Genomic DNA, 72089 nt, shown 5'->3' on the forward strand with positions numbered 1-72089 from the left:
CCTTCTCTTTTCAGACTCCTCTACTCAGGATGGAGTAGGAAAGAGAAAGGCCCCAGTTATGACTCAGTGGTCTTATCCACCAGCCCCAGCCCAAAGCCATATCTCACGTCCCCTTTTGCTTCTTTTCAGCCCAGTGGCCCCGGAGATGCTACCATGATATAATTCCAAGTTTTAAGATAAAACTCACAATATATTGAGTTGTCTCCTGTATGTGTGGCACTTCGAGGAATAAATGATGACTTGCTCCTAGATGGTCCTCAAAAACCCTGTTTAATCTGTAATGTTTCTGAAGTTTAAAACTATGTGTGTGTGTATGTATGTGTGTGTATATATTTATTTATATATATACACACATATATATATATATATACCTACTATGTATATAAATGTGAAAGTATGTATACACATGTACACACACTTACTATGTACATAGTATAAAAGTATCTGTACACACGTGCACACATACTATGTAAATAGGTATAAATGTCCTTGGCTCTTCCTCATCACTTCCGGTCTGGCTCTGGCCTCTCATTAGTTCCAGGTGGGCCCAACTGAAGAAAGCAGTTGACTTCCTCCCTCACGTATTGTCAATGGAGCCTGACTCATGGGTCCCCAGCCCTTTCTTGTATGTCAGAAAGGAAACTGTAGGTCTCTAGCATACAATGAGAGTTTTATTTACAGACAAATCAATGATTTCACGCTTAGTGACTTCACACCACTCCTTCATTATTGGTTTCTCTGCCTCCTTCTGTCATCATCAGTTATTTTTATTATTAAGATCTGTTTTGGGTTGTTTAAAAAGATTGTGCCCCAAGGAAGATGACATTAAAGATGCAAGTAATTGAAAAATTAAAAACAAAAAGAGATTATCTGTCTGACATTGATATTGTCCATGTTATTTCTTAAGCTTATCTAGAGGTGACATAAATTGGTCTTTCCACATATGACTTGTCTCCTTAAAGCAATTTTGTGAGGAGGGGGAAACTGACGGCATACAATCTCCACTCTTTTCCAAACATACATCAGAAGTCATTTTCAAGTCATGTGAAAGACAACAGAACCAAGTGGTCAATTTTAAAGGTTTTGAATTGATAAAGCTAAAACTGGTGTATGCTGGGCCTAATGCAGTCTACCTATAATTTTAAATTTAAGCTGCTATTCAGTATCAGAGTTTTACAGACCAGTTGTTGATGTCTGTGTTCAGGGACAGGAGTTCAGGCAGAGAAGTATCCACAGAACCAACCCAGAGAGAGAGGTTCTTAAATGTCTGAAAACTGACATTTTGGTAAAACTCTACCCAGATAAACGAAGCACTGAAGCCCTTCGGTGGCATTTAATTCCCTACTTCTCATTCATTCATTAAATATATACTAATTGGGCATCTGTGTTTTAGAGTTTCCTAAAATTAGGAATAACTCCTTTCTCTGAACTAGACCATCTTTTGACTCTTTTACCAACAAGGAAATAGAAATTTCGGGAATAGAAATAGAAATCTACACGCAAAGATCCATGAAATGTTTTCACATCACTTTTAATCCCTTTTGAGAGCAATGCCTGCACTATGGGGGGATGGAGAAGGCTGGGGTAAGGGTGAATATGAGGAAAGGAATAGAGAGTTCTGGTTTTGCCATGTTCAACTTGAGATGCCTGTTAGACATCCAAGAAGTGAAGTCAAGTTGGCAGTTATCTAAGGTCAAGGAAGAAGTCAGAATTACAGATGTAAGCTTGGGGACCACCAATATATATGACATTTAAGCCCATGGCAATGGTTGAAAGGCCTTGGGAAGGCTGAGGACTGAGTTCAAGAGCATTCCGGCAAAGACTAGGAAAAAGAGACCAGAGAGATCAAAGGAAAATAATGTAAGTGTGGGGGCCTGGAAGTCAAGTGTTTAAGGAGATGTAATCAACTGGTTTGATGCTGTTAAGAGGTCAAATGAATGTGGATTGAGAACTATCCACCGGACTTGGTCAGATAAAAATGGTGCAGGACGACAATGTCAAGGGTGGTGTCTACAGAGAAGTGCAGGTGAAAACCTGATAGGGATTGAGAAGAGAATGGGAGATGAAGAGCTGGAAACATCAAATATGGATGATTCTTTTAAGAAATTCTGCTATAAATCCAGCAGAAACTACCTCTAGGAGATGGTGTCTCTTACGAGGGCATGATCCTTCAATTATTCCTTCTAATCTGAACAGCTGCTTTCTTAAACCAGCTTCCTCTTGTTCTGTTTGCCAGGATAAGGCACTCTTAAACACCTGTCTTGTTGGTGGATTTCTTCCAGGTTGGGTCCAAACTAAGCAATAAATCCTTCTGGAGACAGAAATCTGAACACAGTGGCTCTCCCTGAATAAAGCTGTTTGTCCATCACCCTTCCTGGCTGCAGGGTTTCATTTTGAACCACTTCATGCTTAATGTCAGGGCCTAAGGTAAAACAGGATTGAATTTGTTTACATTGTTGTTGCAAACAAAAAAGATTTTATGGGAATTTAAATACTTTCTTTTCTAAATTCAGTTTGAGGTAGAAATTTGAGTTTAGTATTGATACAATGCCAAAGCATAAAGTTAGGCTATAGAGTTTATCTTCCTCTAGAAGGGAAACTTCTAGCTGTGCATTAGGCTTCAGGACAGGAAAGTAAAGTCCTAAAGACCCTGTGAATGCTTCCCAGGCAAGTTATGGGTTTCGGAAGTGCCGTCCTCCTGTGGATAAGGAAGCAATGGTGGGTTTAGAGGGACAAGGTCTTGGACATCTGACAGTAACCACCACCAGAAGACCACCACGGGGTGTCCATGTCCCCCAAACCCACCCGCCCCACACCTTTTATACGAACACAGCTCATGAAAGACCAAAAAATGACATGCCTTTCTCACTTTTGAGCAGTTGGTCCTGTTAGAAGAAACCTAAGTGTTATTCAGGATTAAATTGAAAACGCAGCCAAAAAGAAAAAAAAAAAAAAAAAGCATGCCCATTATGGAAAGGGGGCCAGGAGTGTAGACTCACAGGAGGCTAGAGCTGAGGAGGGGATGCCCTCAGAAGTCATCCAGCCCAGCCCCTCATTTCACAGGGGGACGCTGAGGCTGGAGCCCCCCCTAGAAGGCAGCCCCCAGAGAGCAAGATGAGAAACCTGCTCTCGGGGATCTCTGTAAAAATCCCATGACCCTCATCTTTCCCTCTTTAAACATTTTTAAAATTGTGAACTATATCATGTATTCCAAAGAACCTACATAACATGTGCGTACTGTTCCCTCCTTCTCGTCTACATTTTTATTGTGGGGAAAAAAAAAAAAATCCAGGGTCAAAGAACTAGCCTTTTGCACATCAGTGCTCAGAAGGGAGCGGGGCTGGAAGAAGTGAGGCAGCATGATGTCATGCATATATACCCATCAGGCGGGCCTGGGTAGCATAATAACACGGCAGCTCACACTGGCTTATCTCCTTTCACAGCGTGGCTGGTGGGTCCTAGTGGACGGGAATCAGGGCCGAGCCAGCCCCGCCCCTCTGAGCCCTGCACCCCTGGCAGCCGGCTTAGCCACCGGCCATTAGGGCAAGGCTGGAGCGGCAGCAGTTCTTGTCATTGTTGTAGCTGCAGCCTCTTCCTGCGAGACAGTCCACAAGGTCATGGCCTGCAGGAATCCCCTAACTCTGCACAGCTTAATGCAAATATTTAAAGGCGCCATACACACAGAAATTGGTTATTTGCTCTTTGGAAAAAATTTTAGAGCCGTAGATCCTGATTCTCAATTCATATGGTAGAAGCGCTTTTATCCAAACGTTATTGATTAAGGGACTGGGGCATCAACTGGTCATCAGTTTAAAAATAATCCAAATGAGTGGATTGCATAATCCTAAAAGCATTGCAGAAGTTGCCCTTTCATCGATTCTTAACAAGCCCTATGATTCTCACGGGTAAAATGAAGTCATTTTCCCCAGTGGGCTGGGTGCCCTGCACAGCTGCCTCTTCACCCCTGGGCTTGGCACAGAGGCTCCAAAAGCACCTTCCTGCCCCAGTGCTCTTGACTCCCGGGATATTTCCAGGCTCCATCTCTCCAGCTCACTTGCATCTTCTCTGTGGCCAAACTTTCCCTTCGAATCCACCTGGCACCTCAACCTTGTGAGCAAAGTCCCCTTCCTCACCCAGGCCCATTTCCACTTGGCTCCAGCAGCCAGGCCAAAGCCCAGACCCACCTTCAAGGGTCGGGGGAAGGATGACCATGAACGTCTCACACTCCAGACTTCAGGAGGCTCCGTCCCGTCCCCAGACACGCTCACTCAGCGTGGCCTCAGGGCTGGTCCCGCTGTTCCCTCGGGTGCCCCACCAGGTAGCAGTATACCAGGGATGAGACCCTGCGCTTGCCCTTCACTGTTCTAAGCAGTAGAACAGGTCCTTCAGGGCAGTGTTCAGGGTCTAAGTGCAGCTGCGGGAACTGTGGCTGCAGATCAGAACCCAACAGAATGGCCCCTCCAGCTTCACGACAAGCAGCTTCCTCTCTTCCAGCCCCAGAGATGTGCACCACGGCCCGAGGCCCTCCTGCACTTTCTCCCACTGCTGGGCTTATATTAGCCACATTCATGTCCAAGTCTGTGATTATGAGCTGGGGATGGAAAGGGGGCCTCTCATAGGAACACTCCTTGAGGAGGGCAGGCATTGTCCTGGCTGCCCGATCATCAATCTGGAATGTTCTCGATTCTTTACTCCTGTTGCCACATGACTGTGTAGTGGATTCGCTGGGGCAGAGTGTGCTCTCCCCGGGGTAGAGGTACGTGTGGGAACCCAGGGGTTGGGGAGGAGCGATCAGCCTCGCTGCCCACCTAGTACCTCCGATTATCCCCTGGTCGGCTGCTCTGGGACCCTCCTGCTCTGGCCTCTTCCAAGAGCTCCTTGGTTTTTCTCTCTTTTGTGGAAGATGCCTCTGCAGGTTCCTCCGCCACTTCTAGGGCTGCTGCTTCCTTTAATCTGCTCCACTTGAGTTCTCAGAACTTGGAAGATTTGTGTCATCAATTGACCCTTTGTCTTATAGCTCATATCACTAATTGCTCCTTATACGGACTTGTCAAATAACATCAGTGAGACAGTTTTCCAATAAAGCACTTAAATAGACCACACCTTTGTGTATAATAGCAGAGAGCAGTGAATACATTTCTATTAAAGGAGAAAGCAACAAAGGAAATAGGATTTCTAAATATATATCAGTGTAATTTCAAAACCCATTATAGCAAAGGTTTTTGGGTTTTTTTAAATACAAAAGTGATACAATTCCAAAGTGTGTTAAATCCTGCCAATGTGCAGACATTTGCAGACCCATGTATGGTACTCAGGCAGGCCCGGACAACTCTTCCCCAGCATAAGCATCTCACAGACAAAAGCCCATTTACACCAATTCAATATATATGTCAAAGGCAAATTCATTCCTTTGCAGGCTTAAAGAAAAATTATTCCAGGACAGTTTAATCTTGCTCTCCAAGACAGATTCTTAGTGGGTGAATTAACTCTCTTGGAGTAAATTAGACACATTTTGGAAACTGCCTTAAACTCTCATGGGTGTGCCACCTGTACAGTTGCCCAGGGCCCACACTCTGAAAGAGCCTGCTCCTGGTTTAATGCTCTGCTCTAGGAGTCTTGGAATTCTTAATAATTTTGGAACAGGGGCCTGGAATTTTCAGCTTGTACTGGGCCTCACAAATACTGCGGCTGGCCCTGCTTTCAGGTCCTTATAAGAAGAAAGAGGTTCTAAATAGTCCTTTAGTACTTTTGTTCTCTGTCTAATCATTTGTTAATTTACATGAATTCTTGGCATCTGCTTTGGTGACTGAAACCCTCTTCCACAGTATACTGAGCTTTTAGAAACCATCTTTCACCTCTTTTAATTGCGGCAGGAAGGGTCATGGGAGTTGGCCTGATGTCACTGGTTTTCCTGGCCAGTGGGGATATCATATTCCCTCCTCAATTCAAAACACACCCTTCAGTTTATGTTTGCTGTCCCAAGCCTGATTTCTGCTGCCTGCCTTCTTCCCAGAAATAAATGCTGAGAATTTGCTCTTTGGGGGAAAATGACCAGTTCAGCCAACTTAAGTTCATTTTCATTTGTGGCAATGGTTTAAAAAGGAAACCCAAAAGGTAAAAAGAAAAAAAAAGAACATGGTAGGCAGTGCAGAGGCTCAAAGGACAGTTGACTTGCAGCATGGGGTATGGAGGTGGGACAGGAGACGGCCACCCGTGGGCAGCTCCAAGGGAGATTGATGTCCCTCCCCTGAAGAAGAGAGAGACATCTCACCTCCTTGTGGAAGAGTGCCCGTTAAGGATGTGGGATTGTGCTTATGAATATTTAATTTGTGCCTTTTAATGGGTTAGAGTTTATCAGCTTTCTTATTTAAAAATAATTCTGACTTCATTCCCCCCCAAAAAGGTAATTGAAGGCAAAATAGTGCTGAGAAAGCATCTCACATGGCTTCCTAATCATTTCACTTGTTTTAATGCCCAAGACTCAATGCTCCTCGGGTACACTTGAGGTTAAAAAGATTTTCTGAAGTGCTCCACCCTTCCTTGCCCTCCTCCCACAGCCCCTGTCCTTCACCTTTTACTGGAAGACCATCTGAACGATGAATTGCCAAAAAGAAACTGGACTAGTCCTGCATCTTTAGCCTTCCCCACCCCAAATACTGAGTATAATTATCGAGACAGTTCATCTCATGGATGACGGTGATGCTGGTTCTTCCTCAACAGAGACAAACGGCAAGAGGTGATTAACCTGTGTGCCAAACTGCTAACTCGTGGGCACAACTACCTTCTGAAAGTCACTCAAAGAGCGACACAAAATGAATGGAGAATAAGCACCTCTAAGATAAACTGCCAGTGGTGAGAAATATCGAACAAAAGACAATATTTAACCCTCTAAACTGTCCCACCATGACCTGGCCCTAATTTGGGCTCAGCAGATCAATAGCAGCTGACATTTATGTGGTTCCCTACTGATTATAAGGTGCCTTTCGGTACATTATCCTATCTTCAAGTCCCTGATCTGAGAATATGCAAAAGGGTGATTTCCCACTAGAGAGACTCATTACAGACTTGGAAAATATATAAAGAAGATAAGAGCTTTATTCATATAAACAAAGTGTCTGAAGAGGCAGTGATGGCTTGATAGTAATACCGGCATTACTGCGGTTGCTCCTTTTCTGCAAAATTGCCTAATGACTGGGGTTTCCTCCATCCTTCTTGGCTCCTTCCCCCTGTTTTCTGTACTGTTCTTCCACGTTTAGGCTCCAGCCCCTCAGTCTGTTCAGTGGCTGACTTCCCACCCCTCCCCACCTGGACCTTAGTGCTTGGTTCGCATTGCTGAGTCTCCCTGTTTACAGAACATCTCTCATCCCATGCAGGACACATCTCTCATGTCCAAGCGAGGCCTTTGACCACCCATATGACATGGCCCCGGCCTCATCCCCCTCCTCTCTCTGCCTCACCTCCGAGTTCTGATAACACTGCCCACAGTGGGTAGCTCTCCGTACACACTGTGGGTTTTCTCACCTCGAGCCTCTGCCCTCAGTGTCCTTTCTACCTGAGCTGAAGGTCAGCACGCAGTCTCCCTCAAGGGCCAGAGAGTAAATATTTGAGGATTTGCCGGCCATACAGTCTCTGTGGCAGCAACACAACATGCAAGCAGCCACAGACATAAATAAGCATGCTGGGTTCTAGCAAAACTTGATTTAGAGACATGGAAAATTGAAATTTCATATCATTTTCATATGTCATGAAATATTCATCTTCTCTTGATTTTTCCCCCAATCATTTAAAAATGGGAAAACTATTCTCAACTATGGGTTGTATAAAAACCAGGAGCTGCCTGGATTTGGCTCACGGGATGAAGTTTGCCAATTCCTGACCTAGACTAGATTAGCTCTTCACAGCCATGTCAGATGGTATCTCCTTTAGGAAACTTCTCTGAACGTTGGGCATGTGTGACCAAAAAAATCCTTCATCTGTGCTCCCATGGGACCCAGTTCATATTTTTTTCAGCTCTTCCCATAGCATTTTGGAATGACCTGCTTCTGTGCCTGACTTCCTACTAGCAACTCAGTCCCCTGGGGCAGGGCTGGAGCCTCCCTCCTCCTGGGCTCCAGGGCCCAGCCTGATACTCCCAGCTGGGTCAGGGCTCAGTCTTTGAGAGGCCACTGAGTGGAGCTGGGCATTCTGGGGTGGCCTCTGAACCATCTCCCCTGATTTGCTTGGGCCCTGAAGGGAAACAGACCACTGTAAATAAGAAAGGGGCGTGTGGACTACACTGTGGACCAGACCGTTACCTGATCTGGAGAGAAGGAAGCAGTGATTATGGAAAAAATGTTCAAGGGACTTGGAACATATGAGAGTTCCAGAAAGGACGGACACTTGAAAGGTGGGGCATGTGAAGGGGAGGGCATTTCCCTGCTACGGAGCTCTTCTAAGGGCCGGAGGTGTCCTTCTGCCTCAGAATCACCACCCTCACCCCAAGCCTACAGCTCAGAATGGCCAGGGGAGCTAGGGGATCTGCATTTTAAACAGCACACCCATCCCCCAGAGGATTCTTCTACACATTGCAGCTAGCGGACCATGTTGTACTGCTTGAGCACAGACTACTTGGCTGCCTCTGAAGACTGATTCAGGCTGCATCCAAGTTAGGGAGTGTCTTAGTCCCAGCTGCTATAACAAAATACTATAAATGGGTGGCTTCTAAAGATCAAGAATTTATTTCTCACAGTCTGGAGGCTAGAAGTCCAAGATCAGGGAACCAGCATGGTCAGGTTCTGGTGAGGTCCTCTTCTGTGTTGCAGATGGCCAACTTCTCACAGTATCCTCACATGGTGGAGAGCAGAGAGGGGAAGCAAGCTAAGGCACTAATCCCATTCATGAGGGCTCCACCCTCATGACCTCATTTAAACCTAATTACCTCCCAAAGGCCCCACCTCCTAACACCATCACATTGTGGGGTAGGATTTCAACATATGAATTTTGGGGGGACACAAACATTCAGTCCATTACAGGGAAATTAGGGAAAACAGTAGTCTAGAGCCCATGTAGCTCTGGCAGGGAGCAAACACACTCCAAGTGTTTCCAGAGGTCACAGACAGCTCAGGCCATCACATGGACATAAAAAGCAATGCAGACCACAGGGCATCAATACAGGTGAGCTGAGCAGATGTGGGCAGTGGCTGAACAGCAGCTGAAGTGGAGGGCAAGACACAAGAAGGCATGGGGGGAGGGGATGGAAGGGGAGGGGATGGTGGAGGAAGGGAGAGTTTTAGTGTGCTAAGGCTGACATAACAAATACCACAGACTGAGTGGTTTCAACAGTAGATATTTATTTCCTCATAGTTCTGGAGGCTGGAAGTCTAAGATCAAAGGGTCAGCAAGTTTGGTTCCTTTTGACGCCTCTCTCCTTGGTTTGTAGATGGCCACCTTCTGGTCGTGTCCTTCCATGGTCTTTCCTCGGTGCACATGTGCCCCTGGCATCTCTTTGTGTATTAAAAATGTCTCTCCTGGGCTTCCCTGGTGGCGCAGTGGTTGAGAGTCTGCCTGCTAATGCAGGGGACACGGGTTCGAGCCCTGGTCTGGGAAGATCCCACATGCCGCAGAGCAGCTGGGCCCATGAGCCACAGTTACTGAGCCTGCGCGTCTGGAGCCTGTGCTCCGCAACAAGTGAAGCCGCGGTGGTGAGAGGCCCGCGCACCGCGATGAAGAGTGGCCCCCGCTTGCCGCAACTAGAGAAAGCCCTCGCACAGAAAAACGAAGACCCAGCACAGCCATAAAAAAAAAAAAAAAAAAAAGTGTCTCTCCTTATGAGGACACCAGTCAGATTAGATTATGACCATCAAGAATCTGCAGGCCAGTAGGACCCACGGGGACAATGTGCCAGGTTAGTGCTGAGTACACAGTTGTTGAACTGCACTCAAGTGACTTCAGGCCAAAACCCAAGCCCTCACTGCCCAGCCTCTACCATGCTCCAACACCGCCCCTGCCCCCTTGGGGCCTCCACTCTTAATAGAGAAGTGTGGTTGACTTCAGGTAGGCATAACAGCCAGCATGATTGAGATATCCAGCTTCTGGAATTGTACCAACCTTATCCCAAATACTGGACTCTGCCATTTAGAACATGATCAAGCTGCTTAAACTCTCCAAGAGTATATTTTTTCATCTGTAAACATGGCAATAATCTCCAGTATAAGATTCTTGTGAAGATTTAAATGATTGATATTCTACTTGACTAAATGATCTCTTCTTCTCAAAAAGAAAATCAATCTAGTTAAGGTTATTTATGCGTTAATGAACTCAACCTGGTTGAAGTGGCAGTATTTTTATGAACATTAAAAAAGCAGAGAGGGAATTTACTGAAATCAAATACATTTCTAACTGATGGGGTGGACTCAAGGGGTCCTGTTTTCTGCCTTTTCCGTACCGTTAGCCACCACTCCACACCGGGAGAACAGATATCATAGATTTACTGTATTAGTTAGCTATCGCTACAGAACAAATTACTCCAAAATTTAGTGGTTTAAAGTAACAATAACCATTTATTATCTCACTCAGTTGCTGTGGATTATGAATTGGGGAATGGCTTAGCTGAGTGGTTCTGTCTGGGGGGTGACTCTCAGGAGATTATGGTCAAGAGGTCAGCCAGGGCTATGGTCACCTGCAGGCCCAACTGGAGTTGGAGGATTTGATTCAAAATGGCTCAAACAATGGCATGCAAGTTGGTGCTGGTGGTTGGCAGGAGAATTCATTTCCTCCTTAGGTGGATCTCTCCATGGGGCTTCTTTTTTAATGCTTCATTTCACCAACATTTGTGATACGATGTGATAGCTCTTGCTTTGAAGATGTTAGGATTGGTGGCGTCTTTTCATGAGCTTCTGAATTGGTGGCCTCTTTTCATGAGCTTCTGAATCCATAATGTTGCTTAAGATCTTTCTCCTTCATGAAGGATTTCTTTTCACCCATCACCACAGGCACCCAGCTCCATGCCTGGAAGCTGTCCCCACCAGGGCTTCTTGAATGTCCTTACAACGTGGCAGCTGGCTTCCCCCAGGATAGAGCAAGGTAGAAGCTGCAGTGGGCCTCAGATGTCGCACTCTGTCCTTTTCACAGTATCTGTTGGTTACCCAAGTCAGCCCCATTCAATGTGGGAGGAGACTGCACAAGGACGTGAATATCAGGAGGCAGGAATCACTGGGGGCCTTCTTGTGGGCTGGCCACAGTAACAAAGGACTTAGAGCCTGCTTTCTTAAGAACTAGATTAAACCAAATTAAAAAAATTATGTATGCTGTTTTATAGAAAAATTCCCTTGGTCAAAAATCCCTTGTTCTCAATCTAGACAAATACTGAAACAGGAAGCTCTTTCCCAAGGCTAGATTTTGCTTATGCCTGACTGGGTCTGGTATTAGTGGCCTGGGTCTAGGGGAGGAGTGGAACATGACATTTCTTACCCTGAAACAAATAGTTTTAACAATAGTTTTGTATCTTATCAAACTCCATATTGCTGGTGTGTACATGTGGTAAATATTGAACTATTTTATACCAATATCCAAGTCCTCTTCTTTCTGGCAGGATTCCTGAAACTAGTTCTCATTGATGGAGTGTAAGCAGAAATGATGTATATGACCTCCAGACTAAGGCAGTTAAATGGAGCAGGATTTATCCATCCTTCTTCTCTTCTCTCACCTGCTGATAGAACGCAAAGCGCTGGTAGAGGAGACCAAGGCACTAGAAGATGGCAGAGCCACCAACTGGAAAAAGCCTGGATCCCCGAATGACAGTATGGAGCAGGGCTCCCTCTCTGTCTCCTGAGAGACCCACGTTGAGCTGCGATGAGAATGAGAAATAAACCTTTATTGTGTTAAACCCCTGAACATTCAGGTTTTTGTTACTGCAGCCAGCATTTCTTGTTGTGACAAATGCCAAACACAAATCCTACGTAAATCTTTGCCATCCCAGAATTGAATGTAATTTTTACAACACTGAGTCCATGTCTACGTTCTTCCATATTTGTGTTTTCTCATAGGACATACCATTTTTTAAATAATAAGAGCACCAAAGCCCCAGAACATGGTGCTAAGGTACAAACGCATAATGTCACAACTTATTACATGACACCTGGATCAAAAAACAGGAAGGTAAGGTTTAAAAATAAAAGTAAATAAGGGGTTATTAAAAATGCAATACTGTATAAAAATTGATTCTGTGTATTCAAAACTTAAAAGAACTCTACCTCTTCATAAATGTCAAAGGACCACAAGGTTCTTTTTTATCCCAAGGACTGAACCAATAAAAAAACAATTCTTTAACCATATACTTCTAGAATTAAAGGTCATCTCTGGAGACTTCAATAACAGACTTATAAATAGTTTGTAAAGTGTTGTTGGCATAATCAAGAACTGTTTCTCAATCCTTTTCTATAAAAAACTAGATCACACCCTTTTCTTGTGATTTAGACTCTTATTTTTTGTCTTCTCCTTGTGGAGAGTGAGCACCAGAAGAAAATCGAGGAAAGCACGGTCAGTGTGTCCACTTTATCCCACTCATCTTCCATCCTCTGGGGTCGGGTCTGCTGTCCCTTCATACCACCCGCTCCAGGGGCCGCCACCACCTCAGGGGGTGCCTCCTTCAGATTCCATGAGATCCCAAACTCAAACACTTCTTGGGACAGCAACAGGGCCCCAGCCAAGAGGTAGACCTCCCAGCCCCCAGGCTGTCCTGGCTTCCCACTGCCACCCAGGTAGCCTCTTTCTGGCCACATTTGTGGCACTGTGACCTCAGGCTAAATAAATCTTATTTCTCTCTTCTTGCCTCTAAGTCTCTTCCATTAGTTCCCTTTATTGGCTCTGAACTTGCTCCAAATGATGTCCTACCAAACTTTTCCTCAGGAGGCCTGACTGTGTCTGGCTCTAGAGGGGGGTGCTGGCTGGGGTGGGGCATAGACTGAGAGATGGCGTATCTCAGTGACCACAGGACAGGCTCACTAACATGCCTGGTCTTGCTGCTTCAGATTCTGGCTGTGAATAAAATGTTTCCCGCCCCCCTCTCTCTCTCTCTCTCTCTTTCTCTCTTTTTTTTCAAAAGACAAAAAAGACAAATAAAGCTGAGTAAAGAGAGCGAACATTTGCTTTGTGTTTTAGGACATTTCTTTAACACCTTTCCAAAAGCTGAGCCCCTTAACACATGCAAAATAAAATGAATGGCAATTTTAAGAGGGTTAGGGAATTGATAAACTATAAAAGAAAATTTTCAGTACATTAAAGATAGTAGTTTTCCTCTCCATCAGTATGTACACAGAAGAGAAGAGACTCAGGCCACTGATGTAACTGTATGAAAAATAAAGGAATATGTGGCAAAGGGAATAGTCAAAATACTTGGACTGAAAACAAAGGAGAGTGACCATTTTTACGGCCCCGCCTTGGACACTGAACAGTTGATTTGGATGACTAGCTCTAGCACATCTGTATTTACATGATCTGGAAGACATAAATTACTAACACACAGGAAAATTCTGGAGGGAGGGGGTGGGAGAAGTAAACTATAGCTCTTGAAGTATCTGACGAAGTTATCTGGAGAGATTCACTGTCCTCACCTATCAGCAGGCCTTGATCCAGCATGAGTGTGCCATCTAGTGGAGTCACAATAACTGCCTTGAGCTGGAAATGTCAATAGATTCAGTTCAGAAAGGTGCTTTGAATTTCCCATCAACTACAAAGAAAGGGCGTTGAAAGAGTATGTCTATGGCATCCACACGTAGCTATTTCCAAATTACGTAAGCCAATTATGGAGTGAAAGCTCATGAACTTCGCACAAACTCCTGATTTCATCATTTAAAAGCATTCACTCAAATGTCAAAGTGTGTATTGTGTCTAGACACCAAAGACACCAACCAGCTCTGTAGACGGTCCCTGCCCTCCAGTTTAACTGCTGAGTAGAGGAGCTACAGACTTCTCTTTCCTTCTGTTTATAAGGGACTAAGAAGTAGTGATAGGGCTTCCCTGGTGGCGCAGTGGTTGAGAATCTGCCTGCCAATGCAGGGCACACGGGTTCGAGCCCTGGTCTGGGAAGATCCCACATGCCGCGGAGCAACTAGGCCCATGAGCCACAACTACTGAGCCCGCGCGTCTGGAGCCTGTGCTCCGCAAGGGGAGAGGCCGCGACAGTGAGAGGCCCGCGCACCGCGATGAAGAGTGGCCCCCGCTCGCCGCAACTAGAGGAAGCCCTCGCACAGAAACAAAGACCCAACACAGCCAAAACTTAAAATAAATAAATAAAATAAAATGAGGATATCTTAAAAAAAAAAAAAAGAAGTAGTGATAGTATTAGTAGCAACTAATACAGATACAGAAGGATCCCCAGACTCAATAGCCATCCTTTGAATAACCAAAGGCTGATGTTCTTCACAAAGCAACAACGACCTGCTGAATCTCTTGCTCTGAAATGGTGATGGTTTTTGCTAAGTTTTGCTCTAAATGTGAAGCCTCGCCACACCAGCTCTGGCTCTCTTTACCTGGAGTCTCCTGCTCCCTGACCTGTGTTATGGAGGTCATCAGTACCTGCCTAAAGTTGTCCCCAGCCCTCAGATTTCCCCAGTTCTGCGAAGTTCTCAGATCATCCATTTACACTCTCAACTGGGAGGTTCTGTGTCAACCGCGGTGAAAGAGTCAGAAGAAACTCAGGGAAGAATAAAATAGAAAACGTCCAGAGTTCATTTTACAAGTTGCTGTGGAATGATTACGCATTTCATACAGATCTATAAAAACATATGAATGCACAGAATGGTAAACTAGCTGAGATGAGAAGGAAGCGAGGCTGGGGCAAAAGCCTCTGCATCCTTTGGAAACATTGGTAAAATTGAAATGTGTCAAATTTTTAAAACGTAATCTACTCTTGAAACTAGAATATTCCAAATAGTTGATAACATGTATCGGTTTATTTATTGTTTTTGTTGTTGCTGTTGTGGTTGAGATACAATTCACATAATGTAAAATTGACCATTTTAAAGCATTTGGTCATTCACAGAGTTGGGCAACCATCACCTCAAGCTAATTTTAGAAGATTTTCATTACTCCCCAGAGAAACCCCATACCCCATACCTCCCTCACTCCCTGTCCCTCTTCCCACGCCAGCCTCTGGCAACCAATAATCTACTTTTTAGCTCTACGGATTTGCCTATTCTATACATTTTATATAAATGGTAACATACAGTATGTGGTCTTTGATGTTTGGCTTCTTGCGCTTAGCACATTCAAAGTTCATTCATCTTGTAGCGTTACAGTCCTTAATTCCTTTTATGGCTGAATGATAGATAGTCCATTGTATGACTATGTAACACATCATTTATTATACATTCAGTAGTTAAGGGGCACTTGGGTTGTTTCTACTTTGGGCTTTACTATGAATAATGCTGCTATGAACATTCATGTCTAAAGTTTTATAGAAACATATGTTTTCAATGCTCTTGAGTGTATACATGCATACATATATACATATGTAAAGTCAGGTCTAATCTGGAGCCAGAAAGCCAGTCACCATGCGCTTTATGAAGTCAAGACTTTCAGGTAGAAAAGAGATGAAATGGTATTGTAACGTGCCACTGAGAGCATCCATTTCCTTATTGGCATCCACAGATTTCTGCTGGTGATTAATACCTTCCCTTCAAAAGTGACTCACAAGGGAATAATTGCCTCAGAGAAAGGAGCAAATGAGCTGGGACCAAGGAGGGTCTAGTGAGGTCTTACACATGCATTTCTAATGCTTTTTTTCTTGTATTCATAAAAAGGATGCAAAATTACAAAACGTAAACGCTCACTAATACAAAGTGCTGGATTCATGTGCGTTTTTATGTTCTCAACACTTGCTTACATTTTTCAAATGACCAAAATAATATTTCAAAAAACAAATCCATAGATGTGTGGACATTTTGATACATGTGAAACCACTGATGCCACAGTTCCTTTTGACATGGCTAAAGGAGGCGGGTCACAGATTTCATATTTTATCACAACAAAGTTAACATGCATCAGTAAAAACATGATTAAAAAACCACTTCAGAATGGTTACCATAATGTTCATAGTTTCTTCTAGGAGAGCAATTCACCTTCCAGCACTAGAGGAGAGAGGGAATACCTAGAATCCCCTTGGCTCTGTTGACTCCTCGCAGGACCCTCAATAAAAAGCTTCTGTTTGAAGAGCTAGGCCATTAGGAAATGAACTCATACAAATTCTTAGTGCTGCAAATTTACTGCACATGTTGGCAACTAAGAAGAAATAAAGCAAATGGTTCACAAAGATTATTTCTAAGTTATAAGATCAACGGGAGATTTCTTTTCCTACTCTTTATACGTGTTCCAAATTTTCTACAGAAAAAAATAAAAATTTATTTTAATATAGCCTCTTTTGTCTTCCACTGTGTTAATATTCATCTAGAAGTTTATATACTCTAACACAGTGATACTCTTAAACACTATTGAAGTTGCAAGCACTTTATTTTTTTTCTTTTTAAACTTTTAATTCATGATAATAATTTAAGGATGGGCAAGTACTATTAAACATTTTTTTAATCATTGATTTTAGGTGGTAGCCATATGAGCCTGGCTTGAGGGAAAGAGAGAAAATTCACCATTTCATTCAAACGACTGGTTAATTTGAAAGCTAGTGCTTAGAAACTGGTGATAGGACTTAAATCAACCAATTCTTTTAAAGTAAAACATTTTGGCTAAATTAAACTATTTCTCCCCATTCCCCCTTCCCCTTCCATTAACTTTAAAATATAGATACAACTTTTATTTATTTATTTGAATTTTATTTTATTTTTTTTTATACAGCAAGTTCTTATTAGTTATCTATTTTATACACATCAGTGTATACATGTCAATCCCAATCGCCCCATTCATCACACCACCACCACCACCCCCGCCGCTTTCCCCCCTTGGTGTTCATACGTTTGTTCTCTACGTCTGTGTCTCCATTTCTACCCTGCAAACTGATTCATCTGTACCATTTTTCTAGATTCCACATGTATGCATGAATATATGATATGTGTTTTTCTCTTTCTGACTTACTTCACTCTGTATGACAGTCTCTAGGTCCATCCACGTCTCTACAAATGGCCCAATTTCATTCCTTTTTATGGATGAGTAATATTCCATTGTATATATGTACCACATCTTCTTTAACCATTCATCTGTTGATGGGCATTTAGGTTGCTTCCATGACCTGGCTATTGTAAACAGTGCTGCAATGAACATTGGGGTACATGTGTCTTTTTGAATTATGGTTTTCTCTGGATATATGCCCAGGAGTGGGATTGCTGGGCCATATGGTAATTCAATTTTTAGTTTTTTAAGGAACCTCCATATTGTTCTCCATAGTGGCTGTATCAATTTACATTCCCACCAACAGTGCAAGAGGGTTCCCTTTTCTCCACACCCTCTCCAGCATTTGTTGTTTGTACATTTTCTGATGATGCCCATTCTAACTGGTGTGAGGTGATACCTCATTGCAGTTTTGATTTGCATTTCTCTAATAATTAGTGATGTTGAGCAGCTTTTCATGTGCTTCTTGGCCATCTGTATGTCTTCTTTGGAGAGATGTCTATTTAAGTCTTCTGCCCATTTTTGGATTGGGTTGTTTGTTTTTTTAATATTGAGCTGAAGAACTGTTTATATATTTTGGAGATTAATCCTTTGTCCATTGATTTGTTTGCAAATATTTTCTCCCATTCTGAGGGTTGTCTTTTTGTCTTGTTTATGGTTTCCTTTGCTGTACAAAAGCTTTTAAGTTTCATTAGGTCCCATTTGTTTATTTTTGTTTTTATTTCCATTTCTCTAGGAAGTGGGTCAAAATATCTTGCTGTGATTTATGTCAAAGAGTGTTCTTCCTATGTTTTCCTCTAAGAGTTTTATAGTGTCTGGTCTTACATTTAGGTCTTTAATCCATTTTGAGTTTATTTCTGTGTATGGTGTTAGGGAGTGTTCTAATTTCATTCTTTTACATGTAGCTGTCCAGTTTTCCCAGCACCACTTGTTGAAGAGACTGTCTTTTCTCCATTGTGTATCCTTGCCTCCTTTGTCATAGATTAGTTGACCATAGGTGCTTGGGTTTATCTCTGGTTCTTCTATCCTGTACCTCTGTTTTTGTGCCAGTACCATATTGATCTGTATTTCTGTTTTTGTGCCAGTACCATATTGTCTTGATTACTGTAGCTTTGTAGTATAGTCTGAAGTCAGGGAGTCTGATTCCTCCAGCTCCATTTTTTTCCCCTGAAGATTGCTTTGGCTATTCAGGGTCTTCTGTGTCTCCATACAAGTTTTAAGATTTTTTGTTCTAGTTCTGTAAAAAATGCCATTGGTAATTTGATAGGGATTGCACTGAATCTGTAGATTGCTTTGGGTAGTATAGTCATTTTCACAATATTGATTCTTCCAATGCAAGAACATGGTATATCTCTCCATCTGTTTGTGTCATCTTCGATTTCTTTCATCAGTGTCTTATAGTTTTCTGAGTACAGGTCTTTTACCTCCTTAGGCAGGTTTTATTCCTAGGTATTTTATCCTTTTTGTTGCCGTGGTGAATGGGATTGTTTCCTTAATTTCTCTTTCTGATCTTTCGTTGTTGGTGTATAGGAATGCAAGAGATTTCTCTACATTAATTTTGTATCCTGCAATGTGACTAAACTCATTGATTAGCTCTAGTAGTTTTCTGGTGGCATCTTTAGGATTTTATATGTATAGTGTCATGTCATCTGCAAATAGTGACAGTTTTACTTCTTCTTTTCCAATTCCCATTCATTTTATTTCTTTTTATTCTCTGATAGCCGTGGCTAGGACTTCCAAAACTATGTTGAATAATAATGGTGAGAGTGGACATCCTTGTCTTGTTCCTGATCTTAGAGGAAATGCTTTCAGTTTTTCACCATTGAGAATGATGTTTGCTGTGGGTTTGTCGTATATGGCCTTTATTATGTTGGGGTAGTTTCCCTCTATGCCCACTTTCTGGAGAGTTTTTATCATAAATGGGTGTTTTGAATTTTGTTGAAAGTTTTTTCTGCATCTATTGAGATGATCATATGGTTTTTATTCTTCAGTCTGTTAAGACCCAGGCTCTTCTTTTTATTCCAAGAGTGCAGAAAATGTTTTGGTGAAGTCTCCCAATCATCCAATGATAGCATCAAATTGCAGGGCTTCCCTGCAATGTGAATCCTATCAGACAATAATTACCAAGCAACTACCATGGGCCAGGCCATGTGCCAGGTGCCCAGGGGACACCAACCTGAACTAGGCTTGGTTCCTGCTCTCTGAGAGCTAAGAGTCTAGTGGAGCGCTTGACCTGAGGAGGAGGATGGCGAGTGCCATAGGAAGGGACACCATGGATGCTCGAAGGAGAGGGATGAGCCCAGCCTTGGTCTTTGCATGTGGGAGTCTGATTGGAGAATCTGGGGGGACTTCTTCAGCAAAGTGACAGAAAATTGGGCCTTAAAGGATGGGAGGATAAAGCTGGGAGAAGGAAATGGAAAGGTTGTCTGGGTCTGAGCAGGGAGGGCAACCATGGGGGATTGAGGGCCCAGAAAATGGTTCAATTTGACTAAGCAGCAATGGTGGGAGACCCTAATGCTAGATTCTTGGGCTAGCTCTCTTTCATATACTCTGAACAAAGGCTCAGAAAAGCACTCTCTCTCTCTCTCTCTCCAGGCATCTGAGTCTGGCAGAGCTGGTCCTCGGGGACTAGAAGACACTCTTACTGCCCCTGTGACTCACATCCCCAGCCCCTCTCTCCCCCATCCCGTGCTTCCCGCTCCCTTTCTCCAACTGTCTGTCTTCAACCCCACTTTAGGGGTTTCATTTTCTATTCCTTCGGTGGCCCTGCTGTCTGCTTGCTTGCTAAGTGATATATCCATTCCAGACTGAATCCAAGGCAGAGTGAGATGAAAACCAAATGCAAATTGACTAGAAAGAAAGGCCAGAATAAACACAAACTTCAAGACCTCAAGCTAACAGTTTTCAAAGCTGAGTCTGGGTCTGAGCCATCCTCCAGGGCTCTGAGGCTCAGCCCAAAGCCCATCTCTGCCTCACAAGGTCTGCTTCACGAGGACACATGGGGAGCTGGAGGGAAGCTTACACAGGGGGCCTCTGCTGGGTCAGCATTCTCTCTGCCAATGGAGTGTCCTGTTCCCCCCCACCCCGTCCCCTCTGTCACCACAGCCCCCGTCACCCCCAGCAGCTCTTGGGGCAGATGCTAGCCTTCTGAAGAATCTTCAGGAATCACACCTCCTACCTCCACTGGGCACGTGTGTCCGGCTCGCCCCAGCTCAGGCACGTGGAGAGCTCACTGGCTGACAGTGTGAATTCACTCCAGACTTTCTTCCTGGGTACAGAACTTTGGACCCATAGCTCGAGGGACTGTGCTTCCAATAACTGCTTCCTCTTCGGCGTTAGGGAGTAGCAGCCTGAGCTCAAATCCCAGCTTTGTCCTTAAGACATTTTGTAACCCTGGACAAGTTACTGCGCCCCTCTGGTCACCATATCTTCAGCCAGTCAACAAATATTCATGTTACAGCCACTGTCCTGGGCACCACGGACATAGAGGTGAGCATGAGAGATAAGACGTCTTAGAATTTAAGTCTGGCTGTGGGAGATGATCAATAAATGAGTTTTAAAAATCCAGGGCAGAGGAACCTTAGGAGAACAATTTAGTTGAAATATCTAGTTGAAAGATGAATGCCCTTTGACCCAGCAATTCTCTGCCTAGGTATATACCCTCGAGAAATTCTTAAGACATTTACACAAGGAGAAAGAATGAACATGAAAGAATTTAAATGTCAGTTTGCAAGAGAATGAATAATGTGGGACTTATTCCTATGGATGGTGCAGAGTAGTGGAAAGAAATGAACCAGAGTTACACATATCAAGGTTGACTGTCTCACAGACATACCGTTGGCTTAAAAAAGCATGCCACAGAAAAATATGTAATGTGCAATACCATCTGTGCGAAGCTAAAATATGCAAAATAATATTACATATTATTGAGTGACAAAGCATTTTGTGGGAATGAATAACATCAAATTCATTACACAGGGAGGTTATTGCTTTCTTCTGTGGAAGGAGAGAAGAGGATGGAGTTGGGGAGGGGGACGTAGTAGGTATCAACTGTGTTGATGATGTTCTGTATCTTAACCCAAAGTTGTGGTTACGTAGTTATTTCTTCTAATATTCTTTGGATCATGTGCATATATTTTAAATGTTGCCTTAATTTTAAAAACTTATTAGATAACGACAAGTGTTATGAAGAGAATAAAGAATGATCAACGGGGGCTTCCCTGGTGGCGCAGTGGTTGAGAATCTGCCTGCCAATGCAGGGGACATGGGTTCGAGCCCTGGTCTGGGAGGATCCCACATGCCACGGAGCGACTAAGCCCGTGAGCCACAACTACTGAGCGTACGTGTCTGGAGCCTGTGCTCCGCATCAAGAGATGCCACGATAGTGAGAGGCCCGCGCACCGCGATGAAGAGTGGCCCCTGCTTGCCGCAACTAGAGAAAGCCCTCGCACAGAAACGAAGACCCAACACAGCCAAAAATAAATAAATAAATTAATTAATTATTTTAAAAAATAACCAACGTGGTGGTATTTGGATTGGATGGTCAAAGAAAGCTGCTCAGAGAGGTAACAGTTGAGCTGAAAATGTGACTGGCATGGAGGAGCCAGCCGCGATGATGCCTGGAGCATTTGAGGTCGAGAGAACATTTAGTGGAAAGTGTCAAGAACCTTGAAGGGTCTGAGCGGGTACCCTTCTTGCATGCTAACAAGGTAGCCTGCCGGTTTTGTGGGTGCTGGTCGAAGACCCGAGGCATCTGGGTCAGACCAAGAGATTTTACTATTCTCGGCAGCAGGCAGAGTGACATTCGTGTTCACACGGGTTCTCCGTGCTCACTGCCTGCAGGCGACGCAGAGGTAGAGTGGGTAAGACTTGCTGATGACTTTGGATGTGGGGGAGAAGAGAACGACAGAAATTTAGGATGCTTTCTAGATTTGGGGCTGCATCTAAAGGAGAATGAATTGAGGATCCTAGCAAGGGGTGAGAAAGATTCAGAATAATTACTTTGAGCATGGAAGCATCTAAGATGCTTAATAGACATCAAAGATGAGATGCCTAGTAGACATCTTAATAGATGCTTAATAGACATCCAAGTGGAGGTGCAGAGGAAGCAGTTGAGTGTAAGTGTCTGGAGTTTAGGGAAGAGGTCGAAGCTGGAGGTAGAGACCTGAGAGGCACTGGCAGAGGGCAGGTACTTAGAGCCCTGGGACAGAGGAGCTTGTTAGAGACTGCTGTTCATGTTTACCAGCAGAACCACTTGGAACACTTGTTAAAAACATAGATTTCCAAGTCCCAGTCAGATCTTGCATATAAGTTTTTTTATAATGTAGATATATTTTTTGCATAAATTCAATCTTTTTCCAATATTTATTGTGTGCCTATTATTTCAATTACTGTGCTTGGTTGTGATGAGGGAAGCTGTATCAGTGTCCTGTGGTCATAAAGAAAGGCCAGGAGAACCACTGAGATTTTGGCACTGATTTCATGAACCCTGGACCTGCTTCCAAACTTATCATTATGAGGGAAAAATACCCCCCTGTTTATTTAAGCCACTATGGTTGGGGTTTTTTGTTTCTTACGTTCTGCCAAAAGCGTTCTAACCTGATACACATGTTGTATTATTATATTTATAAGTCTAGTACATTTAAATAAAATAAAACTAATCACTTCAGGGAAAGGGGACTTTGATTAATGCTTGATTAACTCGAATAACCAAACTCCCTTAAACCATCAGCCTCCTTGACAAGCATCATTTATTAAAATCTCTTAAACATTTTAAACTTGTATGGACCTAAGCATAGTTGATTTTCTGTTTTAGCACTTCATATAACTGACCTGGCAAGTCTACCGCCAATTAAGCCAAAATGTTCTCATATACTCAAACTGCTCTTCTAAACCTAATAAATTAAATTTATAAATACAGTGAATCTATTTTAATGCTGTTAATGAGCTAAGTCAAATTTTCTTACACCTTTCAACATAAAATTAGAAGTCTAAATCAATTTCACATTTTAAATTGGAATCATATGTTTTAAAAAAACACATTTAAATTACTTAAATAAGAAACATATGCAAGATTATTCTTGACATGAGAGTATCAATATTATGGGCTTGATTTATTTCATCACCTCCATATTCGATTCTAAACATTCTCAGACTTGGGAAGTCACTTATTCAACAAAGGAACAGATTTTCGGCCTCAAGGGAGTCAAAGTTACTCGTGACCACAACATGGTGGAATCTCAGATAAGCCGAGGGCAGTGAGGAGCCAAAATCAGAAGGAAAGCCAGCCACCGACCCTTTCTGTAGTTGCTGTGACAACAGGGGACACCTTCAGAGGCATTTGATTTTAGAAGCTTCATTCCAGTTACCTCTCAGTTATTATTCTTTATTTGTCATTATTAGAGTAGAAGGAAGTTGGCAACTCCACCTCCACCCAGGTTAGCTAACTTCCTCTATTACTTTATTGGCTTCTATGTCTGCTTGGCCCTCTGCAGGCGTTGCTGACGTATTTTCATGTTGCTCTAAGGACATTTTAATGCTGTTGAATTTAATCCTGAACACTTGGCTCTGAACCATGATTCTGAAGTCACGAGAATAACACAAACCATTCCCCTTCCTCGTGACTTTTCAGGAATTCCCAAAATGAGATTATAGCATCTCACAGTTCATTAGAACTACTGTACTTAACTCACAGGATCTCCGCTCCAGGTACTGTTCTTCCTGGAGCTTGTACACGCTGGATGTCAGCTGAGGCCACCCAAAGGGGATGCTGATCTGGTCCCAACCTCAGATGCATTGGCCCATTCAGCCCACTGCAGCACAGGGGGTCTCCTTACCATCCCCACCTTCTGTTCTCTTTATTCGCTTCTCTCTAAAAGGTAGAGAAGTTCCCCCTTTTTTGAATGTCTGGTCTTTTGTGTGTGTGAAAGTGAGGCCACCACAGCAGAGCTGGAGCAACATTTGTTTTAGATTTTTCATTATTTATAGATACGTGTGGATTGAAACATTACAATTGTTCCCGTTTCGCCAAATTCCAAGGGAGTACTCTGCTGATATCTGACAAAATAAGTTATATTCCTCGTGCCTCTGAAGAGAAATATTCATTGATAACTATATCTTCCTTAGGTTATAGATACTCCTAAAAATGTTTACAAAAAATTTTTTTAGTATCATATCAGTTCAAATACTGTTTAAAACTCCAATATTTAGAGAAATTCATTGTTAATCATCTTTCTAAGGTGAATAATCACTTGTAATTTGTACATTTGGCTTAAAATGGAGTATACTTTGCTGGGTTTGAACTTGAACAATAAGCCTTTTTCCTCCAATTTTGCCAACCAGAGAAGTCCCTCTTCCTTCATAGAGATAAGCAAATAACGTGGAAATAGGGACTTTCCTTCAGTACTTCTGAGATAGAAGTTTCCACTTTGTAGGCAGAGGCAGGAATGTTTAGGAAGAAGGGCATTTTAGTTTCCTTCTCTATATATTTATATTGATTTTCTTGGCCCAAATGGTTGCTATATTTAAAAGCTGTATCAGACAAATATCAACCAATCTTAATGTTTACCTTTCAGAAGAGGATCTTTATGCCTTTCATCATCCTAATTCTAATTTCATCCATTTCTTCAGCCTTCCTTCCTCTCCGCACATTTTTTGTTGTATCCAGGTTTATTTCCTAAGTTCCAAGTTACCTGTTTGGGGGGGAAGAGACTTTTAATGCTTACTCCCATCTCAGTCCCCTCTTCTTCCAGACACAGGAGGGTAACATTTCCTGACCTTCTGATGAGGCCATGTGACTTAGTTCTGGCCAGTGGGTTGTGAGGGTGAGGAAGTCACTCCTGGGCCAAGGTATGTAATCGCTGGGGTGAGCACCTCCAATTTTCTCTTCCCCCATTGTAATTTTTAAATAAAAATGTTAAAAACGCATGCAAACAGTAACTACCCAACTGCATATCGAATTGATAACATTAACTATAACAGAGGAAAAAAAAGCATTTCAAGTTCCCAGTGGTGTCTGCTGAGAAGCTCTCTGACCTGGTATGGCTGACCCTCTCTGGGCCACCTCCACCTGGCCTACAGCTGCCGCCCAAACCCCAGCCAGGCTTCTCCCCTGAGGGGAGGGAGACTCTTGCCCATTCTTCTTACCTTTGCCCACCTGGAACCCAAAGCAGGGCTGCCTGACAATGACAGTGGTATCAACCCTGACCACCACAATATGACACCTATCATTTAAAAGTGCTGCGTACCAGGCACTGGGCCAAACCCCACAAGGTAAGGATGATTAACCCCATTTTACACGTCAGATAATAGCCTTAATTAAACATCTAGTTCAAGACCACCAAGGAAATAAGAGTTTTCTCCTTAGATCCCTGACAGAGCAGGGATATAAACCCAGGCTGGGTGACTCCTAAGCTCATGTGCTCAACCATTATACCCACTGCCACCACTGTCTCTTGGACGTGACCTTGATGGTGATACTGACATACGAAGCTACGCTGTCTCCTCCCCTCTCCCCAACCTGCTAAGAAAGGTCTCTCCTCACCTGTCATTATTAGGCTTTTATTACCAGGATCAGAATAATGTATGGGGGAGGGAGAGTGGCAAGAACAGAAAGCCAGAAAAGCCAGCTGGCTTTATAAAGGTGAAAAGTGAGAAGAAAAAAAATAGACACAGAGAACTGAAAGGAGCAAGGGATATAAGAGAGCCTTCATAGGGCGAGTTTGTGACAAAATGTTGAGATGATTTACAAATGGGGACAATATATACCTTGGGAGCAGCTGTCATATGTCGGTTAGATATATATTTAGAGAGAAAGACAGATGGGAAAGAGGGTTTTCAGTTTTGGAATCTTCCTTTGCTGTGTTCTCAAAAGAAGGCAGTAAAGATATTAATTGCTGATCTATGATTATTGGATAAACAAGAACCATCTGATGTTTCTTTGAATGCAACCCTATGCATAAGTGCATCAAAGGGCTGGGCTGTACCCCCATCACTGAGAGATCTTCAGGGAGCAGTTATTTTGTTTGCTCCAGCTCCCTCTCCCCCGGAACTTTAGTGAGAGTCTAGGACTTGGTATCTGAGGGGCAGACTCTAAACCACATTTAGATTTGCCCCTTTTTTCTGACGCTGATTGTCATCATAGGATCTTACTATATGTCTCCAGTCTCCCTTCCCTGAAAATAAGTTTTCCAAGGACCCTTTTCCTTACTATTAAGTAGATCTCTGTTTATAGACCTTATTATTAAATAGACTCTGAGGTCCCATCCAGAGGCTCCCAGAACCCACCAGAAACAACCAAGTCAACCTAAATCCTCAAAACAGCTCAGGCTCAAGCTGAGATGACAGAACACCTTCCTTTTACATTTTAAGATGATTTTGTGCATTAAGGACAAGACTCTTAAAGGGTGTCATTTTATTTTTTAATTTTTGTGGTCAAATGTGCATAGCACATAGTATCAATGATAGTGATAATAGCACTAATAATAATATCAAGAGCCCAAAATTAACACCATGTGTCACCTACCCTATGCCGGGAACTACATGTGAATCATCACACTCGGTCTCCACAGAAGCCCTGAGGTAATAAGCACTGCATTTATCCTCATTTTACAGATGAAGAAAATGAGGCTGAGACAGATTCAGTTCTCCACAGCCACCAAGCTGGGGAGCAGCAGAAGGGAAACTTGAATCCAGGCCCATCTATGCTGTGTTGTCCAGATTAAGAATTACTAATAATTCCATCCCCCAAAGAGAAAGCTGGCTGGAGCATCCCCCAGATCTGTACCTTTGCAAATGTGTTCAGCATCCATGAGAAATCAGGGCTGTGTTTCTGGGGGGCATGATTAGAAGGTGACCAGATCAACCCATTGCTCAAGGGCCCTAACCCATGTGATAAGACTTCCACTTTCCTCTCAAGGGGTTCTGCACTTGAACAACTGCACTCAGACCCCCACCAGTGGCCGGATTCCTCCTCCAACCCACACCTGGGGGTCAAGGTTCTCCCGTACCTGCGGCTCCTCAGCAGGTTGCCCTAAAACTAGCAAAGAGCTCCATGGGCTCAAACAGCTTCAAAACATCCGAAATAGAAGAGAAGTTCATAAATATAACTTCAGTTTCTTTGCACCGTGATGCCAAAGTGTTTATTGTTCTGCTATTGGAACTCAGAGTATCTTTTTCCTGTTAAAAACAACTTGAAGTACAGTGACTAGGTTCCCAGCGCAGTTCACATACATCTAACAAAGCCACAATGTTGTTAAAACAATGCTCGTTTACGATAAGAGTTCAGGACAAATAACTATCACAATACTAATAATTTTTTTTTAAAGAATAGAAACAAAACATAAGAACGTTTGTATTTAGTAAAATGTGTAGACTTGGGGAAAAGCACGTTTAGAGAGAAAAAGATTTTCGATGGAAGATTTTGGAGATTCTAAAAGAGACTCTGGGTGCTTCAGAGGCCGACAGCACAGGTTCTTGTAATATCTAATTATATGCACATATTTTTAAGAGTCTTATTTCTTTTTTTTTTCTTTTTTTTGGTCACACCACGTGGCTTGTAGGATCTTAGTTCCCCGACTAGGGATCAAACCCAGGCCCTCAGCAGTGAAAAGGGCGAGTCCCAACCACTGAACCACCAGGGAATTCCCTCTAATTATATTGTAAAGGGAAAAAAATTCTTCCTTTTCTCTGATACAGATTTGTCACCAGCTCTGACTCTTATCAATGATACTATTGATGACCTTATCAATGTACCGTGTGACACACGAATGAAGTGAAAAGAGGCAGGAGAGTTTTTCTGGAGGGATCTGAGTTTAAAAAAAAAAAAAAATAGAAGAGAAAAAAGACAGTGGAAGGAGATAGAGAGGTGAGTAGAGTTGCTTTTGATGAGCAATTATCTGAGTTCCGAGTGTACCTGTGTGAGCAGCGCCCTGGAAGGGAAGACAGAGGGTGACAGGTGAAGGGCTAGAGCTGGCAGTCCCCGCCCGGCACCCAGTGACCCCATCGGCTGCATACAGTGTGACTGCCATCTGGAGGAAGAGGATAAGTGTGTTTCATGGAGGAGAGTAGAAAAGAAGGGGAACACAGTTAGAACTCCCTAGTGTCTGGAAAACAGTTCCCTTTAAGAAAAAGAAAGCAAGCCCTGATTTGTGTGCCTGCCGGTTGCCATGGTGTAAATATTCCCACCGTGGGCAATTTCAAGCTGCAAATGGTTTAATAACTGGCTCACAAAATTCCTGAATATTTAACCGTCAGCTTCAACGAGCTGGTGCGAGGCAGCTGCAACATGCACTCTGGACAATGCGACTAACCATGTGTAGGTCCAGATGGTTGCCCGTCTACACAAGCACGTGCTGTTCTGTTCTGTGTTTGTGATGTTTTAATTATTTTGAAGGTTACTCATTAAAAACTGGCAGAATATCCATAAAGCTCAGGAAGAGTGCATCTCAAAAGTACATCCTTGCCTAAAAGCCACCAGAAAGCAGAGGGCAGAAAACCGTTTGATCAGTCTAAATTTAAATTTAAAAATCATCACATAGCTGAATTCTTGGGACTATATTAAATTTTCTGATGACTCTTTCTTCTTTGAGTTTTTAAAGAGTGAAAGAAAAAAATCACCCGTGATTTTTCTGGAACAATTACAAAACTTTAAAAACCAAGGGCATGTTCTTAGCAAAAATTTAATGCATTTCCAAAGTGGATAAGAAATGGAAGAGAACATACCTATCCATCTCTTACTCTGTATGGTTCAGCTAATCACACTATCAGAATCAGGGCTCCTCAGACTCAAAGTGCTGTGGAAAGTGCAAAGGTTTCTTCGCGCACAGAGAGGTCAACCCCGCGGAGTGGAGTGCCAGGGAGACGGAGCGCCCAGGGAGAGAGCAGCCTGTACTCCCAAAAGGAACAGGAGAAAGGAGTGGGGGGCATCACCTTCCAGCAGGTCCCTGCCTGTGCCCTGCCTACACAGTCACCATGATCTGATCCAGAGGCTTCCGTGCAAGGTCAGGCACCGTGGCCTCTTTGCTGGGGTACCCCACAGGGAGCAGTACCAGCAGCTTTTCATTTGCGGGGCGGTTCAGGAGTACCCTCAGACGGGGGCCACAGTTGAGAGGAGTGGTCGTGACAGTCACCAGTCCCGCGTTCTGTTAACAGGAGAGGAAAAGAAATCATTTTCAAGTCAGCAGGCAAAACCCCAGCTCTGCTTCTAGCCTGGGCATGTTCTACTCCCTACAGGATTTGCTTGTCCCATCATTTCCCTGAAGTTGGGCGGCAAAGAGACGACCAGCTTGGGCCATGGTGTATTGAATCGTACCTGCCCTCCTGGACCTCCCCAGACCCCACTTTCTCTTAACCAAACAGTGGGAAGCTTCTCAGAGAAGAAAACACCAGTCACTTTTCACTGATGCTTAAGAAATGGGAATGGTTATTTCATGGAAAGAAATGTGGGGAATCCAACTACACCAAAGGAATGGAAAAACAAAGGGCAGTTCCTGGGGTTATATAACCAACCGTGGCAGCAGAGCGCCATCCCCAGCTGAAAATACCTATGTCCAGTGATGGAGGACCGAGTGGCCAAGGGGTATGTAAGAGGTAGAGGAAATACTCCACCAACCTCTTCCCAGCCCCCTCGAATAATAAACATCCGATAAAAATCACGTGTAGCTTCAAGACGCTTTCCCAGTTGGTCCTCTCTATGCCCCCCTGCTTTTCCCGTCAGATGGTCATCGCTAAGCCTGGACCAGAAGGAGGTTCTGGAACTGCCTTTGGGGGTCGAGCACGCCTCCAGTCTCTGTGCAATCTGCCCAGACAAGGGCTTCCAGAAGATTCCTTCCTCCTTCACAAATCAAGACCTACACTCAGACTTATGCCTTACAGAAAGCTAGAGGGCAGCAAACTCCACAGTAAAGTGGGAGAAGTTGCTGATTGGAATGCACAGAAACCACAGGTGAAGGGAACCCACGCCAAGCCTAAACTGCCTCGTCAGGGACCCTATCTAGGACGGGGGCGGTGCCCTGCGGTCTGACGTTGCACAGCAATTCCTTTATCTGTTACAGAGTCAGGAGGTAAATAGGATGCCAGCTCCTTTGGAACTGTTTTTCAAGTCATCTAAAAACACATTCCCCTTTTATGTCACAATGACTATTTTGCAAGTTTTCAGCAAACACATTTTTCTTTGAGATAACGAAGAAGCACAAAGTTTTTTGGAATCTACTGTGCCTTGAAAGTAGGCTCATTCACTCTTATAATCCTGTTTGTTTTATTTATTTCACGTGTTTACTGTCACTCTCCACCCTCTCCCAGGACCGCAGTCCCCACCAGAACATACAGCTCACGAGGTGACTATTCCTGGTGACTCCTGGGATCTGCCACATAGAAGGAGCTCAGAAAATATCTGCTGAGTGAATGACTTGAACCATGTGAAAGGCAGACCTCAATCCTGCTCTGTTTCACGCTTTGCATGGCTGTAGCTACTATGTAGATGGAATTTTTTTAAGCACATGGACATCTTTCTAATGCAATACGATGTAAACTCAACTTCTGAGGACAGGAGCTCTATGATAGAGTTCCCCTTATAGCTATTGAATCATCCCACTGGCTCAGACAACGCAGCTGAGAAGCCGTGCCCTGGAGCTTTCAGGCTCTGAAGCTCTTCACGGGTGTTTACTAAAGCCCTTAAAAGCTTCATGTCGTTACAGATGAAGGCAAACACAGCGACCGTTTTTTGACCCTTAAATAATGTTAGAAGTAAATTTCCAGGAAGGATGCCAGCTTGTTTGAAGCACCAATCCAGGTTTCCAGAGGCAGTTTTTACATCAGAATTCCCTTACTGAGGAATTCCTGTCCCTGAACTGGAAACTCAGCTGAAATTTGCAAATGAAACCACAGTTGGCCCCCAAGTATTAAGTCTGTCTCTTGGGCCCAGTGGGAGGGTGACATACCTGCAGGGCAGCTAGGAGGATGCCACAAGCGATGGAAACACTGATCTCATTGTAGTAGTGGGTCTTTTTCTTGCCATTTGCAGCAATACCGTGTACTTGTTTGAAAATGAGAATCAAAACAGGGGCTGTGTCCAAGTACTCCTTAATCCAGTTGGTCCTAAAGGGGGAAAAAAAAGATATTTAGAAGAATATTTTCTCTTGATGGTTTTTTTGTTCCCTGTTTACCACCTTATATGCATTAAAAATAGAAACATTTACTTGTCTTTCATGTTTAAATTGAAAAAGAGTAGGATTTTTGTTCACGTCATGTTTACCTTTTTCTATCCAAAGTCAGTAAACAGGTATTAATAAGGGCCTGATATAGCAAGACACGTGAAATGCTGAAAGATACAAAGATAGATCCTATAACCCAGAGGGCAGTAAGCCAAATTTAGCAAACTAAAACCTGGTAAGTGTTATTAAAGAAATATAAGACAAGGGCCTTAGGAGCCCAAAAATAAAATGTTAGTTTTGAATGAGATTGTCAGAATATTTCCAAAGTTTCTCTTGAGGCGGGGCACTGAAGACCAGCTAAAGAAGGGGCATTGGGAAGGGCAGCCCAGGGAAGGGATGAGCAAAAGGCAGAATCGGAAGGAGAACGCTTGTCCGGACAGGGAATTTCAGAAGCTTGGTGGGCTGGAGGATGGTGTGCGTGGTGGGGCACGGGTTGGGAGGCTGGCAGTTTTCATACAGATTTTGCAGGGTCCTGGACTTTGTTCAGTGGGTGATGGAAAGTTATCACAAGCTTCTGAGCAAAAGCATCACACGATCGGATCTGTTTCACAAAGAGGCAGATTGGTGTGGGCAAAGGACCAGCTCAAACGGGACCAGATAGGAGACAATGGAAATGGCCCAGGAGAACTTAGAGAGTTGTAGAGGCAGGAGCTGACAGATCTGGCACAGGAGTGCACAAGGGAGAAGAAAAAGATGACAGTGAGTTTGAACCGAAATTCCAGGTGGGCAGATGGTAACATTCTTAGCCTAGTTATGGAGAAAAGGAAGCAAACTTTTGTGGGAGTGGGAGGTAACTCACAGGAGGTATAAATGTTGAGTTTCCATTTTTATTTTCCAGATAAGAGCATATCTTTCTCTATTTCATTACCCTGCCCATACATTTTGGCAAACGCTTCACTCTAGCTCAGATATTCAAAGGAAAGATACTCATACAATGCTATATATTGGAATTTTTCCTTAGGGTAAATTATGTCATCAATAAGCAAGAGATAGTCACCACTCATTTCATTCTTAGCCTAGTTATGCTTCCTTGTTTTTTTTTTTTTAATTTTTATTTATTTATTTATTTATTTATTTATTTATTTATTTATTTATGGCTGTGTTGGGTCTTCGTTTCTGTGCGAGGGCTTCCTCTAGTTGCGGCAAGCGGGGGCCACTCCTCTTTGCGGTGTGCGGGCCTCTCACTATCGTGGTCTCTCTTGTTGCGGAGCACAGGCTCCAGACGCGCAGGCTCAGTAGTTGTGGCTCACGGGCCTAGCTGCTCCGCGGCATGTGGGATCTTCCCAGACCAGGGCTCGAACCCATGTCCCCTGCATTAGCAGGCAGATTCTCAACCACTGTGCCACCAGGGAAGCCCCACTTCCTTGTTTTAAAACACATTAAACCCACGTGTGTATTTTCTACAGTTCCTTGTATACTGCTAATTTCTATACATTACATTCTCAAAGCTACTTTACCATACTTCAACCAGCTTATTCACATTTGACCAGTATCAATTCTTTTTCTCTTTACAAAGCAGGAGAATGTTAATAGTTTACAAAAAAAACTGGAGTCATCTAGCTTTGCCATGTTGGGCAACCCACTCACCTTCTCACAGCTGTGTCCTCAAATGTAAAATGTACTTTTGTACACTCACCTCAAATGGTTATTATGACAGTAAAATCAGTCCAAATAGATCAAGTGCTTAGAATAGTACCTAGTACATAGTACCATGTATGTGTTAGCTAATATTATTATTATTACTACGTATTATTTTACAGTGAATAATTCAAAACAATTTTTAAATATGAGGTGAAGAATAAGCAATTTACTAGGTCAGAGGCAGGTTAGTAATGTTTACTAATCTTTGTACTTATTTTGCCTAGGCATACATTGGTAGCTAGTATTTTGGGTTTGTTCAGTTTTACAAGAATGTATCATGACATCATATTACAGCTAATAAAAAGATAGCAACGTGCCGAGGCCTGTTAAGAAAGGACAATTAGGGCTTCCCTGGTGGCGCAGTGGTTGAGAATCTGCCTGCCAATGCAGGGGACACGGGTTCGAGCCCTGGTCTGGGAAGATCCCACATGCCGCGGAGCAACTAGGCCCGTGAGCCACAATTACTGAGCCTGCGCGTCTGGAGCCTGTGCTCCGCAACAAGAGAGGCCGCAATAGTGAGAGGCCCGCACACCACGATGAAGAGTGGCCCCCGCTTGCCACAACTAGAGAAAGCCCTCGCACGGAAACGAAGACCCAAGACAGCCATAAATAAATAAATAAATAAATAAATAAATAAATAAATAAATAAAGGACAATTAGCACCTTCCACCTGGGGTGAAGGGTCTCACGCCAGCAGCAGGAGAAGAAGGTTTGATGGGTAGGTTGGACCAGATTGTATATCAAGCCTTTAACGACAGCTATGAGTTTCAGAGTTGACTCAAACTGGCTGTCAGGACATATGTTCATTTGTGATGCAATTTAACAAACAGTTATTTAATTACCTACCACGCATCAGCACTGTGCTAGGTGCTACAATATAAGACTTTTTTAAACTGGAGGTCCCTGGACCCTAGAGACTATATATGTGTGTATATATATGTATATCTGTCTGTGTGTGTGTGGGTGTGGGTGTGTGCACGCATATTGTCTGCAGAGAAAGTCTATAATGTTAATTGGATTCTCCAGAGTATCTTGGTGTACCACAAAGGTTTCTAAAATATGGCCTATAAAATGAGAAGAAAAGTAGGCCAATAATTAAATAACTATGTGGTAATGGCTATTTTAAATGCACGGAAGGTGTGTATTAGGTGCTCTGAGCGTAGAGACAAGAGAGCAACTGATGCTGCCTTCTTTGCGGGGTGACGGGGCGGGCAGCGTTTTGCAGGTGCTGCACACACACAGCACAGCAGCTCTCTAAGAAGAGAGACTCGACTTTACCCATCCGTTTTTTCTCATGAATATGCAATGAGATTTATATATTCATTATTACTATCCTGCACTTATTCCAGAACACAGCCATAAGTTACAACGCCAATAGACATCAATTTCAATAGGGTTTAAATATCTCAGGAGAAAAACTGTCCTCTGGGGCAAATAAATGAGACAGGAGTAGGACTTAGAGGCCATCCTTCTCACCACCCAGCCCTGTCTACCGGAGCAGAAGTCCCACTTTACCCCCACAAGACGGAGATCCCACTGCCTTTTCTTAGGCTTGTGTCACACTGGGTACTGGATGGCTGGTGCTGGAACTGGCCGCTAAAGGCCCAGAGCTGAGAGCCAGAGGCATGAGTACCTCTACATTCTACGTGCCAAGAACTCGAGCTGGCTTCCCCTCAGGGCCTTCTGAGAGGTCAGGACAAATATCTGTGCCCCATCCTTCCTCATACTCAGCCTGAGAAGGGGTTAGAAGGGAAAGGAGATGCTTCTGTGGGGAGGGCAGTATTTGTAAAGAGGACCCTGTGACCAGCGTTTTAAAATGACAAGGCTGAGTCGGAAAAACTTGGAAGTGACAGTTTTAACTACAAAAATGACTGAGAAATTATGGAATCCATCCTAGATATTGTGTAGGGTGACTGGTCCTCAATGGGAAAAGTGGGATTAACAAGCATAGTTAGTTGTAGTTTCCAGAAAAAAAATGAAACCTTGCACATGTCTACCCGAATACGCTGAAGCCTCACGGTAAAGCCACTTACACTGAATTCCAATCCGCTTCGTCCCTGGAGATAAGGAAGCCTGCAAAGTTACTAATGCCTAATGAATATTATACCTGTACTAAATTTGTACTTTTACTAAACATGTACTAAAATGAAAGCCTGCTGAGTGAGATCATGTACAAGACTATTTATAGGAAAATGTAATTTACTTCGCTCAAGATCCTCAGAAGTATTTACTAATAATTATTTGGGTCATAGCCTATTTATTTACCAGATTCATATGGCCCTTACTATGTGCCATGACTGTTCTAAGTGCTTACAAATTCATCTAATTTTCATAATGAAGTCGATACTAGACTTATTCCCATTTTATGGATGAGGAAACTGAGGCACAGATAGGTTAATAAGCGGTAGACCTCATATTTGAACCCAAGCACTCTAGCTTCTAAGGCCCTACTCTTAGCCTCTATCTTATCTAATCCTGATACCAAGTTTTTAACATTATCGTTTTGGGTGAGAAAACAGAAGTGTGATGTTTGATTTTATGTGTCAACTTGACTGGGCCACAAGGCACCCAGATAGCTGGTTAAACATTATTCTGGGTGTGTCTGTGAGGATGTTTCTGGATGAGATTAACATGTGAATTGGCAGACTGAGTAAAGCAAATTGCCCTCCTCAACGTAGGTGGGCCTCATCTAAACCGCTGAAGCCCTGAATAGAACAAAACAGGCGGAATAAGGGAGAATTTTCTCCTTCTGCCTGACTGTCTTTGAGCTGGGACATCAGTCTTCTCCTGCCTTTGGACTCAGACTTGGACTGCAACTTACACATTGGTTTTCCTGGTTCCTAGGCCTTTGGTCTCAGACTGGAGCTAGTCCATCGACTCTGCTGGGTCTGCTGGGTCGTGGGACTTCTCAGCCTCCATAATCACTTGAGCCCATTACTTATAATAAATCTCTTTCTCTCTCTGTTTCTCTCTATCTCTCTCTCTCTCTCTCTCTCTGTCTCTCTCTCTCTCCATTGATTCTGTTTCTCTGGAGAAACCAGACTAGTGCACTTAGAGAGAGTAAGCAAACGCCTAAGGTCTTGCAACTGGAAAACCAGAGCTACGATGTGAACCCAGATGTGATTCCAGTTGACATCCCTCACCCCTGCGCAATACGTGTGCTCAAGGCAATTCAGCGGTGAGGCCTGACTTAATTTCCATTATTTCTTCCACAGGTAAAATGAAACTTTTTAACACCTAAAACAAAACCAAGAAACTAAAGTCATAGTTATTTCATTTTAGGAAGCCAAACCAAAGATGCCTAATTCTACCCACTTTTGTACCTCAGTTTCTTCAGGTCTGAAACCCATTGAGGTCCCATCCTCTTCAAGTAGTTTATTTCCTCTTCCTCCTCAATGATCTCCCGAATCTTATGCTTCACATCCGGGTCCTTCACAACCACAAAGGTCCAGGGCTCTGTGTGGGCCCCACTTGGGGCTGTTCCTATCACCCATTAAATTAAAATCAGAAATTGAAACTGCAAGAAAAATCTGAGACTGTTAATTAAGAATAAATATAACTCACATTTGCTCAAAATGAAGTTAGATCACCTGACACACAAAATGCCTGGCGGTAGCCTCTGGGATGCTGCTGCCAGGCCCGTTTTGTTCAGCATCTCTGTCAGGGTCTCCAAACCAACTAACTGAGATCAAGGCCAGTAGTTCCTAGGCTTTGGGAATTTATCACTGCTTCTCTAATCATGTGAGAGAAAACATCCCTAGGAACTACTCTGTGATCAATAAGGGAACACAGATGGGAAGCTCTGATAGCCAAAATCCTCCAAAATGCTGTTTGTTTTGATATTCTTGAAAAATGATCGAGTCATGAAGTTTATTGGAAATGGCAAAATTTAAATGGCAAAATGGTTTCAAAAGCCCTCTCCAATAGGCAATTGAACTATAAATTGTTTAGTGCCTACATCAAAGTTCTGAGTGTGGCACTGTGGGGTTTGTGGCCCTGTTGTGAACACACGAGAATTCTTGGCCCTGGGCACTCAGACACACAGAAGAGTGTCTTCCAGCTCTCACAGGTTTTGGGAAACCTCAGCCCACACTTGGATCTGTCCCAATATCCCGGACAAAGCTTCATAGTGCATCGTGGGACCCAAGGAGCTTAAGTTCCCTTTAAGATTCCAGCCAGAAGCACTTCCCTGGTGGTCCCGTGGGTAAGACTCTGTGCTCCCAATGCACAGGGCCTGGGTTCGATCCCTAGTCGGGGAACTAGATCCGACATGCATGCTGCAACTAAGAGTTCGCATGCCACAACTAAAGATCCCACATGCCACAACTAAGACCTGGCACAGCCAAAATAAATAAATAAATAAATATTAAAAAAAAAAAAAAAAAGATTCCAGCCATGGACTGGACCAGCTTCTGATCTGGGTGTCACCCCTCTGTCCTAGAAATGGCTGTTTCTAGAAGTAGACCACGGTGACCCACTGGTGGTATATTTCAGAAGCAAGTATTCCTTTCTTCCTAGTGAGTAGTTCAGTGGCATAAACTCTACAGGAGGGGTCTCAGGCCTGCCAGCCTTGATGAGTTTGCCATCCACCAGTCCCCATGGTAGAGAGGGCATGATTGAACTGTGAAATGCAAGTCAAATCTAAACATAAAGCCCAAATTTCTGAACAGAGGGATTCCAGTTCACTTTGTACACGTCGTCTGTTAACTAAATATTGGTGTCACCAAACACAAGAAATAAGTTGCCCCTTAATGTTTTCAATTATGCCAAACTTCTCTGAATGTCATATGCACACACCCACATATTTAGATACAGATCTATATACAGAAGAAATTTAGTAACTGCTATTAGTTAGATAAAGGACTCACCAATCTAGTACATTTGTGTTCTTAACTGAAATGAACTGTTTTATTCTTACTTCCTTTTAATTTGGGCAATGGGTTTATAATAGTCATGCAATCATTTCTGCAAATGAACTTAAACGTGATTTATATAGGAATAAGAATCCAATCAGAGGAGACTCTCGAATAGGGGGCTTTCTCATATCTCCTCCCCCTTTTTCTATAATTCTCATCTATTCCTCTGGGAATAGATATTAATTTACATTGAAAATGCATTTGGGGGACTTCCCTGGTGGTCCAGTGGTTAAGAATCCGCCTTCCAATGCAGGGGACGTGGGTTTGATCCCTGGTCAGGGAACTAAGATCCCATATGCTATGGGGCAACTACTGAGCCCCGGTGCCACAACTGAGCCCGCTTGCGGCAAAAAAATATCCTGCACGCCGCAACGAAGATCCCGTGAGCCGCAACTAAGACCCGAAGCAGACAAATAAATAAATAAATAAAAAGCAAAAGAGGGGGAAATATGTTTGCCTTGCTTTGATTTACTTTGCAAATTCACATGAATAAATTTTGCTAGTTCATTAGAATACAGTACTAGAGCATCATGGTGTGTAATATAAGAAATTCAGTTCCCAAAAGAGAAATGTATAAATGTGAGTGAGTGTGTGTGTGTGTGTGTGTGTGTGTGTGTGTGTGTTAAGGGGAGGTGAAAGTAAGGATGTTTCTTTTCCGTTGTATAATAATGTGTTCAGAAATTTTCATTCTTCACAAATTTTATAATGTTGAATAATTTCAGAAGTTTTGAACTGTTGTCACATCTGCTCCCGAGAAGTTTGTATAGTTAAAAGTTTGTAGAAAGTGGAAATCATCTTGTGCCTGGCAGTCAGTCAACACCTGGGTAAGACTTTACAGGTAAACCTATCACTCCAGGCTTTATTCACTGTGTTTGAACTTCAACATTGCTCCACTATTGTCACTTGTAGCGGATGTTCTCAAAGACCCACTGTGCACTTACAGACCTGCTGCTTTGATGACATTATCAATCACTTCCACTGGGACTTGCTCATTACTTATGAATCTAACAGACCGTCTCTTATTGAGAAGTTCATAAAATTCCTGGGATCTCTTAAGCATTTCCTTCTCAGGATACCGGGTGTGGGAGAATGGGACGTGTTTCACCTCTTCCTCTGACACTTGCCATTCGTCAGCGTCTGCCAGTAAGAACAAGGAAGACAGCAAATTAGAGGATCTCTCTTGGTCATGAAGGGGAGTGCAATATGCCCCTCTCCCAAAATATGTCTCTTTAGCATAAGAATTATTTTGAGTTGACTACTTTTAGGAAACGCAGACACAGGAGAAGTTCTGAAAACCCGAGTAGAAGTCACCCTTTTGTAAGAGACATTTACATTTATAAAGGAAATCTCTATTTGGAAGTGTTTCCCCCTCTGTACCAGGAAGAGAAGAATGATTCTAAATCACAAGAAACTCCTGTCAACAGAGAAGGTGTGGACTTAAATCTCTGTAACAATCTTACCCTTGTTTAGTCTGCTTTTCCTGATAACCTCCCATAACTGGCTCTCCCCAGTCCCCAGCACCTTTCTTTTGTCTTTATCTGAAGATGGTATTTAAGGTGGTGGCTAAGGCTATTTGGGGGAGTTACTCAGTTTTCCTGGGTCTCTCCCATGTACACAAGAGATAATACATGTTATTAAATTTCTGTTTGTTTTTCTCTTGTTAATCTGTTTTTATTATGGGGGAGTGGTGTCTCAGCCAGGGAAAATTATTTTTACTCCCTTATAGTCATAAGGTGGTCACTGGGGAGAAGGAAATAAACTTCTCAAGATATCTGTAAGGTTATGAGCTCAAAAACATCAAGAAAAAATGTGAAAAATAGGTCTACAGAATCCTTAAACTCTGATCTTGACTGTCCTTCAAAGCCCAGACAGGTTATAAATCAAGAAAAAGAAAACTTTTACGTACATAAAGATGAAAAATGCAAATTTCTGTTAATGGTGAACTAACTTATTTGAAACAATCTCCATTGGCTGAAAACACTAAGATCTTTTTTTTTTTTTTTGGCCAGATCTTAGTTCCCTGAACTCGTGCCCCCTGCAGTGGAAACATGGAGTCTTAACCACTGGACCACCAGGGAAGTCCCCTGAAAACCACTAAGATCTTGAAATAAATAATTTTTTATAAAGCCCTGTTAAAATCATTGAGTTACTGACAGCATAGTAAGAAATTCCCAGGCCAAAAGTGAAGGGAAAATATGATCCTGCAGAGGTAAATAAGCACAGAAGCTGCATTTGCCCTGATAACATCTGCCAATCCCAGTATATTTGAATTTTTATTTTTATATTTTCAGGGATCAAGAGGGACAGAAATCAAAGCCCAGGCCCATATATGATGGGAAGTCTAACAAGCTGGACCCCCAAGACTACATCCTTAGAAAAACTAAGAATCATAAATAAATCAGGGACTTTCCTGGTGGTCCAGTGGTTAAGACTGCACTTCCATTGCAGGGGGCATGGGTTCCATCCCTGGTCAGGGAACTAAGATCACGCATGCTACATGGCATGGCCATTAAATAAATAAATCAGCCACCAAGAGGTTATAACATTTTGATGGGTCCTGCCTTAAACTTGAATTTGGAATAGTGTGGTCCTGCCTGAAAATACCCCCATTACCCAGCAGAAACAAATGCCAACATATAAACAATTTTAAGTACAATTATCAGCAACCCACAAAAGACAACCAGACATACAAAAAAAATATCTTGAGCAAGAAACAGCAGAATAGGTTTTTAAAAATAGAGTCAGACACCGAATTCTCCAAATATTGGAATTATCAGACTCAAAAGATAAAACAACTATGATTACTAGGTTTAGAGGGGCAAAAAAAAAGACAAACATATATAAATCTGTAGGGTACAGGAAAAGATGAAAAGTGACATAGAAAATATTTTAAAATAGAACTTTTAGAACTGAAAAAGAAAAGAAAAGAATTAAGAACTTGGTGGGTGGGTTTAATAGTAGGTTAGACATACCTAAAGAAAGAATTAAAGAACTGAAGACAACTCAGAAGAAATTATCTAGAAAAGAGCAAGGAAAGACCAAAAGATAGAAAACATAAAAGAAAGATCAAGAAAAATAAAGCAGAGCGAGAATGTTCTAATATACGTGATGATAGTGACAGCAGAAGATGGGAAAGAGGATGTGGCAGAGACCATATTTGAAAGAGAATATCTGATATGAAAAATGCCAGATCTACAGATTCAAGAGGCCCAGTAAATCCCAAGCAGTATAACAGAAAAGAAGCCCACACCTTTTATAATAAAATACAAAATCTTAAAATCAGCCACAGGAAAAAAAAAGATTCCCTTAGGAAGAGGCCCAGATGGCTTCCTGAGGGAGTTCTACCAAACACTCACCGAACAATTATTGCTAAATTTTCTCCAACTCTTCCCAAGAATAGAAATAGAGGAAACATTCCCCACCAGCTCATTCTATAAGACTAGCACACACTTGCTACCAAACCTGACTAGGACATTAAAAGAAAGAAAAGCTACAGGCTCAACTTTCTCATAAATATAGATGCAAAAAGTCCTAACCAAAATATTAGTAAACAGAATTCGACAATATATAAAAAAACAATACACTTCGGCCAAGTTGGGATTACCCCAGGAATGCAAGGTTAACTTAACATTAGAAAAGCAATGTTGTTTGTTACATTCACAAGCTAATAATCACTGTAATGCAGAAAAGGTGTCTGATAAAATTTGGCATTCATCTCTTAGTAAATTGGGGTAGAAAGGAACTTTCTTAACCTGATAAAGTCTAACTATGGGGAAAAACACCAAAACAACCCAGAACCAATTACATAGTTAGTAGTGAAACATTGAAACTCTTCCATCAGATATTGAAAATTAATGAATATTGCCTGCTCTCACCACGGTTCTTATTATGAAAGACTAATTTTTGAAGCTTTTAGAAAAGAATATAGGAGACTATATTCATGACCCTGTAGAGAAGAAGGATTTCTTAAACAAGATACAAAAATATTACCCATAAGAAAAAAATCTGTTCAATTTACCTACAGCAAATTTATCTTTACACCTGCTTGCTTCTGCCACTTCTGCTTTCCCCCATTTCCTTCCTGTTCAGAGAGCTGTGGAAACCGATTATCTGTAGCTCAAGATCTCGCAGAAGATGAAGATGCAATGGAGGATTCAATAGGTGAAACTGAAGCTCTACCTCTGAATACGTGCGTTTCTTCATTCCTTTCAAACCCATGAGTAGACAGTACTTTTGATCTGAACTACAAAGATTTAAATGTGGACTACAAAGATTTCAACTGAAAGAAATTCTAAGATTCTGTATTCAAAAAGTTAAAAAGTGTTAAAAATAGGAATGCTTTGAATGGAGAACATATATATATATATATATATATATATATATATACACACATATATACACTCCTTGCTTATCTTGAGTTAGTCTTGGATTTCTGGTTGTTGTTGGACTTCATCAACTCCTAGAATCTAGGAGGCAAAAGATACCAAAAAGAGGCTACTACAGAAAGTGGACCTTGGTACATCAAACCAGAATGAGTTGATGTGAGTTGGACTTTTCAGGGAATTTTAATCACATAAATAAGGTTTCACCAAGAAGGCTTCCCAAGAAATAGACACTGAAAATATCAGTGGAATCTAATGAGTAGATGGTTCTTTTACACAAAGGCTGAAGACTTTCCTAAATCTGCTCTGATATTTTTCAGCCTGATGGGGACAGGTGCAGAGAAGCCATATCACCAGTAGGAGGCAACTCCTACTCAGATAAGAACAGATAATCAGAGCTCACGATGATAAAATTGCTGAAAATGCCCAGCACTTACTTTCATTAAAGTAACAAATTTAGATTGTTTTAAACCATTAAGGTTTATTTGTGTGCATGTGTATGCCTCACCTGAATTATTATTGTACTACCTAAACTGTGTCTTTAGAAAACTGAATATAATGCTATCATATATCTTCATCATTCACACCACCCAAAAGCCAATGAATATTTGCCTGATATAATGTGTATCCCATGCCTTCAAATGTGTGACAGAAAATAATTAGTTGTTACTTCCTTCTTTGAGTAGATACAAATCCACTTTGATGCCATAGATTAACTGATGTTTTGGTTATGATTCTGATTCTTGTGACATTTACTAAAGGATTTTCACTTCCAGTAATGGTTATTTACATAATTTACACCAAACCTCCAAAGTAAAGAAAGCTAAAATCCTTAGTAAAATACATTTAGAACATTTTCTTCTAAGTACTGAAGAGCTAATCTGTGACTGTAGAACATCACAGTCAAAATCTGGGTGAAGGTTAATACCCACAGAGGTAGACCAGCACTCAAATGTCCAGAGAATATTTTCCAATTACCTAGAAACTGCCATGAGGCTGAGCTGAGATAAAAGGATGGTGACCAAAGTCAAACCCCCAGGGCTATCCAGGGCCTGAAGATTTATGTTTCAATAGTAAGAGTAAAATGTAAGTAATCCAGCCCTGGTGACTTACAGCCTAAGGTAATATCCTGTGAGTGATCCAGGGAACCGTAAACCTTGACCTCAGATTAAAGTTGCCCCAGAGTGTCAGAATGTTGCTGTTCTGGTAGGTGCAAATGTGACTATTCCCTGGAATAAGTAACAGTATCCTAGACCTCAAAAAAATTTTATATGTAATTTTCCAATAGAATGACCAGCAAAGAAGTAATTCCCATAAAATTCAAAATAATAGTTACTTCTATAGGGTATGGAAGAGGTTGTTACTGGGAAGGAACATACAGGGTTTCATGGAGTACTGGAAATTTATATTTCTTGATCTAAGTGATTACTATGTGGATTTTTGCTTTAAAATTATTTGTTAAGCCATTCATCTATCTTTTATACACTTTTCTAGTAAGCATATTACATTTCACAATTAAGGGTTTTTTTGTGGGGTTGTTTTTTTTTTTAATGAGAAGGCCATAGAAACGAATTACCAAAAACACCCACAAGGGTAGATCAACTGACTACAACTGTTATATCGATATAAGAACATCTGAAAAAAAAAAAAAAAGAAAAGACACTTGACACTTTCTTAAGTGAGATAAGAGGATGAGAGATGAACCATCTGGGGAAGGTGGGACAAAAGTAGAAATAGGAATGAATGGGCACAATTAACTTCTCCTGACCACACAGCAATCCTTCATGGAGCCAGAACTATAGCCTAGGTTTCTTAACTCCTTAATCAGTGGTTTTTTTCCCCCAATACAGTAATCCGTAATCCTCCCTTATCAGAGGTTTTGCTTTCTGAGGTTTCAGTGTCCCATGGCCAGCTATGTTCTGAATATATGAAAAGGGAAATTCAAGAAATAAACAATTCATAAGTTTAAAATTGTGCACCATTCTGAGTAAGATGATGAAATCTCATGCCTGTCCTGCTCCATCCCCCCACCCACGTGAATCAATCCTTTGTCCACGTATCCAACCCAATTAGTCACTTAGTAGCCTCTCGGTTGACTGTCAGGATACTGCTTGTGTTCAAGTAACCCTGATTTTACTTAATAATGACCCCAAAGCACATGAGTAGTGATGCTGGCAATTTGGATATTCTCTTACTGTGTCTGATTTAAATTAAAGTTTATCATATGTACAGGAAAAAACGTAGGGTTTCAGGCATCCACTTGGGGTCTTGGAACGTATTCCCTGAGGATAAGGGAAGACTGCAGTAAATGTCCAGAAGGCGAGATGTCACTTTGGGAGCCCTCAGATAAAGATGAGAATGACAATAGGAACAGAGGGAAGAGAGTAAGAAGAGCCAGGGCCTGGCCCTGAGGGTCTGCGACTTTCCTGATGGAATTCAGGTAGAAGAGTGACCTTCTCCCCCAGCAGCAACCCCACACTTCACTCTTGGGTGTATGAAGCCAGGGAACAGAAGGCCAGAGGGAACGCTCGTGAAAAGGGGACTTCAGAGAGACTGAGAACCCAACTACAGCACCAACAGGGACCACAGTTAGCTCACAGCTAGTACTGAGAAACTTCTTTTTTTATGCTTTACGAGCCGGGGCAGTGGGGACCCACAAAGTATACATTTTTTTTTAACTTTTTATTTTGTATTGGAGTACAGCCAATTAACAATGTTGTGTTAGTTCCAGGTGCACAGCAAAGCATCTCAGCCATACACACGTGTATCCACCCCCCCTTCAAATTCTCTTCCCATCCAGGTTGCCAGGTAACGTTGAGCAGAGCTCCCCATGCCACACAGCACGTCCCTGCTGGCTTGAGGAAGTAAGTGTGACGGGAGAGTGGCAACTAACACCTATCAGCTTTCTAGCAATCCACCCTGAACCGAACCCAGATGGCATCAGTGTCAACCCTGAACCTTAGCAAATGTGTCAGCAAAGACTTCAACACTAGTGGTACTCCCACACCATTTGTCACGAAGTCCGGCAACCTCCGCAGTCAGTAAGTGGAAAATGGGCCAACGCATGCAAGGTCTCTTTAACTTTGGGTCCCTTCAGCGTTTGTGTAAACTAAAGGCAGCCGAGGGGCATGACTCGGCAGTTTCTGTAGCAGCTAAAGTCCAGGGTAGGCGCTCCTACGCTAGCGGAATGAAGGGGCTGCTGCCTGAGCTTTATCAGCACAGCCTTATCTCTGAGCACAGCAGACAAATGGTCCCAACCACCACTGGGTTGGATTGTCCAGAAGGGCCATCCAAGCAGAGCACAGGGGCGCTGCTCTTCCTGGAGCCTCTCCCAGAAAGTCTACACTTGGCCTTGGGAAAGGGGACAGGCTGAGCCCGCTGGAAGAGAAGCTCCAAGGGATCTCAGGGCAGTGAACCGATAAAAAAAGCACAGCTCTCTCCTTCCTCTTGAACTCCTGACTGCCCCCGAGGCATAAGCCCTCACCAGAGGAAAGAGAACAGCCTCTGTTCCGCAGCTGTCCCGCCTCCACCCCAGACCAGCCAAGCCACTCTGGGGGATTCATTCAAGCTGTGGAGCCCACATATTCTAAAATAAACGCACACTACTGTGGTCTGCTTTTAATATAAGTCCTGTGCTGTCACACATGGGGTTTGCTATTGACACCAAGACCAACACGTCTTTTAGCATTGCTTGAATGCCAAAGAATCCTAAATTGCTCCATAATTAGGTTTAATGACCAAGTAATTCTAGGCCACTTCTATCCTTTAATGTTTAACTTAGAGGCATTTTTCTGGCTGCATCTCTACGTGAATTGCTTTTGTGTTTTTGCGGTTCTACTTCTACAGAATCTTTGCAAATGGGCCGAATGTTTTCCAGCTATGAAACTACAAGGCCAATTTGTGTCATGTCATCCTTGTTCCCTCCCTGCGATTTCTGGGGAGGCTTGAGCGCCAGTATTAATAAGGCTCAGGGTGACACGGCTCTCACAGTAGACAGATTCTGAAGGTGGCAATGAGAGCAGCTTCAAGGCTCAACACCGGCTCAGAGAACGCCTCCTTCCCACCGTCTCAGCCATCATTCTGCTTCCTACGTGGGCCTCTCAGCCATCCGACTCCCTGACTGCAATATAGACTCACTACCTCACTAGCAGCAGCAAGGGTGGTTGGGGGCTGGGGAGTCTGCGGATGTCCAGATGGAAAGGCCTTGAAGAAAGCAACGCTATCCCAGGTGAAGTTGACAGAACTTGTTTTCTGAGCCCCTTTACCTCTCGTGGTGTCCCCGGTGTCCCCAGTGTTCTGTGCTGAACTTCACTTTCCCCAGCAGAACCCACCCAGACTCCCAAGGACAACATCTCCATTCAAGCCTTTTCCTTTCCCTAATCTTCTCTCATCTGAATTTGAATTTACCTGTCCTTTGTCCTAGAACCATAATGTCTTACAGGAGCCCTGGTAGACCAGCCTTTTAAAATTAGCCATGCAGAAGTATGCACACGTAGGTGTGCCAAAGAATGATGAAATGCAAAGATGAAGCTGAATTTTTTGCTTCCTCGGGCAAAGGAAAACTATGCTGGTCATGAGTGCTGCCCTACATAGTGTTTTTGTCAGCGGTGTGCTGGTAAACCAGCTCTCTGAGAAGAGGGGAAAAAAAGAGTCCTGGTTTATAGCACTTGCCAATTCCCATAGAGTAAACCCTCCCATCATGGCCCGATCTCAAGCTATTGGCAATTGAACAAATGGCCCACAAATTTCCTGAACATTGATCAGTTGGCTCTCGCTAGCCCCATAGGCTAGCTCTTGCACACCACTTGGTTGGGAAGCATGGAGTTCAGGCATTGGTGGACTTCCAGGCATGTAAGAGGGTTGATATCATCTGCAGGAACAGTGTTACTTGGTTGAGACTGTTGTTGATTGGTTGGCCCTCAGAGGGGCTGGTACTAGAGTAATTCCATCTCTAATTGGTTGACTTGTTAAGCTTTCACTGAGATGTGTTGTCATTGATCCAATGAACAGGTTTGAAACAGCTGCCTATGGGTACATAAAAATCTGTCCTTTCCCAAGTCCGAGGGAACATTTTTATTCTCAGGTGTTGCCCACACCAGATAAAAATTTTAACAAAGGCTTTTTCAGTGGTCACCGGGACAATCAAAATTTCAGTTAGAATAATAGCTTCTGGATGGCTAGTGAAGCTGAGTGAAGAAAATCCCCACTAACATTAAAATGGACACATCTTAATAAGATGTGTTTCCTATATCTTTTTCTCCTATTTCCAGATCCATGAGCTTTCATGAATCTGGGCCTGACTGGAGAATTTTTGTTCAGTATTTCCCATTCATTTTAGGGAACCATCTGAGGTTTCCACTTTGAGATTAAATACCAGTCATTTCTCCTCCTCAGACCTCTGCTACAGATAAACAGGGAACTGAAATGCGTTAACAGGATGCCATGTGTGACTGGTCCCCAGAGGAAGTCTGTGTCTGACTTCTAATCCGCATGTCTTCTCTGTACCCCCGACCCTTCCCCACCCCCGTCCCCACACACATGCTGATTCCTTGATCTATGAATGTCGAATAGGAATTCTTTGTGAATCAGACCTGGCGGAGGCTAGATTGGTACCCATATATTCCTTAACTCACACTAGAATGGCCCATAATACTTATTTTACTGTTTTGTCCCTGATTGTTAATTGTCAAAATGGTTTGAATCTGGTATCTATTTGCTGTTATCAAAACCATCTCATGTTTCCTTGGTAATGGAATCCCTTCTCTTCTCCAATTATACCTCCAATTATACATCCTCTCTTAGACTGTGTCCACCCACCCGATGGTTAAGAGCAGGGACTTGGGTGGCAGAGGAGACCGAGTTTAAACATTAATCCTTACCTACCACCTGTGTGCCTGTGTGACGTCAGTAAGTATCACTTATGTAAACAACAAAAATCCCAACAAGAGACTGTGAACTCTGCACTCGGGGGAGATTTGCTCATGGCTGCCGAGCAGCCACTATGTGTTCAGTTCCTTTCTCTGTGTGAGGAAGAGAGAGTGGGGAGGCAGAGGATTAAAAGTGAATCATTAGGTGGAGAAGCAGAACGGGGCCATACAGCTTTGCTCTCTCTTCCCAACCTTCAGGCCCAGCCCCAGGTCCCTGGTTCCCCACCAGCCTTATCAACCCGCCTGTATCCCTCAAACTCTTGGGTCTTCAAATCCAGTGGCCTTTCCTCGATACACACTACCTCTGGTCTCTCAGGGAATGTTTAACCCTGCTGGCTATCTCCTGCCCCCTCTGTTCTGGGTCATTCTTTGGGAAAAGCAGCCTAGCAGATTGCCTGTAGGCCTGGACTCTGGAACCAGCCTGCCTGGGTCCTGACTCTACCACTAATTGCTTGGGCAGGTGACTTAGCCGATTTGAGCCTCAGTTTCCTTACCTGTAATACGGATATGATAATAGTGCCTGCCTCACTGTATTGTTATGAAGACTAAATGATGCACCATATGTAAAAGTGACATGGGATACCGGAAGTGCTATGTGAGGGCTTGTCATTACTACCCTGGCCCTCCTTTCCCACACCTTCTTTTCTGAGTCCATTGCTCCTGGCAGTTCCTCTTATCTGAAGATGCCCCCCGCCCCGCCAAGTTCTAACCTCAGCCTTCTCTCTAGCAATACCCTCCAGTGAATTCATTAGTTTTCCAAGTTCCAAGCATCACCCCTATGCTGGTGACTCTCCAATCAGTGTCTGTGGCCTGGATCCCTCACCTAGAAACCTCCCTGCCTTTCTGCTTCAGTGGGTCACTATCCTCTCAAATCTAACACGTCCTGCACTACATTCAACAGCTTCCCCTTTAGACCAGATCCTCTTCCCTCACCCATTTATGACAGCTGTTATTCTGATTCCTCCAGTCTCCAAATCGTGCCCTCTTCTTCCTCTGCTGATATCTAATTTATTACTAGACCCTACTGCTCTTCCTTGACCGTCCCTCTAATTCACCCCTTCCTCTGCATCGCACTGTCACCACCGCCCAGCCCATCATTACTGGCACAGATCCTTACTCAGCTTCACAGTGGGTCTCGTGCTCATTCAACGGAAGTGCTTCTCAACTGGCATAACTGGCATTCGGGGTTAGTGGGGGAGAGTAAGAGGCTGCCCTGCTAGGAGGCTGCCTGGATTTGCATCCTCCTGGGCAGTACATTTAGCACTGCTGGCTCCCAGCACTGAGTGCCAGCTCTATACCCCACCCCCCAATCCTGACAACTCAGAACACACACACACACACACACACACACACACACACACACACACACACACACACACACATCCAGGTGGCCTCTGTTGGAGGGAGGGAGGGAGGGTGGAGGCACTACTACCCCAGCTGAGAGTCACTGAGCCTCTTCCAAGTCGAATCCATCCCACAAAACCACCTCAGACAAACCTCAAACACAGACTACTCAAAGCTCCTCCAGAACGTCTCCCTTCCTGCCTGCCTCCTTCATCACCTCTTCTTTCTCAGGTCAACCATGCCCTGGCCCGCCCTCAGCACCCCACTTCATTTTCACCCCTCCCCTGGTCAGTACAGTCCTTCCATCTTCTTGACATCTTTCCCCGGGGTTCCGGACTCAGGCTCTTTCTGTTCCTCTTTGCCTCCTAACCTTTGTATTCATATCCTAGTAATCCCCCAGGCCTGCTTCAGCCTTTTTCTAGCTGCCCCACCAAACCTCCAAGCCTTCTCAAAACACCTTACAATCAGTTCCACCCATTTCGTCTCTGTTTTACTCTCTATCGTTTGCCTGTTTATTGCCTTGTCTACTGAGTTGGACACTCAGATTGGAGGACAGCAGCCACTCTTATCTGTGACCCACTGGGCTGGTGCAATGAAGGGTAGCGAGCCCCTAGGTAGATGCCCCTTTTTTATTCCAAAGTTCTTGATCAAAACCTGACCACTTAACCCGCAGCCACCCCAGCCTGTGATGTGCCCCTTCAGAAAGATTTTAGCAGCCTCAGAGGACTGGAGCCAGGGAAAATGTCACCCCCTCAACAGCTTTTTACTGAGGACCCAGGAATAAAGGGAGCTTGGTGCCAGCAGGTGACAAGCTGACCACGAGAGAGAAATGATGTCTCTGTCACACACTGATTTGTTTGCATGACAGAGGTTGATGATGAAACTGACCTGCCTATGTTTCTTCCTCTCCATAAGCCCCACCATCCACTTGCCCTCATCCTAAAAATACAAAAGTTGAAAACCAAGCAACATGGCCAGTGTCTTTACCTTCTTCCACCTGGTGGACTTCAGTGCTGTCTTTCAAGTCTTCATCCACCCAGGGGCGAGCCTCGGCCCTGGCTCTAGGCTCCCCCTTCCTTCTCTGGGTGCCTCCATCAGCACTTTTAAAGATCCACACCATCAAAAGGCAGACAACTCCTACCAAGACTGAAGTCAGAAGAAACATGGTGGTGAGGCTGATTCTGAATGGGGCCGATACTTCCGAGGCTGTTATTTAAACAAACAGGGACAGGAGTGGGGAATGCCGGGAGACGGAGTGAAGGAAGGAGAGGGGGGCCAGGGGAAGGAACAGAGTCAACTCGCTGACTCTGCGAGGACTTTGCAAAGGAGAAAAGATCACAGCCGTGTGTCTCGGGTGTGTTGTGGCTCTGGGAATGCACTGGTGCGTGCACTTTTTTAAACTGTGTGCTCAATCAATATATTCTTAGACAATAATTGCCAGGATTTGAGGAAACACTTTAATGCACTAGATCTTACCAGCAGTGGTGGAAAGTGTTTACTCTTTCTCCTGTAGATTTTCTCTGAGAGCAGCATGTCTTCAACTGGCCCAAAGCTAGGAATCACCTGGAGTTGGCCCCTTCTCAACCAGTCTCCATGCCCCTTTTGAGCGATTACCAAATCTCCCTTATCCTGAGGTTTTGGAGACAGGGAAGGATTGCCTATCTCAGGCCTCTCACTCACATTTTGCCTTATATGTATCTACATTATTTGAATTTTTTTCAACCAGCATGAACTATTGTTTTCTACTTTTTTATTGTGATAAAATATAATAATATCAATATAAAATTTACCATCTTAGCCCTTTTTAAGGGTCCAGTTCAATGGCATTAAGTACATTCACAATGTTGTACACCCATCACCACTCTTCCCAAAACTGCTTCATAATCCCAAACAGAAACCCTCTAACCATTACGCTATAACTACCCCCTTCCTCTTCCCACAGGCCCTGGTAACCTCTAACCCACTTCCTGTCGCTATGATTCTGACTATTCTAGGAACCCCCGTAAGTGCAATCATAGAGTTATTTGTCTTTTTGTGAGTGGCTTGTTTCACTTAGTAGAAGGTCTTCAAGGTTCATCTATGTTTTAACAGGTATCAGAACTTCATTTTCATGGCTTAGCAGGGGCTATTTATTTTTATAACTAAAAAATAGATACTAAATAAATACCTTGTGATATTTTAAAAAGATCGTTAGGGGCTTCCCTGGTGGCGCAGTGGTTGAGAGTCTGCCTGCCAATCCAGGGAATACGGGTTCGAGCCCTGATCTGGGAAGATCCCACGTGCCACGGAGCAACTGGGCCCGTGAGCCACAACTACTGAGCCTGCGCGTCTGGAGCCTGTGCTCCGCAACAAGAGAGGCCACGATAGTGAGAGGCCCGCGCACCGCGATGAAGAGTGGCCCCCGCTCGCCACAACTAGAGAAAGCCCTCGCACAGAAACGAAGACCCAACACAGCCAAAAATAATAAATAAATAAAAATTAAAAAAAAAAAAAAGATCATTACAATGCAGTGCAATGAGTGCTATGATAGATGAGCACTCTGGGTCCCTCATTCTGTCTGAGACAGGACAAGACCCCACAGAGGACATAAAGCTTTTACTGTCTTGACAAACCCAGTGTGACCTGGGACAGTGCTACTCAAGCAGCTTGTGCCAAAATCTAATCAATGCATTCTTCCTTTCCTTGACAAACTCTTTCCAAAAAAATAAATAAATACAAATAAAAAAGTCAGCTGGCCTAGGCAGTATGTAGTGTAGTGCCGTGGTTGCTTTGCCTGAATTTCCATCCTAGCGTGTGCTCCGTGCCTCATTTTGTGACTGGTTAACAAGAGTGGATGGACGGGCCAGTCTGCAGACCACATTGTGAATAACATTAGTCTAGAAAACACATTTTCCCAAGACACACATATGACTTTTAACTTGCACTGCTGATGGTGAATCTGATTACCCCTGTCCCTGTGTCCTTCTTGCTTTCATAACATCCCACAAGTGTACTTGCAGGGGAAGTCAAATGAGGTGAAAGAGAACTTTCCAGGAAAGAGACTTCCTGGGGCGTTGAGTGAGGGAACACAGTTTCTAATGATTCACACGAGCAACCTTCATCAAGCATTTCCCACAAGTGCTCATTTAGCAAGTGTTATATCAAGTATTCAAGCTAAAGGCTTGAAATAGGATGTGCCTATGTCTGCAGCAAAATCTTATCTCGGTTCAAGTGTGAAGTTGGGGGAAAAATTTCAAAAGATTTTTAAACCTAATTGGCCTCACCTATACACTATCCATACTCACTAATAACATCAACACCGTCAAAGGGTATTTATTTTATACAGATCTAATGCCCAGAGGGCTGTGTGATGCAGAAGTTTATGTTACTATGTGTAAGCACTGTGTTGATTCCTTATCTACTTTATCTCATTTAATCCACAGGACGAGGCACTTTATAAGAAACTCCACCACTCCAGCAATTCCACTACTGGGTATACACACAAAAGAATTGAAAGCAGGGTCTCAAAGAGATATTCGCACACTTATGTTCATAGCACCATTTTTCACCATAGCCAAGAGATGGGAGCAACCCAAGTGTCCATGGACAGATGAATGAATAAACAAAATATGATATATAGAGACGCCTTAAAAAAAAAAAGAGTGAAATTCTGACACATGATGCAGCATAGATGAATTTTGAAGACATTTGCTAAGTGAAAAAAGCCAGTCACAAAAAGATAAAACTTGTACAATCCACATATATGAGGTATCTAATGTAGTCAAATTCATAAAGACAGAAAGTAAAACGGTTGTTGACTGTGGCTGGGATAGGGGGAAAAGGAGAGTTATTGTCTAATGGGTGCAGACTTTCAGTTTTGCAAGATGAAAAGAGTTCTGGAGATGGATGGTGGTGATGGTGGCACAACAGTGGGAACGTACTTAGTACTATTGAACCCACTTAAAAATAGCAAAGATGGTAAATTTTATATTGTGTATATTTTACCAAAAAAAAATGTTTTAATTAAAAAAACTCCACTGCCCTGAAGAAAATGAACAGCTTATACACCATAGCTAAGGCACGGTGAATGAGTTAGAACAAGGCCCTCAAAGTGTGGTCCTGGATACCCACCATCAGCATCCCCGGGTGATTTGTTAGAAATACAGGTTCTCGGGCCCTACCCCAGACCCACTGAATCAGAAACTCTGGGGGTGGGCCCAGCACTCTGTGTTTCAAGAAACCCTCCAGGTGACTCTGACGCTTGCCGAAGTCTGAGAACCACTGGCCTCAAGAAAGGCTCTCTCCTCACATTCCCTACTTTACCCCAAATTTAGATTCTCTACGCTCGAGTCCTCTCCCCATCCAAAAGAGCACAGTATTGTAAACATCAAATGCTTATTGAAACATTTTCCTACGTGGCGTCTCAATAAAGCACAGAATGCTGCACATAATAAACTCCCAATAAATATAAATTCAAAGTTTTAAGAATGGAGGTGATGTTTTAAAAACTATATTAAGGACGATTAATCTGGTCACAAAACCAGGTGTCAATAAAGGCTGTGACCAGCAAGCCCAGTCAAAGAAGATATGGTATATATATATAGAACGGAATATTACTCAGCCATAAAAAGAATGAAATAATGCCATTTGCAGCAACATGGATGGACCTAGAGATTATCATACTAAGTGAAATAAGTCAGACAGAAAAAGACAAATAGCATATGATATCACTTAAATGTGGAATCTAAAAAAAGGATACAAATGAACTTATTTATAAAACAAAAACAGACTCACAGACATAGAAAACCAACTTATGGTTAACAAAGGGGAAAGATAGTGTGGGATAAATTAGAAATTTGGGAGTAACATATACACACTACTACATATAAAATAGGTAACCAACAAGGACCTACTGCATAGCACAGGGAACTGTACTCAATATTTTGTAATAACCTATATGGAAAAAGAATCTGAAAAAGAAATATATGTATGTGTGTGTATATGTGATATATATGAATCATTTTGCTGTACACCTGAAACTAATACAACATTGTAAATCAACTATACTTCAATTTATAAAAAAGAAGAAGAAGAATCATTGCAGCCGTTCAGATGAGAGCTAACTGAGGGCTCATCTGGGGGGAAAACTGTGGGACTGGGAAGAGGAAATGGTGGCATAAAGGTTGGAGGTGGTGGAAGTGACAAGGTCCAGGCATGGGGGGTTATAGAGCGGGAATCAAAAATTACATCCATCCTTCTCCAAGCATATTCCAATCTGTATTTTGTTTCACTCTTTACTTTCTCTGGGGAAACGAGTTTGGGATTTCACGGGGTTCGTGTTATTTAACCCAATGAGCATTTAAGAGGAGAGACTGGAGGGAGAGACTCTTCTAGAAAGAGCTCTCAGGAAAAAAGCTGAAAAGAAAATACGGGTCTCACAAAGCTGGGGATTGTTCCAGAATGTGACTCATCAAGTGAGACTGTCTCTGCCCCTATCAAAACATGACTTCAGTGACTGGGGGATTTCCCGAGTGTTTCTTTTCCTCACCCAAGCAATATCCAAACAGCACTGCTCAGTCATGGATAGGGGCCCACAGAAGAAAAATTACAGGAATTCTCCAACCACTGTATTATATTATCTTTGGAAAACAATGCCTGTTTATGAATGAGCTTAGCCACAAACAAAATGGCATCCATTCTAGACAAGAAGACAAAAACACTGTGGTGATATTAGTCAGAAACATTTTTAATAGAAAAAGGCCATGTTCCAGTGCAACATTATTTAGCATTTATCAATACTGTATTTGCTTCCTATAGAGATTCATTATTGCTTTTCCACACCTTAAAAAAAATTATCATCTCAACCAGTGGTGGTTTCTCAATCTTATTTCTCCTCTAAGAATAAATTGCAAGGCAGAATTTTGACAAAATAAGGTGGCTCTTAAGAAAGGCATTTAAGGGGATGCCTGGTGTGTTCATTTTCTAGGGCTGCTGTAACAAAGTCCCACAACTGGGTGGCTTAAAACAACAAAACTGGATGCCAGAAGTCTGAAAGCAAGGTGTCAGCAGGGCCGGGCTCCCGCTGAAGGCTCTAAGGAAGAATCTGTTCCAGGCCTTTCTCTTCACTCCTGGTGGAGGCCAGCAAGCCCTAATGCTCCTCGGCCGGTAGAAACGTCACTCCAGCCCTGCCTCTGGAGTCACACGACATTCTCTCTGTGTGTCTCCACCTCCTCTTCTCCCAAGGGTCTCTGTCTGTGTGTTTCTCCTCTTCTTACAAGGACACCAATCATTTTAGATTCGGGCCCACCCTAATGGCCCGAAATTTATTTATTTCCAAATAAAGTCACATTTGCACATTCCAGGTGGACGTGAATATATCTCTTCGGGGACCCAGTTCAACCCATAACACCTGATAAAATGGAAGTGAAGATACTTTCGCCTGTTTCCTGTGAGAATCACCAGTTAACTGTGAAATATTAATCAAATCATAGTGAGTCTCCAGGTTTTTAGTCTTTCTGATTGTAAAGTGGGCAGAGCAGGAGAAACTGCATTCATTTCTCTCTCTCCTTGAAAGCAAAGGTATTCCCTCAACCACTCTGTCTGTGATCAGTTTCCAGTTGGGGGTGAAGGCTCATCAATGACTCACCTGTCCAGCTGGGACACTGAGATTGCTCAATACAAACGCTGGAAGATAAGAACCTTTTTTTTTTTTTTTGTATGTCTAGATCTAACCTTGGACTCTGGAAAGGCCAGAGGTCCAAAGGTTATGTATTTTAATTTTCCTTATATTTAAATTTTTTTGATTAGATAGTAATGGTAATTACTATAACTATCAACAGCTGCTGGTCAACTTTTTCTCCCATCACATTACTCTGACTTCCACCTCTACCCCTTTTTCCACTGGGAGAACCATGGGGAGAGAGGACAGGATCTCGCCTTCTGATTACATTGGATCCACCCAATAATCCAGGATAATCACCCTATTTTAATATTTCCTTGAAATATTAACATAAAAGAATATTTCTGCAGGCAAAGAAAGGCATTCAAAGCTTTTCTGCAAAATAATGATTTAAAATCTCTTTAATTCTGCAGGCTAAGCCTCAGTGTGGGCTGTTTCTCTACTCATTAATAGATTAAGAGAGTTATGGTACTCTTGTTTTATGAATAATTAATCTAAACTAAGCCTAAAGCCGACTGCATAATATTCTCTTTAAAAAATTGTGGTAAAATATACATAACATAACATTTACCATTTTAACCATTTTGAAGCATACAGTTCAGTGGCGTTAAGGACATTCACATTTTTTTTTAAATAAATAAATTTATTTATTTATTTTTGGCTGCATTGGGTCTTCGTAGCTGTGCGCGGGCTTTCTCTAGTTGCGGCAAAAGGGGGCTACTCTTCGTTGCGGGCTTCTCATTGCGGTGGCTTCTCTTGTTGCGGAGCATGGACTCTAGGCGTGTGAGCTTCAGTAGTTGTGGCACGTGGGCTCAGTAGTTGTGGCTCACGGGCTCTAGAGCGCAGGCTCAATAGTTGTGGTGCACGGGCTTAGTTGCTCCGCAGCATGTGGACCGGACCAGGGCTCGAACCCATGTTCCCTGCATTGACCGTCAGATTCTTAACCGCTGCGCCACCACGGAAGTCCTGGGGGCTGATTTTTAATGAAACATTGTATAATACAAGTAGCTAATTTTTCTGAAACTTTTTTTTTCCCTAGTTAGCATTACAATTACTCTTAAATTCTTGTATTTTCATTTTTAAATGTTTCTCTAAAAAACAAATAAATTTATTTATTAAATAAATAGTGGCAATGATTCTTTAGAGAAAAAAGAATACAACGTACACTAGCAAATGTGAATAAGAAAAACACAATTTAACAAAATAAGAACTAAGTTCATATCTAAAACAATTACAAAGGGACATTTAAAATTACTTCAAGCTTTGTGCTTTGTGCCCATGTAGAGGGGTGGGATAGGGAGAGTGGGAGGGAGACGCAAGAGGGAGGGGATATGGGGATATATGTATACATATAGCTGACTCACTTTGTTATACAGTGGAAACTAACACAACATTGTAAAGCAATTATACTCCAATAAAGATGTTAAAAAAAATTACTTCAAGCTTTATATGATTCAGTGTGGATACATTTTTAAACTTGAGAAAATGGTCAATTTCTGGGGAAAAAACAAGCAAGATTCTAAAACTGACTAAAAATATCAGTGACTGTGATAAAAAATTAAAAACATTGTCAAAGACTGCTATGTTTAAAAAAAGATGTATCCTACCTCAGATGGTGACTTTTTCAAACACTCAAAGAACAATATTACCCAGGTTAAATAAAAAGTCTCAGAGTATACGTAAGCATGAAAATCTGCTCAATTTATTGAGCAAAAGTAGTAATAATCCTACTAACAAAGCTCAACAAAGATAGCAGACCAAAAAAAATAATCAATCTCACTTATAAATCCTATTTGTAAATTTTACAGGAAGAATCAACAATTTAAATTAATCAATATATTTTAAATATATCTTCACTAAATACAGTCAAATAAGATTTATCCAAGTGATACAGAATAATTAAATATGAAGATGCCTAAATATATTCTATTACAAAAATTGGTCAAATTTCAAAATTATGTAATAGTCTTCAAAGATTTCCAAAAGCTATCTGATATTATTTAATACCCAACCTGATTTTTAGGAACTTCTTTAGAAGTCCTAAAATATTTCTTTAACATGGTCTAAATAATCCACCTTAAACTGAATCAACAATATTCCTAATACTAAACACCAGAGGCAATATCATTAAAATCAGAAATCAACATTAAAAAAAAAAAGAAGGAAAAAGAGAGCTCACTCTGGAGCATTCTTGTTCTGGAAACACTGGTCAAGATATTAAGAATGAAACATATTAATAGACTCTCTAGATCATCAAACATGGGTGCCACATTCTCCAATTGAATTTTACCAATAATAAAACTAATGTTTTTGTTCCCATTTATCTAACTCCTGAGTCTATCTCTGAACTCCAAGCAGCAGAGAAAGAGGTGATTAATTATCACACTCAAACCCCAAGAGTAGGCATATTTTTCCTTCCAGTTTTATTGAGATATAACTGACATACAGCACTGTATATAGACCATGTAAAGACCAGAGCATGGCTAGTTTGGCCCCAGAGGTAGAGAGCAGCTAAGGGAGTGGCTGCCTCTGAGGGTTTGGACTTTGAGGCAGCTTCAATCACAGCAGAGGCAAAAGGCTCTTGTTTTACTTGATAAAAACCCTGCTTGTTGGGGGAAGGCAGACCCAACCACTAGATGGCAGGCATGCACTGAGAGAGGGTCTCAGCTTCAGCTGCGAGCAATGCCTGGGCTCGGCAGGGCTAGGCTCCCTTTGCAGCCTCCTCAAAACGCAGGAGCACTTCCTCTCCTGGGCAGCAGTTTCCATGGTCTCCGGGAAACTGAAATGGAGGAACGATGGTGTCAGAGCCTAAAAGGCACGAGAGCCGTGTTGAGGGCAATACTCAAGGTAAACTGGAGAACTCCACGAGCGAGGCTTCCACGGGGCTGAGGGCGTCATTTCACAAGCATGTTCCCCAGGTGATGAATTCCACAGTATCCTCTTCAATCAAAACCTTCTCTGGACACTTAAGTCGGGGAAACCTTGTATCCTCTCTTCGTATGAGTTAAATTGTGTCCCCCCAAGAGGTTTACTGAAGTCCTAACCCCAGTGCCTCAGGATGTGACCAGATTTTGAAATAGGATCATTGCAGATGTAATTAAGTAAATTCAGATGAAGTCATACTGGAGTAGGGTTGCCTCCAAATCCAATGTGGCTGACGTCCTCCCCTTATAAAAGGGAGGGAGGGGCTTCCCTGGTGGCGCAGTGGTTGAGAATCTGCCTGCCAATGCAGGGTACACAGGTTCGAGCCCTGGTCTGGGAAGATCCCACGTGCCGCGGAGCAGCTGGGCCCGTGCGCCACAATTACTGAGCCTGCGCGTCTGGAGCCTGTGCTCCGCAACAAGAGGCCGCGATAGTGAGAGGCCCGCGCACCACGATGAAGAGTGGACCTCACTTGCTGCAACTAGAGAAAGCCCTCGCACAGAAACGAAGACCCAACAAGCCATAAATAAATAAATAAATACTTAAAAAAAATTTAAAAAAAGGGAGGGAGACTTAGAAACATAGATACACAGGGAGACAGCCATGTGATGATGCAGGCAGAGATTAGAGTGATGTGTCTACAAGCCAAGGAGCAAACACCAGAAACTAGAAGACACAGGAGGGACTCTCCCTTATATGTTTCAGAGGAAGCACAGCTCTGCCCCCATCTTGATTTCAGATTTCTTGCCTTTCCACTGCAGACCAGAAATTTCCGTCGTCTTAAGCCACCTAGTTTGTGGTACTTTGTTACAACAGCCCTAGGAAACTAGTACACCAGGCATCTCCTTAAATGCTAAGCTACCAGTACCTTTCAGAAAGGAATATACCCCTCCAGGGTCACAATGTACGCAAGGCATCCTGAAGGCCTAAGACATCCACAGCTTGAGACACAGTAACCTAGAATATCACTTAAAAGACACTATTCTAAGAAAAATATGTTCTAATTCCAATCTTTATCTTCTTTTTAGTCTGGATACTTTATTTGCTGTATCATTTATGTCATTCCACATTCAGGAGTCTGACCAGAAAGGAAGAGGTTAAACACTCGGATCAAATTTCAGAGAAAACTCCAGAAAGCTCAGAGGTTTGCATTCACAGCATCAGACCAAGCTTCCTCACCATTTCAAGGTTCACTTGGCAGTAATGATTTCTTCCCTTCTCCTTTGTCGCCTTCCAGAGAGGCTGCCCACCCCATCTGCCTGTTGGCACAAAAGAACTCACAAGAGACGGCCCTCAGTGGATGCTATTTCTGTTTTCACCTCACACCCTTAATCTGGGTGGGAAGAAGGGCAGGAGAGAAGGCTTGTGTCTTTTCCAGAGAGTGCATCCTTGTGAATGACAACAGAATGAGAACAAGAAGCCGTAACCCTCAATCCCAGTGGAATAAAATTAAATCAGAGGGTAAAGTGTTTCAACAAGACTGATAGAATCAAACTGTCTTTTAACTAGGATGCTTCCGGCTCATCCCTCCATCTGTTTAATAGAGCATCGACCTCAATTACCGCTGCTCTGGGGTAAAACAAGGAATAACAGAGTGATGCTAAAAGCGTGATGGCCCCAGGGGAGGGGGAGAGCATTGCTGAGCAGAAGTGTCGTACCAGGGGCTCCTGGGGGGGATGGTGATGGCTGCCTCACCCAAACAAATCCATGTCCTCACATGGACTCGAGATGGAGCTGGTAGGAGGTGAGCTGATTTCCTCGTTTCTCCTTGGTGGGGGGCGGGGGAGGGGCGTGCGGGGGGGTGTGCGTTACCATAGTTACCATAGAACTCAAGACACTATCCAGAAAGCTGAATCTCATTACTGACAGGGAAAGGTGTGTTTTTAGGGTCAAAAATACTGTCAGGAAAGTTACTGAAGGAAACGTGGAGATGACTTCAGAGAGTAACAGAAAATCCAAAGTAACCGCAACATCCAGAATTCGGACTCTGTGACACCCTCTCACTGCTCACACTCTAAAATGACAGGTTTCCTAAGACAGAATTACAGGTTGAGTCAATAATCGTGGTTCCACAGGATATAACAGAGCTTCCGGCCGTACTGTAATTAGACAGGCAGCTTGCCAGCAGCTCACGGCTAAGCCAGAGCTTAATTTTGCATTTAGGCAGCACAAATTGCTTAAAGAGGTTCGGAGCTACTGAGAGATTCTGCTGATTCTCCAGCGATTTTTCAGCCTATCTGTACTTATAGGAAAGAAATGAAATCTCCCTGGAAAGTATCATCCTGTATTCCTCATTTCCACATCGGAGAATGCCTTCAAGGAGGTCAGTGGGAGGGAAAGGCGGATAGCCCCACTTCCCACCAGCCAGGGTCACAGAACCTCAGGGATCCCCTGGGTAACCCCAGCCTCTCGCTTTCCCGTTTACACGTGGCTCACAAGGGTTGCACCACTAGTTACCTGCAGATCTCAAACATTAACCAGATGTCCTGAATGTTCTCCCCACCCAGCCTGGAGTTAAATTCCTGCTCAACCACTTACAGAGTGTTTGACCTTGGACAAGTCACTTAAACCTCTCCAATCCTCTTTTTCTTATCTATCAAATGAGAACCACAAACCATTTTCTTTCTGCCTCACAGGTGCTTGTGAAGCTCAAGTGAAATATGTAAAAAAAGTGCTCCTAATTGGCAGACATATTTGCAAAGGGAAGATATTATAGGACTTCCCCTCTATGGGTGGGACTTCTGCTGCTGACATGAATGACAGGATGGCAGCCCCCAGGGCCCCTGAGTCCCTGTCAGGAAGGTGCTAACAGAAACACACCACAACCTTGGGCCTTTAATATTTTTTTTAATACTTAATGTGCAGAGTTCGACATGGGTTAGGAATATCAGACTGCCAGGACAGCAGACACACCAGAATAAGTTCCAGCAGATTTATTGTCAAACCCCCTGAAAAGAAACATGGCACCACTTCCTCTTTCCCACTTCCTTCAAGCTCCCCGGGCTCTTCCGGTCAGTCCTGACCACTCACCAGCGCCTACCAAAGGGTAAAAGAGAAAGTACCAGGAGCACATAAGAGTCCCGCACCACTATACCCATTGCTTATTCTTTTAGCCAGACTTGCATCTTAACCTAAAATGGAAGAGCAAGGACAGTTCTGTAAGATATTAACTACCTTCCTTCTATTTCAGTTTCCTCTCTGTAAAATAGTTCCAATAGTAGTTTCCATTTTCAAAACATGTTGTGAAATAATGAGGAAGCATTATTATTTGTGTCATCTTTTACTCCAATGGCTGAGTCAAGATTAAATGTACTTAAAAACGGGGGGTAGGGGGTGCGGTGGTCATCTACCACAAGGCCTACCATAATAGGCAGTCAAAAAATATTTATTGAAGGAATAAATGAATGTATAATATTTATGACTTTTAAAATATTTAGTATTACATAGCAAAAATAAACTCAAAATGGATTAAAGACCTAAATGTGAGACCAGATACCATAAAATTTCTACGGAAAATACAGGCAGAACACTCTTTGACATGAATCATAGGAATATTTTTTTGGATCTGTCTCCTAAAGCAAAAGAAATAAAAGCCAAAATAAACAGATGGGACCTAATTAAACTTAAAAGCTTTTGCACAGCAAAGGAAACCAACAAAATGAAAAGACAACCTACTGAAGGGGAGAAAATATTTGCAAATATATGACCAATAAGGGGTTAACATCCAACATATGTAAACAGCTCATACACCTCAACATCAAAAAAACAAACAACCTAATTAAAAAATGGGCAGAAGAACTGAATAGACATTTTCCCAAAGAGGAAATAGAGATGGCCACCAGGCACATGAAAAGATGCTCAACATCCCTAATCATCAGGGAAATGCAAATCAAAACCACTGTGAGATATCACCTCACCCCTGTCAGAATGGCCATCATCAAAAAGAACACATAAACAAATGTTGGCGAAGATGTGGAGAAAAGGGGACCCTCTCCTCTTGCACTGTTGGTGGAAATGTAAATCAGTACAGCCACTGTGGAAAACAGTATGGAGGTTTCTCAAAAAACTTAAAATGGAACTACCATATGACCCAGCAATTCCACGCCTGGGCGTATATCCAAAAGAAACCAAAACACTAACTTGAAAAGATACATGCACCCCAATGTTCATAGCAGCATTATTTACAATTGCCAAGATATGGAAGCAACCTAAGTGCCCATCAACAGATGCATGGATAAAAAAGATGTGGTTCTATTATACAATGGAATACTACTTAGCCATAAAAAGAATAAAATTTTGCCATTTGCAACAACATGATGGACTTGGAGGGCATTATGCTAAGTGAAATAAGTTAGAGAAAGACAAATACTGTATAAAATCACTTATATGTGGAATCTAAAAAATACAACAAACTAGTGAATATAAAAAAAAGAAGTGGACTCAGGAATAGAGAACAAACTAGTGGTTACCAGTGGGCAGAGGGAAGAAGGGAGGGGCCATATAGGGTAGGGGAGTAAAAGATACAAACTACTAGGTATAAAGTAAGCCACAAGGATATATTTTACAACATGGAGAGTATAGCCAATATTATATAATAACTATAAATAACTATAATAACTATAAATGGAGTATAACCTTTAAAAATTGTGAATCACTGTATCACACACCTATAACTTATTTAATATTTTACACCAACTATACTTTAAAAAATCAATGAGAAAAAAATTTAGTAGTGAAACCATTTATTTTAAAAAATTTTACTTGAAACTCCAATATCTTGCACAGCTAATTCAACCTCTTACATTTCCCTGCAGAAATTCCAAGGCCCCTCCCAGGAGCTCCAGAACAGGTAGAAAACCACAGCTATAGAACTTTATATTGATAGAATCATTAACATTTTTATTCTTATATTTTGACCTTTCCTCCATAAGGAGACGCCTAATTTTAAGGAAAAATTGTCAATTGGATTTGTTCAAAGAATAATATTATTTTGTTTATACTTCAGACATTTTCATCAAATTAGACTCTAAATTCCCTCATAATAATTACCACATAATTACACACAAATTCTGTGTTCTGTTTAACATTCCTTGAAGTCATTTCATTTAGTTGAGCTTGTAAGTGGACGTGATTGTCAGAAAAACCAAAAAGTAAAAGGACCCCATCCTGTGCCCAGTTTTACTAAGATGCTACAATACTGTATTGATCTAAACAAGAAGCAACCCTGTTTTTCCTATGGGTTCCAAATGCAACCAGGAGACTTGGGTACAGCTTCTTAATATGGATGAAAATATTTGTATATTTTTTGCGTCTGAGTAGGAAGTTGAAATACATTCCTATGCTATTTACTGCAAGGAGCTATGCAATAATCTCTTTTTTTCTGGAAGGGAATTTACAGGGCCCCTTATCCATGCCTCACTCAAAGCCACAGCAGTCAACCCTGGACATTTAAAGGAATTACAAATTCCAAATTCCACTACAGACTATGATTTTCTTGACAAAGTATGTGAATTTAATGTAAAAGAACAACATAATCTCTTTGGACCCTTCCAGACAGCTGTTGCAAATGAGGTCGTAAAGAGAGAAGAGTTAAGTTCAGTAGAAATGGAGATACTGGCAGTTGGCTAAGCTCACTCAGTAACTAAGAGGTTAGTTCCTACACGCCAGCTTTAAAGCACCCTCGATTCCTAGCCTCAGTCAATCTAAAAGTTGCTACATATCATAGGCTTTCCAGATCACTTGCAAATAATTTTAACTCTGGAGGTTACATATGAGATAAAGGTCCACTGTATTTTTTTTTTTAATCATCTGAGACCCCATTCAAGGGCAGTCATTCTTTTTTTTTTTTTTTTAAATGAATGGGTTTTCTTTTTGCTTTTTTTTTTTAATTTTTACTTATTTATTTATTTATTTATTTATTTATGGCTGTGTTGGGTCTTCGTTTCTGTGCGAGGGCTTTCTCTAGTTGTGGCAAGCGGGGGCCACTCTTCATCGCGGTGCGCGGGCCTCTCACTATCGCGGCCTCTCTTGTTGCGGAGCACAGGCTCCAGATGCGCAAGCTCAGTAATTGTGGCTCACGGGCCCAGCTGCTCCGCGGCATGTGGGATCTTCCCAGACCAGGGCTCGAACCCGTGTCCCCTGCATTGGCAGGCAGATTCTCAACCACTGCGCCACCAGGGAAGCCCAAGGGCAGTCATTCTTACTAACCTCATCATAAGGCGTCATCCATCAGTCAGTCAGTAACTGTCTAGTGGGCCATTCCAACATCACAGTTGTTAATTCCAGAGCAAGCAAAATGTCCCTCTCAGAATGTGGCTCCAAAGTTCCAGAACCCTCTTTAAAGGTCAATGTCACAAAATTCTGCTCTTTATGCCACAGATGTTTATTGGCATTCCATCAGTGTTTCCTTTCTTGAATTCTACTTTAACTGGAAAATTTGAAAACTGTATAATTAAGTGATAATAAAAATAAAACATATTGTATATACCATAGATATAGGGGTTTTGATTCAGAAATGAAAGAATAAATATAAATGAGAATTCTCTACCACTTTCTGAGTTGAGGCAAACTCTGACATTGAATGAGAAAACACCACTGTAACTGGAGTAGGAATCATATGCAAGCCAATAAAATCCTCCAACTTCCCCGGCATCCCCAGGAATATAAATGTATTCACTTATCTGGAATGATTCAGGAACTCTTTCTTATTGAATTTTTTAAATAAAAAGTTTAATTAATCTTCTTATTCATTAAAATTTGTAGCACATGCTCCGCTGAAAGAATTTGAGACAACGTCCAGAACAACATAAGTACAGAGAAACAAGATATTAAACATAGAAAAAAAAGCAGACTGTACTTAAAGAAATATATATTCAATACTTGCAATTCCCAGAATGAGGCAAGTTGGTGCCCCTTGATAAAAATACTGGTTTATGAGTTTTCTTAACCGCTAAACCAAGTAGAAAAGCCTACAAAAATATACCAAGTCGTTTCTATCTGGAGGTAGAGTTTTACACATTCATCACATTTTTGAAAATAGGTGAAAGATGCATGTGACACAAAATTCAAAAGGAAAAAGGGTCAAGTGAAGAATGTCCCCTCCCCCAAAGACAACCATAGCCAACCAGTTCTGCCCAGTGTCCCAGAGGCATTCTACAATTCTATAAGCATGTAAGTATAAAGTTCCTCCCTCCCCCACCTCCTTTCCTCTATTTTATTTCGGTAGCATTTGCAGCAACTGATTCCCAATTAATCTGCAGATTTCACACACTCCACTCTGCCTTCCCTGGAACTGGGTCTAGTGGCCGGGGGCCTCCCACAGTGCATTCGGGGAGGGGTCTGGACAGATGCTGGACCACAGATCCAGCTGTTGGTCCACCCAGGTCGCCGCTGAGCGGTCCCTCATCTTATTCACAGGGGACGACATAATCTGCAGCCTCCGCGGCCGTTTCTACTGCTCTCTGGCCTCGCTGCGAGACTGTCCGAGGCCCTACCTGCCTGGATCAGACCCTCTCTCCCATCTCTGGGCTCTGCAGGGAGATCAGATCCCTCTAGACAGAACCCTCAACACCCATCATCCTGTCCCCTTCCCTCATCTCCCTCTTGCTTCCTCGGCCCCAAGGAATTCTTCTCTAGTTTGAGGGAAGGACACTTGCTTTGTCACAGATTTCTCGAAGCATTCTTCCTGAGCTCAAAGTCACTTGACTTCCTCAAACATTTTTAGGGAAACAAAAGCCAGAAAGAGACTTGCCTGTTATTTTCTTTTCTTTTTTTAAGGAAAGTCAGTTTAATTACTCTTACATCTGTCCACTCCCTCCTGGGCCATCAACGCTTACGTTCTACAGGCACACTCAATAACCTAAGGTGTCAAAGGGAGTTCCCAGGAGAACTAGCCCAACTGTTACCTGCCTTACCTGCCTGTCACTGACTAGGCTTTCCAGGTAATTATAAATGCAATAGAATTCTTGAGACACAAGAACTTCCCCTTTGACTCAGGAGAGTAAGAAAACATGTACAATATAAGTGTGTAAAGCAATAAATTCTAATCAGTGTTGCAAAAGATGCTGTTATTGTAACAACAATCGGCTCAAGCTAACTTTCTAATAACACTTGTTTAGGATATTGCCTGTTATTTTTTGCTTTCTGCCCTGTCACATTCCTCTCCTGAAGGATGAGGAGAGATCTAGTCACTTGAAAGGGAGCAGGGGAGCATAGCATATTACCCATTCACTCCTCAATATGGTCTTCAGAGCCCTCGTCTTCCAACTTCTACCCCACTGCACAGGCCTGCACTGCCTGCCCCCTCCTTGCACTGCAGCCACACTGGTCCTTCCACTGTCCTTTCTACTAACTGGACCGCTCATTCCACAGGGCCTTTGCACATGCTGTTTACTTTACCTGGAAGACTCTTAACCTCTTCTCTAGTAACTAATCCCTTTCAGTGCGAGTGCCACTTCCTCGGCAGCACTTCTGGGCCTATTTGTCCCTTTTTAAAGTATTTCATGGCACAGTGTACCCCTCCTGGCAGGCATTGTCCTTGATACTTAGTAGTCATGTACCTACTCCCTCCTCTAGGCTGTAAGGTCCATAAACCCTGAGACCATCTGGCTTTAGTATCACTCTTGCCTAGCATAGTCAAATCTGGCACTCAAATAAATGCTGAACTGAATGAATAAGTAAATTTAGGAAGGAATTCAACAAATCAAATCAATAAATAAATGCTGAATGAATGAATGAATGAGCTATCCTGCCTCCTTTATCCTCAGGTCTCTGCTCTTCTCTCTGTGAACCCATACAATTTAGCATTTATCTTTATCATCAATGAGATACATATTTTCTACTAAGTGGTATTCTAACCTTCTATGTCACATTTCTTTAAGCGTCCCATCTTAGCTACCCTTAAGTGGTCATGTTCGGGGGCTTCTTGCTAAATGTTGGATTCACCATTGCATTCATTCATGGGTGCTACAGTTAGCCAACCCCTTTCCAATAATTTCCTTCTTTTCTTTTCTTAAGCTTTGATTTTAAGTGTGAATTATGCATCCACATCTGAAATCTTGAATACTTTTTGACCTTGCTTTAGCCTGTAGTCTTAAGGGTCATGGGAATGAGAAATCTGAATTGCATGCGATCTTCAGCTAAAGGAAACTAACTGTTGCATCGAGTCTTGCAGCTCCGGAGGTTAAACACAGTGAATGACCAGCTTGGTTGAATGACTGGCGAGCCTGGGAGTCACACTAGTGCAATGAGCTAGTTCACTCACCCAGCTGATGTGGACCTTGTCTGCAGCCACCTATCAGGAAGTTCTCCAGTCCTCCAACCAGATATCTCATCCATAAACATCAATACTTCTCAGAGACCAAAATTACATTAATGAACTAGAATTTAAGAGACCTTTGGATAACTTCTAGAAGTGATGTTAGGCTGGATATTTAGAGGAGAGGTGGTGACCCCAAAATTTATACAGGAGAGAGTTAGGGGAAGCAATCCAGTTGGAAGACAAGGCTTGATGCTGCTTTTGCACTGAAAACATCAGATGTCTACATCATACAATGGGGAAGTGGGTTGATGAGGACTGTGACAGGGAAGGCTACAGGGCTCCCCCCCACCATTCCCCAGCTCTTGGCACCAACGGGCTTTGACTTCTTGTTGTCTCTACGTATCCGTGAAAACAAACTACTGATTTTTTTCTGTCCTGCTACCCGCCACCCTCCCAGAATAGCAGTAACTTTTGATAATGTCATTGCTACCTTGAACCTTCAGAGTTAAGACAATCTCTTTAACTCACTCTACAGTGCCTAGCACCAGAAACCAAAGGTGCTCAGGAAATATATCTTGATTGTGACAGTATATAGTAATATACAAATGTTTTGAAATGGGGTCTATACGCATCTTTTTTCACGCATATTGGAGCAATACATGTTATTTTTGTGCCATTTCAGATTTCGTGCTTTCAGAAATAGTTATCTTTTGACAGTTCATATTTTATTAGGCTTAATCTCCCTCCCTCCACCATTATTCTAGTGTACCAAAACATGACTGAAAAACATTTTTAAAAGACTCTCCTCTCCACTTTAGAAATCAACTCACTAAAACCTCTGAAGCCAAAGAGTAATATTTTCCACAGATTCTAAAACAGCTGTGGAAACAATACTCGTGATAAGTTGCCAGGGTTCCAAAGTGGGAAAGATTTTCCATTCGACAGCGAAGAGATAATTCTCTGAGACCTTTAGTAACTTTTCACGATGGCCTTAGATTTGTAGATACAGTTCGCAAGAAGCACTGATCCTGCAATTCAGGTAAACAGTCACTAAGTGGGCCGAGGGGACTAATCAGGACCAAGTCAAGGCTGCCACAAATCTTCCAAGAAATGCTGAAACGCACTTTTCATTTCCCACTATAGAACCTCCAATTAAGACTGTTGACCCTACATGGTTTTAGTAGATGCTACCTAAACAATGACAGTTCCTATCCCAAAGTGTTACACAAGATGAAGTGTAATATGAACTTGGAAGTGTGACTGTACTCCTATCCTCCCAGCTAGAGAGGAAATCCCGAGGCAGGACCACCTCTTGTCATCCTTGTGTCCCCAGTGGCATCGATGGCGCTGAAATGACTTTGCCTGCCCTGAAAGTTACTTGGTAAATGCTTGTTGAGCTGAGGTCTTCATCATCAAGAGGAACCACGTCATAGCCATAAAATCCTGACTTGGTCATGTCCAACCCATCCAACTTCTCTCCTGGGTCCATCCCTTGGAGCCGTGTCTTTCTGGACTGACTGGAGTGGGGGGACCCCTCCAGGCCTTGGAAGCTGCCCCCGGGAGCCTTAGGGGAATGAGAAGCCTATGAACTTGGCAGTCAGAAGACCTGCGCCGGGCTCCTCAGGTATGTGACGTGGGTGCAGCCAGAGGCAGGGGCTGTGTCTGTACCTCCCTGGCTTTCAGTCTGAAAATCTACTCCCGCAACTTAGACACACAGAAGGAAATGTTACTGTTTTCTGTATTTAGCCCATCACTATTGCTCTCCTGATCTCCAGCACTATTTACTTGGAGGAAGAAAACAACCACCAAAACTCCAGCCCAGTCCAAGTATAATCTGGTGCATTGGCACAGAGCCTTGCTACTCAGAGTTTGGTCTGAGTGTGGTCTGAGCCCAGGGACACCGGCCTCAGCTGAGAGCTTATCCAATCGCAGGTCCCACCCAGGGCTAAAGAATCAGAATCCACATTCCATAAGATCCCCAGGACACCTTCAGCATATTCACTTTTGAGAGACACTGACATAGGCCTTCTGGGACAGTGTTCAGCCTCTCCTAGGTAAAAATGCTGGTCTCTTAGTGAGTCCCCTCCCCTGCCTTTCTCCCTTTGCCCTGGGGGCATCCGACCGTGGGCATCTTCAGGTATGAGGTCTCTCAAAGGGGCCCTGTCCTACCAGGCCTCATCCCACATCACAGTACAACAGACGCTCAGGACCTGGCCAGACTCCCGCTTGGCCCTGTTTGTGGCCACTCCTCAGCCCTGCCACTGGTCCCCTTGCCCCAGCTTTAGAACCTCCTGTGGCAGGACCTACAGGTGACTCTCAGCTACTTGTGGATCTTGCCTAGGCCACCAGAACCTCAGGCCACCTTGGTAAAATTATTTCTGGGAGCCACCATCCCCCTGATGACACCTAACTCTCTTTGGCTTCCCCCTGCTGCCGGGTATAGGGGTGACCTGCAAGTCAGTCTCTCCCAGGCTCCCAGATGAGTTAGAGGGCAAGATCACCTGACTTTCCCAGCCTCCCCAACTCATCCAAGATATTTTCACCTTGGCCAGAGCTCAGAGAGGGGAAATCAGGAGACACACATGGAAAGCTCCCTGCTTCACGGGCCTAATGCTCCCAGTGCGTTAGACGGCATGCAGGTGGAGACACACATGTTCATCATTTTATTGGGGCTCACACAGAGCCTCGCACATAGTGGATAAATACTACGGCACTTAACGCACTTTGTCACTGCTGATAGGACCCTCACTTCTCTGGGCTCTATTTCCTTATATTTGGAGCATGAACAGCAACAAGCACAGCAAACCCTGTGTCTCAGGGTTGTGAGATGGTGAACGTCCAAGTTCTTGGTACAATGTCAGCTGCTGAACAAGTGTGACCACCTCTCAGCATTTAGTGCTTGTCGTTGAGAAAGCAGTTTTGCTTTTAACATCTCACTTGACCTTTACACCAATCTTCTGAGTTGGGCAGAACAAGTATAGTAGATTCTTGTTATTTGTGGGAGATGTGTTCCATCAAGTCACCAAATTAGCAGATACTGAACTATTGTTCTTAAAGGAAATACTGGCTCAGATTCCCGTGAGCCTCTGGTCATATCATTTTCATCTACCAATCATTATATAAACGTGTTTTAAGTTTGTTTTTGCTTAAAGACATCTTATTTAATGTATGTTGTTGATTTGCTAACATTGAACTCATGTCCATCATCACCATAACTTATGCCCAGATGAAGCTTATCTAAGATACATATTTTCACCATCAGGCGCATTGCAGCCTTCTTGCCCACAGAAACCCCAGACAGCACCCAGCACCAGGCTCGGGGCCATCTTAAACAGCAAAATCACCAAAACACTCCCAAAATTCAAAAAATTTAGCACTAAGTAGATATCATGAAAATATTTCATAGCATGAGAGCAGGAACAGGAAGGCAGAGAGTGCCTTGCCTGACCACAGTCAGGAATGTGTGCATCAAGGGGCTCAAAATTTTCACTGCCATTATGTGACTGCAAAAGTGCCACAAGTAATGATTTGGGGGATACAAATAAATTTTAGCAAGTAGGCAAACTCATAAATATGGAATCCGTGAGTAATGAGGGTCGACTGCACTCTTAGCCTCATTCCACAGCTACAAAAACTAAAATGTGAAGTGACTTGTCTGAGGTCATGGCATCAATGAGTGGCGAGACCAGGGCTGAACTAAGCCTTTTGGTTCAACTGCAGCTTTTCTCCAGTAACT

At 42.8% G+C, this 72089-nt stretch overlaps 1 protein-coding gene across 1 annotated transcript; it reads right to left on the reverse strand.

The window, feature by feature from the left end:
• Positions 1 to 27206: 27206 nt before the first annotated feature.
• On the reverse strand, positions 27207 to 50977 carry IYD (iodotyrosine deiodinase). Its single transcript, XM_082474945.1, has 5 exons — positions 50502 to 50977; positions 38807 to 38998; positions 36269 to 36428; positions 31032 to 31188; positions 27207 to 29234 (listed from the first exon to the last, which is right to left on the reverse strand). The coding sequence occupies exons 1-5, from the start codon at positions 50677 to 50679 to the stop codon at positions 29052 to 29054; spliced, it is 870 nt and encodes a 289-aa protein (XP_082331071.1). The 5' UTR covers positions 50680 to 50977; the 3' UTR covers positions 27207 to 29051.
• Between the last annotated feature and the right edge of the window lie 21112 nt (positions 50978 to 72089).

The sequence above is a fragment of the Balaenoptera physalus genome, assembly GCF_965194825.1.
Source record: "Balaenoptera physalus genome assembly, chromosome: 9".
Lineage (NCBI taxonomy): Eukaryota > Metazoa > Chordata > Mammalia > Artiodactyla > Balaenopteridae > Balaenoptera > Balaenoptera physalus.

Coding starts and splice junctions, on each gene's coding strand:
- IYD (XM_082474945.1), bottom strand. CDS start 50,679: ATGTTTCTTCTGACTTCAGTCTTGGTAGGAGTTGTCTGCCTTTTGATG. Junction 38,999..50,501: donor AGTCCACCAGGTGGAAGAAG/GTAAAGACACTG, acceptor TCTTACTGGCAG/ACGCTGACGAATGGCAAGTG. Junction 29,235..31,031: donor TCCTCCTAGCTGCCCTGCAG/GTATGTCACCCT, acceptor TCCTGTTAACAG/AACGCGGGACTGGTGACTGT.